Raw genomic sequence first — 60,186 nt, forward strand, 5'->3', positions numbered from 1 at the left:
GGACATAAAGTATCAGCTCAGGAGAGCATGAAATTGAGTTTAGAGATAAATGGACATAAGTGAAGTTTTCATGATAACCTAGAGCAAACACCCAGGCCATTAGCAAGTTAACAAGCCAAACACTCTAATAAGCTCAGCTTTTCTCTTTGCTTTGTGTACGACTCCGGAGCACTCACAGGGTTTAATGATGAACAGAGGTAATGGCTAAACTGCAAACAGACAATAAAGGAAGAGGAGGATACAACCAGGGGGGCAACTGGTGGTCTGAGTACACAAACTTTGTTTTCCAACTGTGGAATTTGTGTTGTAGTCAATCAGAGAAAAAGGCATACCGAGGGAGCCTGGCAGAGGGATATTTACATTAATTAAAGTCTGCGCCAGTATTTAATCAAGTCAGCATGATCTTCAGGGAGTATAGTTTTCATATGCAAAGTCAGAATTTAATTGAGATAAATGTGAGAGCGGCTAATAAAATACACAAGACAGCACAGGATTTACCTTTGGCCCCCAAGGTGGAAAGTCTTTCATTTAGCTTTGTGTGCGCTGGAGCAATGACACAGGTTTTGTACTTATGCTGAATATCTAAGGATATGAGAAAGAACGTTATTGGAATTTCATTTCCTATCTCTACAGACAGCCTTCAGAATGTGAATATGAATGATGAGTGTTCATCCAACACAAACAAATTGTCAAACAGTGATTTAGGAGCCACGGCTCTGGAGGAATCCCTAAAGGGCGTCCTGTTCCCGCCGCAGCTTCAGCCTCATTCCCCGCGGGTCTGCAGTCAAGTATGAAGAAGATAGCAGCTGGCGTATCAACGACCCGTACGCTTGGGACTTCGGGGCATAAGGCCTAGAAAGTTGAACTAACCCATTTGCAACCTTTAAGTCCAAATTAAATTACTGAAAGTCTGACTGTAAAGAAATTAGAGAAATTCTTTCATACAAATCAAGTGTTAATGCCTGCATCAGGCCCCACGCTATCATGCTCTTCTGTGGTTTCTTCTTCACAAAGAGCACAGCTGAGGTCAATTCTTTTGATGTTTCAGAGACTCTCGGCGCTATTTCATCCTCCAATTTCTCCTCGATGTCCATTTTCTTTCTTTGTGTACACAGAGCATATGCGCAAACCCTCCTCCTGTGTTGCCATCATGAAAATTGTTAATATCAATATATTGACAATAGCTCTGCTCCTCTGCTGTAGCCTGAACAAAACAAGAAGCTTACAGTGCAGGAAATGATGAGTTCTGGAAAGCTATTCGCCATACAGTAATTACAGCAGTGCAAGGGAGATAATGATGTTGAATGGGCCACAAACAAAAGACAGGACTGACAGCTTCACGTTCTAGTGGTGCTTTTCAGATGAAATATTGCCCGCTTGCTGCAGCGGTAACAATAAAGTCCCATTTCGATTGGCCTGCTTCTTTTTCAGAAATCTATTCACCCAACAGTCCTGCGTTTCTTCAAAGTCAGAGCAACAACAGGTATATTCAGTCAAGTCAAGAGACTAAACTTCTAGTGGAGAATTAAACCGTGGATGAGAAAGAACCTTTGCTTTTATCTACACAGACAGTGATAGCTTTCCTAAATTCAACAACTGTGGCTCCATGGCACATAAGCCTGTCTCAGTGGGTCTTTATGACTAAACACGCAGTAAAGATAAAGTTAGATTCTTTTACAGGACACGCAGCACGACCGCGAGAAAAAACTGTTTTGTCAGGGCAAGAAAACAGAAAGATGACACATCTTTAGTCAAAATATACACTCTGAGAACATCTATAAGTGCTACTAATGTCTGAGATGAGAGAACACGAGGCTGACATCAACCAAAGGCAGAACAGGACACAGCGTGCTGCATCCTAGTGTAGCGTAGAGAAGCCAAATTTATACTGGTGTCTAAAAGCGAACACAGATAGCTCATCCACGTCAGGCAGCAGAGTCACAGTCAGGCACTGAAAGTGTTGTTTTGTGGAAGTGTGCAGCTCTGAAAAGATGTGCTGTTAAAAATATGCTTCAAACTGGTGTGTCACGAGTCTGGTCTTTACACACAATCAAAGAAATGTTCCGCACTAACTCGAAACCTAAAAAAACCCCTGCTGCATTTAGATTCTGACATGGAGCTACTTGACCAAACTATATTCTTCCTGTTGGAGAGCTTTATAGAGCGGAAGAAGGGTGAAATGTGGACTGACCTGCTTTAAAAGCAAACCAAAGTTACACATCCTGCTGCATTACCTTTCATCAAGCACAGCTGCAGGCATGAGTTCGCAAGCGGGTCTAAATAGGCTGCCTCCAGGGTGAGATGTATCATCTGGGGTGGTCTGCTACTCTCAGTAGCCTTTAAAACAAATATAGATATTAGAAAAAAGCACAATAAAGAGGACGTTTGGTTCAATTCAGTTCAATTTGTCTTCATCCGCTCATCCTCAACTGGTCACGGCTGATGGCCGCCCCTCCCCGAGCCTGGTTCTGCTGGAGGTTTCTTCCTGTTAAAAGGGAGTTCTTCCTTCCCACCGTTGCCAATGCACCTGATCATAGGGGGGTCAAATGATTGTTGGGTTTCTCTGTTTTCGTTGTATTGTAGGGTCTTAGCCTTACAATATAAAGTGCCTAGAGGCAACTGTTGTTGTGCTTTGGTGCTAAACAAATAATTTTCAGTTCAATTCAATTTATATAGCGCAAAATCACAACGTCAGTAGCTTCAAGGTGACTGTTCTTTCTACTATGAGAGAATGGCTCATTTTTAACGCCTTTGGGAGAGCTGAAAATAACTGTGTGCACAAGAAGGAAATGATCACGTTTTAAATTTAGTTTGCAAACAATTGTTTATTTATCCATGGCACAGCTGCAGAGCATAATTAGCATCTTTTCTGGAGTCTTGTCCCCGGAGAGTGATGAATGTAAAGCAATTCTGCTCCTTTAGCTCCATTCTTGGTCAGGAAACATCTGACTGCTTAGATGCTAAATGCTCCACTGTGTCACCCAACAGCGCCTGTCAGTTGTTTGGTGATAAGAAGGTAGTGCGCTGGGAGGTTTTTGTTGGTACTTTTCACTGTAAACAGCTGCCTCCACAGCAGAGGATGGTGCTATGACAGCAAATGAATAAACAAACAAATATATGTTAATAATTCATTTTACATAATTTTTATAGTGACATTTGAAACATTGTGACTTAAAGAAATAATCCAAATCATGTCTATGCATCTTTATTCAGCTTTTTATTTTACATAAGGAGATTTTGGTAATCAGCACTCTGTAACATGACCTCCTGCATCTGGGTGGTTAAAACCGTGGAGCCAAATTGTCTGTTATACCAAGCTCAACATCTAGAGTTGCATAATCTGCACAACAGACTGTTTTGTCTAGAGTAGTTGGAGTTCCACAAAAGGATCCTATTTTAGGCCAAATAAAAGCAAGGATTAGAGTGAGGCTGTTCACACCAGTTCAGACATTCACCTGCTTTTCTTTTGTGTGTTTAAAATCACTGAAACTGCAGTCTACAACAGCAAAATATTACATATACAGTCATGATTCACTCGAGTGTGTTACACGATCATTTAAAGCAAAGACTGCAAATGTTTTCTTGTCAGTGTGGCTTTAATCAGGCTGTTTCAGCCTAAGGTTGGCTTCGGGTTATCCAGAGGATTATTGAGTTGCCCATATGGCTATTCAGAGAAAGAGAGAGAGGAACAAAAGTGGATGCTGGCATTGCCAGCTGTGAATGAGCAGAAACCATGCACATCCACTAACACTCTCTACTCAACTCCCTCCGGCCTGTGCAGAATCACACTGCCATAACTGTTTGATATAATATAATATAATATAATATAATATAATATAATATAATATAATATAATATAATATAATATAATATAATATAATATAATAAAAACTACTCTCATTTCGACCTAATATGAAATTTCGACCTTTGCCCAATATAAGTATATATTGCCTCACTATCACTTTAACCACATCTTAATAAGAATACTATACGTTTGACTTACATCTGTAGTATGACTTAAATTGGACCTAAACAAAGTCATTAAGTGTAACTTTCCACTCTGATAGTGTGTGCAAAACAACTGAAGAACTCAAACAGTGTCTGCCTACAGTTTTTCTAAAATTTGATTTGTACATCCTCTTGTCTGTGTTCATAAATTATGCTCTCTCTTCTTCCAGATGAAGTGTTGTTGTTATTCTTGAGTAATTTCTTTCACAGTTCAAGGTCTCACTCAAGGTCTGTTTGTTTATTAAGAAACCAATTTTCCTTTCAAGCTTGAGTAAAGGTTTAGAGCCAAAAATGTTTTGTGTTTTTCTTTTGCTCTATTAATATAATTAAACATAAAAAGTCAGAAGAACTTTTGCGTATAAAACAAAGACATGGATTATTTGTGAACTTGTTCTGAAGCCTTCAGTATGTGATCCTGGTTTTTGAATGAGAGCATGAACACATTTGGAGAAAAGGGTAGAGCTAGGGAGGTATCCAGCAGCAAACTCTCTTTACATAATAAATCCAGAGCATTTTTTTAATATAAGTCATCCCATAAAATCAAATTAGTTCAAGCTTATTGAGAAGAAATCCAGACACAGTCATGCATGCTTTTATCAACTCTAGATTAGATTATGTTATTTCATTGTAGACTTGCTTGGGCCAACAAAATTACAGGCTGAACACAGCTTCTAAACTAAGCTTGCCAAAAGCTGCAGGATAATGTCAACGGTAGTAAAAGTTGAAAAAGTCAGATGCAGGCTGAAAACTGAGAACATTCACCTTCAAAGTAAAAGCTCTGCCTCAGCGCTGTAACCAACAAGTTTTAGAAAACGTAGCTTTTGCTTTGAAGGCCAACAGTCTCCGTAGGTTTACAGACAAGTCAGCGTGTTCCATGCAAACCATGGGTGACTGCGGCAATCTGCTAGCAACCGAAGCAATCGCATAGAGGTTATTGCCCACCAATCAGGGAACGCACATCTTTTCCTAGTGAGCGATGAGGCTTGTTGACCGTCTCTAGGCCTGTTTGATTGGGGCATTCGCAAATTGATTTCTGCCATCAGCCTTTGCCAACCACTCACCATTTGGTTGGAGAATACACATTTTTCCCTTGCAACACTTTGAGCCAATATGGCAGTAGTCACATGACTGCTAAACCTCAATACGGATTCTGTCACTTTTGAGATCCACCCTCAATTTGCCACTTGAGGAACTTGAGGAACTTCCTCAACTGGTACTTTCTCTATCCATCCATTTATCCATCTACTTTATCAGCTGGTCTTTTCAGAACTGTAAAAAAAAGTATTTATCTAATTCTGAAATTCAATTAGATTGCATATACTGTAGATATGGAGAATAGAAGTGGCGTGAAGGTGAAAAGGGGTGATGTTTACAGGTTGTGTCGCTTATGATATTTCCAAAGTACCTGGTGTAAACAGGCAAAATGGTAATGACCTTTAGGTGGTAAAAGACATTTCTGCCTCAGCTAGAGTAGCAGTGGGCTGGATGCTGTGGGTGGACAGTGCAAACACAATCTCTATGCAACACTGTCTGCCTCTGTAGCAGTGTGTGCAGTCCAAACGTGAAAATGAATCTCCTGACATCAAATAAAAGGGCAGCTCTGAGAGAGTGCTATCCTTTCTTTTAAGTTTTCTTCTGATAAAATCCTAATTAACTTCAATCCTGGGCGACAAGTAAGCACAAAGCAAAGGGAACAGAGACTTGGCAATTTGTGGAAAGGTGACATGCACTCACATGTACTGCTGCACACATCTGTCCTCCTGTCAGGACAATTCTTGAGCATATACAGCAGACCGAGAGGTAGTGCTACTTTGATGAATAGTGCAGCAGCATCCGGCAGGCTCCAAATAGAAAATGTGAGTAGAGCATAACCCCTCGCATGTGGATTTGATCAAATTCAGTCTTGGCAAATGACTGTGCTCCTCCGTTCTTCTTCTGCTGCTCAAAACATACACACAAAAACACCACATAAAGAGTAGAAAATGCTTAACTGAAAATCTGTATTCCAACTCACGCTCAGATTTAAGGCAGAGGCACGATGAATTAATATGAGGACAGAAAACTTGGTCCCTTGTCACCCCCGGCATATTGCGGTCTCAAGCATATCAGGGTGCCCCAGCTGTGACCATGTAGTCTTATCATTTTAGAGACGTGTAACACTTTCTGCACTCCTTTTCTTTTCCCTGCCAACTGGAAAAGCAATTCAAATGCATCTTGTCACCAGTGGTAGCTTTCCTTTCTCATCCACTATCCAGAGGAAACAAAAATAAATCAGTGTTCTTTAAGGACATTGAGCGAAATCACAGATGTTCGTGGTCCTGATTGGAAGATGAGAAGAAATACTTTGCTTTTTATTGTTTTTGTGTCTTGGATGATTAAGTTTTTAAGTTGGTGGTCTTTTTCCTGGCAAAGATACTGCTCTTTAAAAGAAGAAAAGCGTTCTTCTTTGTGAAACCTTAAATACGAGTGGGAGGGCACTGCTCACAGTGAGTCATGTTCATCATATAGAGAAAACTAACCTGCTCTGGTCAATGTGTCATATTTACCTCACACTACTTTAGACATCCATGGGAATCTTGTCTTATTGAATAAAAAGGTGGAGGAGAGGGGAAAAAGACCTTTGCCTATAAGGCTGAGTCCCTTTTGAGTCAACATTGCCCTTTGTGAGTCAGGGATTAGAGTAATGAAGACGAGTAGGGATCTAGTTGAAAAAATGACTTCATGTCTGCAGAAGTGAGGTGATAAGCTGTTGTCAGTCAACAAAACAGCCAGCTGTGCTTTGCATAATGAACAGAGGAAGTGCTGGTATGGTTTGTTACTCCTTCAACAGATTTTTATTTAACACAGTTACTGCAGGTGACATTAACAAGGCTGCAACTACTGAACCTGGTCATGCTTTTCCAGACTGTGTATGCTAAAGTACCAATTTTACACACTCGTAATAGTCCAATGACTGAAAGATAAGGTAACTGGAAACCCATTAAAAAATGGGAAACGCCTTGAGTGAATATAATGTGTACATGTACTGTACACTTGGGGAAAAGAAAGTACACCCATTATAAATTCTAAGCTTCTACAAATCAGGGCATAAAAAATTTAAAAATGCAGGTCCTCAGTAGGTCTTATGATTGAAAATACACTGTGTCATTATTTAACAAAATTACACCAAATTGCAGAATCAATGTGAAAAACTAAGTACATCCTTACTGCCTCCACCTGGTTTAAGAGGGTACGTTGATTAACTGATCAGCAGCGAGTGTGAGTGTCTCTATTATAGTAGGAGTTTTGGCAGGTTGCTGGTCTGAAGCATTCAGGTGTGTATCAGCATTGATCTTACAGAAGAAACTGTTGTGTGCATCAATATGGGAAGGTTTATAAGGCCATTTCTAAACAAATATGATGTTCATCTTTCTGCAGTGAGGAAGACTATTTACAATTGGAAAACATTTAAGATAGCTGCCAATCTTCCCAGGAGTGGATGTCCCAGCAAATTCACCCCATGGTGAGACCATGCAATGCTCAAAGAAACTGCAAAAAACCCAAGAGATGCATTTCAGACTGTTACAATTCATGATAGTGCAATTAGATTAAAGCTGAACAAATATGGCTGGTTTGGAAGGGCTACCAGGAGAAAGCTTCTTCTTTCCAAAAAGAACATGGCAACACGGGTTAGGCTTGGTAAAATTGTGTCTGAGCAAAACAAACAGACCTCTGTCTTTGGATATATGACAGACAAGAAGTGAAGATGTTTGATCATAATGTGCAGAGCTACTTCAGGACAGTGATCTCCAGCACAGCAGCAAATCTACAGCTGAATGTCTGAAAAAGAAAAGAATCCAGATGTTTCAGTGGGCCAGTGCCAATGCTCAATGAACAACTGCTCCAGAACCTCCATGAACTGATGCAATGTTTTAAAGAAGACTGGGACAAAATTCCTCCACAACATGTGAGAGACGGAGTCATATAGTAAACAATCAAATTATTGCTGCTAAAGGCAAACTACTGAATCACAGGGTGCACTTAGTATTTCCACACACTGCTTCTGCAGTTAGGCTTCATTAAATAATTTCATGATGTATGTGTAATTGTTCATCTGACGTTGTAGTTAAGTAATGTTAGACCATGATAAGAACCAGATGATTTATAAAACCTCAGGTCTGAAAAAAAGAATGCATTTCTTTTTTTGTATGACTGCATATGGATGAAACCTATACAGGCCTCAACAGCTGCTGTGGCCTTTACAGATATTTACTATGAATGAGAGTTACATGCACCACATTCAGTTTAATCTAGTAACATTTTCTAATTATTTCCACCACCACAGACATGTGCTGCAATTACACCAATCCAGCACAGTCATCATTTTGGAGCCCGCAGAGCTGTAATCATAACGTAATCACAGCCTGCATAAACGCTGTTGACTTTTTACTGATTTACTAAATTGCTACACCTTTTCTGCTTAAAGATTCTCCACTGCCTCTTAAAAAGCCATGCTATTATGAATGAGGAGCAGCCTCACGGGTCCATACTGATGTGCTGGGAACTTATAGATTTACCTGAAGTGCATTTTCTTTAAACCCCGTGGTTAATTGAAAGCGTGACAGCACTTTGCTCTTTACACATGGTGCCTGCAAGCCATGGTAACAGGTCTGGTGAGACAGTGTCTGCAATTACGTGACTAATTATAGCATCAGTTCAAGCTGCAGGTGAATTAGTGCTTGATGGCTTCTCTAAAATGTGCGAAAAGCATTTTGCTTTCAAATGGCAAATGGCAAGAGGTGCTGCTCGCCAAAGCTGTCTTTACACAGCGTCAACCTACTTATCAAAAAATTGGGGGTCATTTATTTAGAAATGAAGCTCCAAAATTTAAAGCACATTGCAAATGGAGTTCTGCTTTTAAATGACTGTGGCAGCATCACTTCCTCTCTGATTCTGGATATCATACTCAGCAGTGCAAGCAACAGCAGCTGCAGATGAAAGAGAATTTAGTCCTTCTTGGTGAAAACTCTTATAGCACAGTGCCCCCTTCAGGTACTGAAGGGGGCAAATTGCACCCAATCAGAAAGAATGACTAAATCTCTCCCGTGGTGACACCAAGGTTGGGGAAAAAAAAGAGAGAGGAAAAAAAAAATCATTACATCTTCTTCCCTAGAAATCCTGAAAAATGTGAAAAATCCTGAAAAAAGCCATTCCTATAGCTAGGAATAGCTTTTTAAAGGAAGGTAGAAGAGGCCTTTCCATCTCTTTACAGACCTCATTTTGTCTGAGCAGTCAAGCGTTCCTTTTATTTGTGAGCCTCAGTGCGCACACACAAACACACACACACACACAGTTATATGATTCTCCATGTCAAAACCTTCCCAAACCACAGGTCGTGGCTGTTGCTTTGGAGGAAAAAGATGGGGATACATATTATTCAGGGTTTCAGATTTCTCAGGCACTCGGCGCCGTTCAGGCTGTGTTTGTTTTCTAAGCATTAGGATTAAAATCTCTCTCCCAGAAGAGCGCCAAGAAAAATCTAAAAAGGGAATCTAAGAATTTGAGATGTGCGCCTCCGGGGGCTGTTTGTGCTTCACCTCAAGAAGACAGAGCCAATTTATGCTCAGTCCAGCTTATTTCCATACAGTATATTGCTTGAATTGGGCTTATTTCCATTTGGTCGCGGGCGGGGTGTAGGGTGGGTGAGGACAATTTCTTCCCCTGCAGATTAAATACATTTGGAAGCTCCTTCTTGTATGAATATTCCTTGTATATTTATGCAGTAGAGATAAAATGACAGAATACATTGAGAAAATAGACAATCAAAGTATAATCAAATGTAATGCATGCACTGAATAAAATATGCATGACAAATTGGCTTTGGAGAACACAGAGCAGGCAGGTCCTCTGAACCTTAGCACAAAAGCTCATTGAAATTCCTTTCATTATGACCGTGGAGCTACAGCGAAACAGAAAATGAGAGGGACAGACAGAGAAAGATGAGTATAATGATTTCTGATTATAGAGGCAGAAGAGTCCTTGCATCCCACTGTACACAGGAATATCATTACACAGTATTATGCAATTTAACAGATGGAGAACAAAAATAAAAGAACGACGTAACACGTGGGGAGCATTTAGTTATTTTTATTTACATTGTTATGTTTGCCTAATCAGTGTGACGTATACTCTTTACATAGAAACCTGCTTATGTGTGCAATACTCCATCACTGAAAACTTGAGACAAATGCAAATGACATTTTGCAGTATTTTAGTAATCTTAATTACAAATAAAAAGGCACATAGACATGATACCAATACCTTGGCTGACACAGATTTTTATAACACAATAGTTGGTGGGAAAAGAAGCGTGAAAATGAGGAGGATGATCCTGCAGGATTTTCTCTCAGTATCTAAGCGAAGTTTAGAAACAAAAAGGACTTTCATCTGGGATCTGGTAGACAGTTAATAGCTCGACTAGTTTTGTGGCTAAAACGTTTAAAAACTCTGGCGCATGCAGAAACCTTACACTCTGTACAATTGTGCTGCTTAATAGGATATAAACACAAAAGCTGATAACTACTTTGCAAAGCGTCCCTCCCTTAATCACACACTGTAAAAACAAATATGATTCTCACCAAGGTATCGCCTGGGGTTTTAACAGAATCATAAACAGCGATACATCCCAACCAAGTGTCCCGGTTAATTGCAATGGCTTCAATGTCCACTTTAAAATTCAGGGGTTGTTGTCGGAAGTAGTCTCTTCATCAATCTGCTGGAGTACAGTCACGTCACATAGATGTTGGTTGACCAGCTAAAAGAAGAGAAAAAAATAAGGGACTGATTATGGGAGGAAGGCGAGAACAACACCTCCCACTGATGATCAGCTTGAGAAAGTACTCACTTTTGACTCGCATGTAGCAGGAGTTACAGTAGAGCTGCTTGTTTCGTATTCTGACTTCAGCTCCGGCTTCTGATCCTCCAAGGTCAGACTTACAGTCGATGCACTAAGGAAGTTTGCGAAGGAGAAGAATTGAGGATTGAATCAGTAAACGTGACCAAAGGAGGAGTGATGAGGACAGACAAATCTAGACCGTGATTCTGTGTATTAAAGGAGAAGGATGAGAATCAAGAGATGAAGGCTGACACAGTGGATTAACTTTCAGATAAAGGTCACCACAGTTCCCAGAAGAAACAACAACAACTAGATTAGACTGTTGGCAAAAAAAGGAAAAAAAGCAAAGGGAATAGTTGATCTTGCACGATTTAGTTTCTTTTTCTCAATAAAGGGATCAGGGGATTGACATTCACCAGGATTCACCAGGTTAGTAAAACAAACTAAAGAGCCTGGGGCGATCAAGTTAGTTTTTAAGGATCGGCGGCCGATGTGCTCCGTGGCTGACCGGAGTCCAGCTCTCACCTTAAAGCAACCCAAATGATAACAGAGCCCAAGGGACTCGATGATCATGGCTGCTCCCTTTCCCAGCGGGGTTTCACAGAACGTACAGATTTTCTTTCCACTCACTGACCTGAATTACAGAACGCACAGCTGTCATTTCAGAGCCAAGCACACATACATGACACATGTATGAATGCACACATATATGCACATTAAAAACACACGCTAACACTGGTTCAAACCAGGGTTAGACAGATGGACACTTTGGCAAGCTGGCAAATGTTAACCTGTTGAAACAGCACTGCTGAAATGACAAAGGCTCATTAAAACAGTGTCATTTAGTGTCACACGCAAAATACTGTTTATGGCAACAAAAATGACACGAGGGAAACAGTTATGAACTTTCATAAAGGTTGGGAAACTTGGGTGTTAGGAAGTGAACAAGTTTCTTTAAGATAACCTTCAGGCACGTTTTTGGACATGATCACTGACAAACTTTTGTGTAATCCACAAAAACATAGCTAAACTTAAACTAGCATTTGCTGTATTCCACACATAAGTTAAAGTGAATTATGCTACTGTGTGATCTATATAACAGAGAATGTCATAAAAAAGCACATCAAAAGAAACATTACATCATAAAAGGAGGGACATAAAGGAAAAAGAGAAATACCCTTTGCCACCACTTTTGCACGGCTGAGTAGCATCGCCTTAAATACCGCAACCCAGATGTACCAGTGAGTTGTTAGAGACGGCATTAAGCAAAGCTTCATTTCTGGTTTTACCTGCTGTGCTGCTGAGGAGCGTCTGCCTCAGCCGTGGGTTCTGGAGAGTTGGTGGGTGAAGGAGAAGAGGGTGAAGGTGAAGGGGAAGGCGACTGCCTGGACCAAGGGACCAAGTGGGATCCTGCCCCACTTCGGAGTGAGCCCATGGAATAGGAAGAAGGCAGAGTGGAAGCGGAACCATACCGCTGAGCCCGCGACCCCCCACCATAAAAGGATGTGCTGCCAGAAAGGGCAGAGTGAGGCCGAAAGTAGTTTTGGGCAAAAGAACCGCTTCGGGATTTCGATGACGAACGCCAGGAGTTGTATGAGGTGTCCAAGTTGTCAAGAGAATCGCCTCTGCAAAGCCAACCCAAGCCACACCCCATGTTAGCCAGTTAGAAAAAGCAGTCAAACCATCTGACTGACGACTTAACTTTTACACCCAACTCAAAAAAACAGGATATTAGTAAAAGAAAAGAGCCAACCACCACCATCGCACCAAGGTTAATGAGGTATTACTGTACCTGCGCATAGGTGGCACGTCCCTCTCCTTGTTGGTGGAAGTGTCGGGAGAGCGCTGGCGGATCCAGCTGTTGTCCGTCAGCAATGACGTCTTCTTTTTCATCTCATTGAGGATCTGCTGACGCTCCAGCTCAGCCTGAGATGCAGGCTGCTGGTCCTTCTTCTCAATGGCTCCGCTTGAGGTCACTGCAAGGTGGGAGGACAGACAGATGAAACATTAAGGATGGAAAAAAAAAAATCATAACTGGCGATCGGCGGAGGAACGAAATTAATAGTTGTGGGGCAGACAGAATTAGATGAGGATGATAGAAGTATCTGTTTTCCCCGGTCTGGCTTGATGAGACAAGCTACGACTAAATTATGGATGAAAAAGTCATTGATCTGAAAGAAAACATGCTGTAATCAATAAGTTAAATTGCTTTTGCTGCATGCCATTTTCTGGTCACATGGCTGATTGGTTCGCCATTTGTCTGGTCAGCTGCAAATCAAACATCTGTAGGTTTAGAGTTAGAGTTAACGAAATGTCTCGATTGACTGATCAGCTGATCGTAACGGGAGTTTCACATTAAAACGACGAGAAACGGCGCTTTAGGGGGCTAAAATCCACCTCTCTCCGGTTCTCTGTATCTCATGGCATGGAGGATGTTCCTCCGCTCCAGCTCCAGCTCAGATGCAGCCTTCTGACTTTGGTAAACTCTGTCATGTGCCTTCTTCAGCTGCTCTTCCAGCAGCCGCTGAGCCATGCCCCCCGGGGGTACATGCACACCTAGAGCAGGGTACAACCCACACAGGTATACATCTGTGCAACAAAATGTGTACGTGGAGTCATTTAAAAACCCCCTCCCCACCTCCACAACACACATACACATACAGACACACACACACACACACACACAAAGCCCCTAATGAATTAAGAAGGCTGACCTTTTCTCTGAGGTCTGTCCTCTTCGTCGAGCTGAGGGGATGATTTGGATTTTGTCCTGTTGAACAAAATTCAAAACATACATGAACAACACTACTTTTCAGTTCTAGCAGATGTTTCACTTTTGTGTACAAGTGTGAGGGAATTCATGTCTTTTTCTATGGATCATATTTATATGTCAGATGGTATAATATAGAAGGCAATAAGTGTCACAGCACGTCAGCTGGTAATGTAGCATTCATCTTACAACTTTGTGTATTTTTCCTTTTTCCCTCTGACTCCTGCACTAACTGCCTCCCCTCTACCTTGTATCCCTTTTGACTTTCTTTCCTGCTACCCACGAATCCTATAAATGTTCTTAATAGTTCAACACAATAATACAGTATAAATAATTAAATGGTTCCATTTGTTTGGGCGTTCAGGAATGCGGTATTACAGTTCTCGCTTTTTGAGAAGCAGAACAGACACATTGCAAATGAGTTAACAAATGAGTTCACAGATTACAGATTATATAGATTCTTTCTTTAGTTGCTAGATGTTTGATTTTGTTGCATGCACTGCTTGACTTCAAATCCCCCACGAGGTCAAATTTGTGCTTGTTTTTATTCCTCGACAATGCTGCTGGTCCTTAATGCCTAGTTTATTCCATCCTTGGTAAAAATCCTGGTGGATTTACATTTGTTCTTAGGATCACTATCCTGTTTGAATGTCCCCACTCGGGTTCAGCTTCAGTTTTAGGGACATATGCCCTCACATTATCTTCAACCACTCTAATATGACTGTGACTATACAACTCTGCCTTTGATTTGTCTCTGCAGTGCAAAATTTAGCTGTTCACTGGGAAACTGTGAATTTTGTACCAATTTCCTTTTTGCACAGCAAAGTGTTTTTCCTCTCATATCTCTGATACAAGTTTAATACGAGCACCAGTTGTAAATATTTTCTTTAAAATATTTTAACTGTTTGGTTAATTTGAAAATAAACTCTCACAGGCACCCATTTTCTTTTTTAAAGTAAAAGGCCTCAGAAGGATCACACAACACGGTTCCAAAAGAAAGAGAACACTAGCCGCTAAAAGTCTGTCAATCATTTAAAAGGACTGAACCTCTTCTAATTTTATGGATTTAATTTTGTTATATGTAGCGGTTTGATTACTTTCTCCATATCATCTTTCTGTACTGTTTCAGAAAGGACAAAATGTTTGCTGGTCTAACAATGTAAAAAAACAAAACAAAACATAATTTCAGTGTTAAGAACTGTACAAACCAAATCTAGAGCTGAAAATGATTTGGGGCTAATCACCCAAAAATGTAAATAATGTAAATACTGTAAAAAAAAAAAAAAAAAACTGTAAATAATCTACTTTGTAAAGCTTTCTAATCAAACTATATTGTTGTTGTAAGAAGAATCATTTGTTTTGTGCATATAAAACTGCATAAATATGTACATACTTTATTGTATGTTTATTTTATTTTATTTGTATATTTATAGGCATGTTTCATTATAATTTGGTATAGCTTATATTTCTACTGGATCTCATAAATACACTTTTTTTTTTAATAACTGTTTTTATTGGCATCTGTTGTGGACAGCAAAGAAAGATTTTGATTGTACAGGGAAACCTGGACTTGTTGTAGCTGCAGTATTTGTTGGGAAAAGTTACTGCCCCTATAAAGAGATATTTTTAAATTCTATATGTATATTGTTGGTGATATAGCCACCTACACTCATTAGTTCCACAAGCTGTTGATAAATCCAACCCAATATAATAATCTGTCTTAATGAATTATGTGTGTATGCATCTCATGCATGCTAAATATGGATATTCAACTAAGTATTCAACACATTAAACTGCAGTTATTGTCGAGCAATGATGTTAAAAGCATGTTGCAGAGAAAGCATGGTTAACAGGTTATATAACAGGGAGAGGTCCGGCTGCTCTCGCTCTCTCGTACTAACCTGTCTGCATAGGTGAGTGAAGGCTGGGCATAAGGAAAGCCGTGGGAGCTAGTGGCCCTTTGGTGAAAGGCATTGTGTGCAGAGAGGTGGGATGATGAGTACCACACAAAGGAGGGATAAAGCACATGCAAACACATTAGTTGCACATGTTAATGCACATACAGTAAAGCTGGTTAAATGTGTTATTATCAGCATGATGGTGAGTCAAGGAATACAAAAGACATGTGAGTTTGAGTATTCAGGGCAGCACAGGATTAGGAGTGGCTCTACTGACCACTGCTGCTGCTGCTCAAAGGCTCTCTCCTTCTCTCTGCGCTGCTGCTCTTCTGCCTCCAGCAACCTCCTCTCGTCCTCCCTTCTCTTCCTTTCCTCCTGCTCCTGCCTTTCCTTCCTCATTCTCTCCTCCTGGAGACGCTGCAGTTCTCGCTCCTCCTCTTCCCTCTTCCTCTTCTCCTCCGCCTGCCTTTGGCGCTCCTGCTCCTCCTTCCTCTTTCGCTCTTCTTCTTCCCACAGTAGAGATGTGGGCTGGTTGACGGGAGATAGTGGTGAGTGTGGGCCGGTGCTGCTGTTGCTGTGGTTGTTCACCTCCAGGCTCCCAAGCTGCCAGAGACAAGAGACGAAAAAGGACGAGAAGAGGAAGCTTTTTGAGCACCAAGTAATTTAATCTTAATTAGCATCCAGGAGGAACTGCGACAACGATGGAGAAACTCCTCACATCCCCCGAGGTGGCGAGGTTTTAGAAATTATATTGTAGAGGGGAGTTTTTGTTGCAAACCTATTAGTTGGAAAGATTTCAGCCACTGCAGTAAATATATGTACTGTGTGAGCATTCACATGACTAGACACTGCTCTGCTCTCCCTTTCCATTTCTAAAAGGTCACATACAAGAGAGTGTGCCCACATACTCCATGCATAATTATAGCAATTTCAGATCAAAGCTCTTTGGATACATTTAGATAAATTAGTGCCATGAGTCACAACTTACTGCCACCATTAAATACTCTCCAGCTGATTTATCAGCTGTAAGCTCATAATTAATACAAAACAAAATACTTTTGTTACCTGTTTGGGAACCGTGCTTGTAGAAATCGCCTGCTGAGCCTTGAGCCACTCTTCCTGCAGCTTTTCCTGATCACGCTTATACTTCTCCTAAAAAAAAAAAAAAAGAAAAAAAGAAAAAAAAGAATGTGAGGTCAAAGGTCATCTCATTTAATCCAGTCAGACATACAAAGCTCTTTCTAAAACAACACATTAAACTTCTATTTATAATAGATTCCATATGTAATTTAAAAAAAGAATAATTAGGTATTGTGGCTGTTATATTTTTCAGATGATTTCTCAGCTCACCTACGTGTTATCTAACCATTCTACACATCCTAGGGAAACCTGCCCAGAGCAGGAAGTCTCCCTGGAAGATCATGAAATCAGGCTGCTTAACCAACAGGGAACAAGCCTGCCAGCATTAAAAATCCTTCCCGGCTGCAACGGCACTCTGCATAACCACCTTTGATCTCCATCCAGAAATAGGCCCCCAGAAAAATGTTTTGACATGATTCTCCTACACTAAAGTTGGATACTCGGCGCACACTTAGAAGCTCGAGTGCTGTCTCCTTCTGTTCTGAGCCTGTTAAGAGCAGATGTAATTGAGGATTTCCTAGCATGTCAGTAACGTCTAATTGTCACATGGGGCGTTTACAGACAGGCAGTTCACATTAAATGGGTCAAGATTTGGCTTCATTCTGTATTTTTTATCTATCATCCTGTGTTTTTTTGTTTTTTTAAATTAAGGTTTCTTCCCCCCCACTAACCCTCAACTGGATAAGTGGATATTCCCACCCCATCTGTAATTACAATGAGTGTAGTTCAACTCGTAATGTTTTGTGGACACATGATAGTTTGTCACTGGGGTTGTAACCTCTGACAGGGGAGGTTTTACCTTATGGAAGCCAGTTTTAAACATCTGGGGACAGTTTTGTACCTTCATGTAATGATGCAGGTGTTTATTGGCTTACTTTATATGTTTTTAATATTATTTATTCAGACTAAGAAATGGAGTGATATCAAAAAGGTACATACATACATAGGTCCCGAAATGAGCCCTTAGCCATTAGGGGGTGCATTTGTGTAGACTGTAACAAAAAACACTTTTTCACTGCAGCGCTGTTTCTCACAGTGCAAGATAAGAAAGATATGAAATCATCATCATCTTCTTTCAGTTGCTCCCTTTAGAGTTTGCTACAGCAGCTCATGCTCCTCCATCCTCCTCTGTCACACCAACCTGCATGTCCTCCTTCACTGCATCCATAAAACTTCTGTGTCCTTCCTCTTCTTTTTTCCCCCCCTCCTGCCTGGCAGCTCTATATTCAACATCTTTTGCCCAATATATCCACTATCCCTCCTCTGCACATGTCCACATCATCTCAGCCTTGCCTCTCTAATTTTGTCACCAAACCGCTCAACCTGAGCTGTCCCTCTCACTTCTAATCCTGTCCCTCCTGGTCACTCAACGAGAATCTTATCATCATCTCCTCCTCCACCTTCTGCTGCACCTCATGCAGTAATCCATGCTTTACTGCTCCGTGTGAGGGAAATTTTCTTATTCGTTTCTCTTTTACCCCTTTGGACGCCTACTAGGAGTAACTCTCCTTTCTCTTTTATGAACTTAGTGATTTCTTTGATATTTCAGGCTGGCTTCCAGACCAAAATGACTGGCTGTGAATCAGAAGTTAATGACAGTGATTTCTGCCTATACATACTAGTCTTTTATGATACATTCTGAGCTGTAAAAACTCATCAATAAGGGTAAAGGGGAGGTTGTCAAACGTCATCTTTATGGGGGAACTAGACTGCTGTAGTTTGAGGAAATAAACTGACAGTGTTGTGTGTTTGAACTCAACATTACTAAATATACAAGAGTACACCTTCACATACCTGTAGGAGGCGCTCTTGTTCCTTCTGCCACTTCTCTTGTCTTTTCCGCTCCTCTTCTGGGTCCCAAGACCAGCGACTGGAGGGAGTGATTACGGGAACGGGTATCTGAAGGCAAAAAAGGAAACCACACATAGCAAATTTACCTCGCAGTTGAACAAAATTATCACTGAACATTGTTGCTTTGAAGTCCGCCTGCTTGTGCCATATAGATGTGATGATACCTAAATAATTAATCTCTTAAACACCCAGTACTTATCTGCTCTTGTTTCACAACATTTCTACATGCTCCTGAAGGTGAGATGAAACTGCAAATATGCACTTGCACTGCATCGTCTGTACTTTATTTACTGTATTTTCTTATCTGGTTTCAAAGCTACACAAAAAAGGTTCCCTATAATCACTGTTGAGTCACTAAAATGCTAAAAGACTGAAAAAGATGTGTGAACCTGGCTCTAAAGTGAACTACAAATGCAGTCAATGTGAGAGGCTTAACAGCGGCTCTGGGCTTTGTAATTACTGCAGTATCTGCTTTCAAAGATGTTGTCATACTAGAAGAGCAAACATAAGAGAAAAAAACCGGCCTTTATGCACTGACACTACTCACATCTGGCACTGCGGGCTCTGATCCTCCTCCTAGAACAAGAAAGACAATCATTCAGTCAATATCTCCAGGCAGAGCAGTGAAACATAATGTAAAAATACACAAGCGAGCCCTCAAGACATGTAACACAAAAGCGCCAAGTTGACGGGCTTCTTTAAGTTTCAACTTGATCTTTTAGTCAGGTAGCAGTCAATCAATGAAAATGACAATTGATGTTTTCAGAAAAAGCCCCCCAGCAGCAATGGTCAAATTTCACCCACTAAGGCTTATTGATTCTCTCAATTCAAGCTCACCCACTTGTTAACATTTGGATTGGATGCAAGCCCAATAGTTCTGAATGGGAAAATCAATAAACTGATTGTGATGACAAAAAAGATCAAACCAGAAAAAAGAAACACACAGAAACCAGCAGCATGCACACAATCAGAGAGGGGTCTGTCTAAAAGGCCAACAGATGCTTCGAAATATGCATGCCAAGAGTGCTTTTAACTTGTAGCAAAGTGAAAAGTGTAACCATGTGTTAAGCCTGGACACCATCCCAAAATACCACAAAGCACAGCAGGATTCAAAGGTTTGTGTTTGTGGTTGGTATGCTGGAACAGTGTCTGAAATGCTGTCAAACTTAAGGGGAAATGTGTCATGTCACAGATTATTTTTATTTTATCTGCAGGAGGTCTTTGAGTAGAACCTCCTTAAAAATAACATCAATCTTTCTGGGTTTGAGCAGCATGTCAGGGTCCCGGGCTGTACCAAGTGAATGTGAGGAAGTCAATGCATACACAGCCCTGTTTACCACAGAGGTAGACCAGCGCACTGACACTGGACCCTGAGCCACCTGAAGGAGGGAGGGGGGCACAGCATAAAGGTTAAGCTCTGGCACCAGACAAGAGAACATGAGACAACAGAGCCATCGAAAAATCAAAGTCACGAGGCTGCCATTGATACGAAAACATGCAAAAAGTCCTCGGATAATCTGAGGAATTCAGAGAGACAAAAGCATAGAGAATCCAGCCACCAGGTTACATAGAAAGCATAATAAATACGAAGAACTGTCCTACATCACTTCGGTCAGCCTTCCTTGTTTTTTTTTTTTTTTTACCTTGTTCAAAAAACTCTGACCTCCGCTTTAAGTTTTTCAAAGATATGGGTTCTGACTCTACATGAGAGATGGAAAACAGAATACAACAAAAACATTAGAAATAAGTTAAACCTGACCTAACAGCACATACTGATCATGTCATTCTGATAAAGTAAGTCTATTACAACCAAAAAAGTTGGGACACTATGTAAAATGTAAATAAAGACAGAATGCATTCATAACAGAGCATGGAAAACATATCAAATGTTTAACCTAAGAAAATGTACAATTTTAAAAAAAGGCTCATTTTGAGTATGATGGAAGCAACACATCTTAAAAAGTCAGGACATGGCCATATGAATATTTGGGAACTGAGGAGACAGGTTGTTGGACTTCTCTAGCTGCTCAGCAGTCCTGGGTCTTTTTGTTGTTGTTGTGTTTTTCATTTTCATGATGCTCTAAATGTCTTCAGTGGTGAAAGGTCTGAACTGCAGGCCAGCTGAGGGCCCGGACTCTTCTACTATAAAACCACACTGTTGTAATAGCTGCAAATATGTGGGTTAGCATTTTCTTGTAGAAATATGCAAGGCTTTCTCTGAAAAATCCATTGTCTGACTCTTAAGCTGTTGCTCTAAAACCTGGATATACTTTTTGGCAGATGTACAAGCTACCAGTTCCATAAGCAATAATCCACTCCCACACCATCAGAACTGAGCGCTGATACCAAGCCACGTGGTCCTTCTTCTCTTTAAACTCAAGGACACAGCATCCATGTTTTCCAACAGGAATTTCAAAGTTCGATTTGCCTGACCAGGGAAAAGTTTTCCACTTTGCATCAGTCCATTTTAAACGAACTTACATGAAATCGTTCCACAATTTGTAGACAGTTTTTCATCTTTACTGCCGAGAAGCTCTGCCTCTCTAAGATCCTCTTTCCATACCCTGTCAGGTCACTAATCTGTTGCTGTAAAATCTGGTTAGCTGAAAATTTTTCCTCAAGTTGTTTTTTTTGTACCACTTACATTCCCCCCCCCCCAAATCTCTGAGATGTGTTGTTACCATCAAATTCAAGATCTACTATCTTTTTTCTTAAAATGGGACATTTTCTCAGTTAAAACATTTGATATACTTTCTGTGTTGTACTGTGAATAAAATACGGTTTTATGAGACTAGCAACTCATTCCCATGTGTTTTTTTCACATTTTACACAGCATCACAACTCTTTTGGAGCTGTACAAACTAACGTGAAAAACAAGACAAAGTCAAACCAGCAACTCCTACTGATGTATTTTTGTATTCAGTCCAGAAATAATCAAGATCAATTTCATAACCTTTCTGACTGTGCGCTCTGCTCTTTACCTTTTTTCCTCATGGTCACCGGCTCCTCTCGGAAACCTCCATTAACTCCGTTTGAAGCCACTTCCTGCTGGGAGACATCGTGGGGTGCACACTCATTAAAAAGCCACCAGGCCGGGGAACAATACAGAAATAAAGGCTGATCAAGTCTGAGTCAGTCAAGGTGATTCTGAGTCACTTACGCTAACGGGATGAGCCGGGGTCTCTTTGAACGTCAGCGTTTCTGCTGGAGTGTTTGAAGTGAAATCCAGGCTGGAGCTGATTGTGCTTTTTTCTTGGGAACCTACAAGCATTGGATGATCCGTACTGGTCAGATTGATGGTCTTATGGCTTTTAAATGGCAGGGAAGGTTGAACTCTGTCCCAGTCTGCGCGCAGACAATGTAACAGCATAAAAATATGATGTGTTTGCACATAAACCATGTGTTTTGTGCGTTATTTTTTTTGGTTTTTTTCTTGTTGCCAGGCTTCTATATATGTGAACATATACAACGTCTGCATAGAAAAAGCTATAAAGCAAGGGGATAAGCGCGCTGTTATGCTGTTATTATAGAGTGCAGCAGGGGGAGACAGAGTAACCCCCTTCCCCAGCCATGCAGCCCATTAAAGCCTCCATTAACCCAAACACCGTTTCTAATAGGCTCACAACCACTGGACACCACTAATTAACTAATATTGTGAGTTAGTTAAAGTTAGCAATACTGTGTGACACTAATGTGACACTGATAGTCCAGAATACAGTAAACCTGTAACACTAACACTGAAAACACCACACACTTATAGGACTTTAGATCTGAGCTGGGTTAGTTCTCTAGAAGGAAAAACACTGGGGTGGAATAGCAAGTAGAAAGAAGAAATAACTACATAAGGGGGGAAGAGGGAAGCAATTAAACAAAAAAAGTCCCACAGAAATCAAAACAATAACAGTCTTTCTTCACCAGATGAGCAAAGATAACTCACAAGTCCTTCATCATTTAGCCTGTCATGAGCTCATTTATGGATGAATTCACAACAGGCTACAGACCAATTTAGAGTGTCAAAACTGTTTAGCAACCCAAGCAGCATAAGCAGCGCTCCCAGTCCAGGAATGCAGCCCTCAAAAACTTTTCACTTTCCTTCTCTCGCTGTCACGCAAGCAAAAAACAGGCAGGGTTCAGACTACTCACTGTTCTGCCCATGACGCCTTATATCCATGACCAGGCTGCCCTGCTGCAGAGCCTCATCCATGTGGGACTTCCACTCTGTGTAGCTCATGTCTGCCACCTTGTGCCCGTTCACCGTCAGCACCTTGTCTCCAGTCTGAAGCTGGCACATCTCAGCCGGGCTGCCTACAGTGGGCACAGGTCAGAGTCATAAACTGAAATTTTACTTGATTCCACACTTGTTTTGACCATCATAGTTCCCACTTGCGTTTCTTATATAAAACTGGGAATGCAATTTCACTAAAACTGACTTTTGGAAGACAAGATTTCATCCCACCTGTTTTATCCCCCTACAAAAAAAGCTCACAGTTAAACAATTCAATGTTATATGAGCAATATTCTTCCCAGTTAACATGTAACATGTAAATGTAGGTACACACTATCTATTTTGTCTGACAGATAAACGCTACAGCGTCATACTTACTCTTCACTCCACGTAAAACTAAAAGAATCTTTAGCATGCCTGTATTTTCAGTAGATGTCCTGGAGACACATTCCAGCTTCATGAAGGTCATAATGTCAAGTTTTAGTTAAAAGTGTTTTAAGGAGTGCTTGAACTGCATTTTTTATAAACATCTTACTTTATCTAAGCTTTTTACTTTATGTCCTTTCTCTTTTTTATTTCATGTCCTTGCTCTGCATCAAAACAGTGGATGTGGTCATTGCCATGGAAACCTTAAACCTTTTCTGTTCCTTTGATCATCAATGGGTTGATTGCTGATTTTGTATTTGTTTCTTAAAAACCATAGGACTGGAGAAAAAAATGCGTCAACATGCTAACACTGGCACATTTACAAGTGTAAGCGGTAATAAGAATAAAATGAAAGATCAAGTGCTACGGCATACAGAGTCTGCAGATACAGTGAAATAAGCTGTAAGCACGTATGACAAGGCTACATTCGTGTATTGCTTTGGGCTGTCTGTATTACTTTACTAATTTATTTGGCATGCTGTGATGTGCAGGTGGGGAATCTCAGTAGAAGGAGAGGTTCAGACCCAGCAGATCTGACCCAGATAGAAGCTGCCCTACATACAGTAAGTCTGGCATCGCCACTGCAGTGGACTCAAAAACCTGCTGACAACTAACTGACCGTGGCTGACAGATAACTGTAACAGAGCCGGAGCTCTGGTTGTCAATATTACCACTGTACTTTATCTGTGAACAGATCAGTCAGTTCTAGTGAGAGTGAGAAACTTGCATTGTGTGTCTGATCTATTTTCTTCGGGGCCTATTTACTGTGAATGCTGTCAGTTTGGCTGACTTTCACACATTATGTTGGATGGTGGAAAAAAAACAAAAAAAGTTCTACTTATGTAATACAAATCCTTAAAAAAAAAGTATTCCTGTTAAGTGCTACCTGGCTGGATAGATGTGACACAAGCTCCTGTTGAGTCCCAGGCTGCCTGGAAGCCAAAATCTCTGCTGCTGTTGGGCTTCTGGTTCAGGCTGATCCGCATCTCACAGTAGTTCTCCTAGAAACCAGACGACACAGGTGAGTAGAGGTGAGCTTTAAGAGTACAAATGTGGGCTGACTTCCATTTGCTCTGGAGATGCTTGTCAGGGTTGGCCTGCTTTGGCAGGAAAGCCTTTCATTAGTCATTTATGGCTGTTGAATAAATGCCAACCTGTTACTATACTTTAGCTACTAGACAAAAAAAAAAACTTCAACTGGAATTTGATGAGCTCATGCATTAGGTTTTACTTACTACTTACCACAGAGCCAAATATAGACCAATAACACTGTGAGAATTAAATAAAAGTCACTAAAAGAAATGTATTCAGTTTTGAACGTCTTCATTGTAATCAACAAAAAACAAGAAAAGCTCTACTGCTTTGTCAGCAGGAGGAGATTTGAGTACCTGGCTGGTTTCTTTGGCTGGAGCAGGAGGTTCACTCTTGACTTGTGGAGGTACAGGTGTGACGCTCTGAGCAGAGTTGACGCTCTTCCCTGTAGTCGCCTCTTCCTCCTCCTCCTCCTCTTCACTGCTGTGTGCTGAGCTAGACTGAGCTTCGTCCTCAGAGGTCATGAAGTGATGGTACCGGCTCGGCACTGATGACTTCTTAGAAACATCGACGTTGCCATTGACGCGCTTGTGTGAGTCGTCTGTCTGTGCGGGCTGCATGTAGAGTGGCAAAGAACACAGCTGTTAAGGCTCAATTACAACAAAGTGTAAAATGAACTTTGACAGCAAAGGGCTGCTGATTACAAAATGATAGAATTTACTCTAAAAAAGCTGGTAATTATGTTACCAGCTATTTTTTAAACATGTGTTAAATAGTTTCCTGACGAGTAACTAGTAATGAATGTGAAATAGTCTGAAAATAGCAGCTCTGGTAGTGGAGTTAGCATAATAAAACCACCAGCTTCATCCATTATTCACACTGTAATCAGATACGACTCCTGGGCAATACTGATGTAGTGAAAACAAATTACCTGCCAAACATTTCTTACTTCCAAACAAACACATCCTGCCCTCTTGATGTTCTTGTGCTGTGCTGGTAGTTTACTTGTAAAACTATCTAGTACTCACGGTAAAGCCTCGGGGAAGAGATGTGATGCGTGAGGGCTGGCTCCCAAAGGGCCTTGGTGTGACAACTGAAGTTAGACGTGCGCTATCCGATCTCTGGTAGGTCTTAGGCAGGGAGGAAGAAACCCGAGACACCGCGGGAGGCTTGGGTTCCATTGAGCTGGGCTGTGCTTGTGTGTGCAAAGGACCAGAAGAGGGGGGCTTCACCTCAGTCTGTGTGCCCGACAATGCGGGCCTTGGCTCAGGCACCTTTGGTAGGGAGCTAGAAGAGGAGACAACAGTTGGGGCCTCCTGCTTCTTGGCTGTGCTGGCGCGCTCTGAGTCTGTACTCCTCTGCAAAGGTCCAGCTTCTGGAGATGGGGAACGGTTGAATGAGCTGTAGTTGTTCGGAGTGATGGTGTTCGTGATGGAGCTGCTTAGTGCGGGACTGTCCACGACTTCAAGTGAAGTGGGAGGGGAAGCAGCCCTGCCGGTAGCTGGGGAAGCGATGGGAGGTTCTTTGTCGTTCACAGGGGGCTTGGGGGGTTCATAGGAAAATTGGGAAGTGTCAATTGTGTAGCTTCGGCTAGGAAGAGCTCGGGTACGTGGGGCAATGACGGGTTTTTCAAATACGTTGTCGTCGTCGTCGTCTAAAAAAGAGAGAGATCCAAGACGGCTGCCAACGCTGCTCTTTCTTTTACCTTCTCTGTGGAGCGAACAGACGAAGAGAAGGTGGGAGGACATGAGAGGCAAATAGGTACAAATTGGACTAGATGAATAAAATTAACGATGAATGTGGGGGCATGGAGTGTTAACGAGGACAGCAGAAAGCAGAGCACGGGCAGAAAATAAGAGGGCAAGAACGACGTGCACTTAAATAAAATGACCGGCATGTTCTAAGCCATGATTGAATAACACTTTCACAGTGAATCAGTGCACAATTGCGGTCTCCTCATTCACTCTTGCCCAAATAATCATGTAGTCTCTCTGAATTACAGACACTTTTTCATGTGGTTACCTTAGCAAATGGTTCCCCTCTGATGGTGAAAGGGTATAAAAGAGGAATAAATGTAGTGAGTGTTCCTTTTTTAGGAAAACCAGAATCACCAGAAATTAAAAGTAGAAAAACAACTACAGCAGTAAGTCTGTTGGACCTGTGTGTTTTTCCTCACCTCTCCTCTTGCATCTCCTTGAAGGTCTTAGACCTTTTCTCACCGCCGTAAGTAATCTGCTCTATCTTCTCCCTTTCCTCCTTCTTCTTTACTATATCAGAGTTGACACTGCGACGTCGGCTCTTCCAGTCGCTCAGGGCCTGCAGTGCAAAGAAGAAGCCCTCATCACCTCGTGCAACATATCTCCAAAAGTCAATTTATAAGTACTGCAGATAAAGCAGACTGATTATGTGCGCAGAGCTAAGTGTACAACTGAGGACAGTGAAGTTGAGAAGGAGGGAGAAAAAGATGTGAAAAAAGAGAAAGGGCTCCATTTGAAGGTGTTCTATTTGTGTGCTTTAGGCTCCTCCCGGCTCACTTCCCCTGTGTATTGGGGGCTGTGTGACCCAAATGCTGCTTTAAGACTCCATTATTTTGCTATGACACCACACTAGCCCAGTCCTGTAGTGTATATGTGTATAACTTTTTATTACCGTGTAACTGTTCTAGCTAAGAATGAACATGCACAATGGATCAGCAGTGTTTAAAATTACTGCAGCACTGCCATTTGGAGCTTACTTTCCATTTTCACTGTAACTTGAGAGTTAATTTCAGAGTTAATCGACTAAGTCTTCCTTACATCATTCCTTCATTTCACATTATTTCTACTTTTTTCGTGCATGTAGTGATTCTTGCAACAATTTTGAATGATGCAGGTCCATAGCCAGAGGGCAGTGCTGCTCTAGTTAACATCTGAACACCTACAATTTCAATCCAAACTGTTCTTTTTTCCACCCTGCAGCTATCCAACACACCAAAGCACCTGCTCCCGTTTGCCTAGTAGCACACATGGATCTCACAGATCTGTGTGACTCATCTTTCGCCTCATCTGCGCTGCAACCAAACTTCTTTTTGCCCAAGCAGGCATGTCTTGAATCATATAACAAGAAGAGTGGGCAGCTGGCAGATATCCTCAAATATCAGTGCACATTATACTCACATCCTGCCACTTATCCTCGCTCTGCTTAACCTGCTCACGATACTTCTGCAGCTCTTCGTAGCGAACCTGCCGCATGACCGCAGGGTCGACTTGCATATCGCTTGTTGATTTACTCCTGCGGGGGGAAAAAGCAGATCAAGCAGACTTTTTTTTTTTCAAAGATCAAAAGGCATCAGAAGTTTAGCTGACAGGTGGAAATCCACTCCAGATATGCATGCACAGTCCTGTGTATTTCCATCTTGTTAAATAAGCTGTAGATACAAACACATAACGAAGACACTGCAGTTCCACTGGGTACCTGCCATTAATATTTTTGGCATCTGCAGTAAGTTATTAGTATTCAAACACAGCACACCAGCTGACCACCAAACCTTGAGGGTGATATAAACTCAGGTTAGTAACAGTCTTTCCCATCATGCAAAAGAAAAAAAGTCTTTTAAAGCCCCACCTTATGGAGAAATAACTTAAATAACTTCACCTACCTGTAAAGTTTTACATACAGTGTGTCTCACGTTGCCATAACTCTCACTGGGACACACTGCAGTTTAGGCATGGACCCATTACTATTATATGTAAGCTGTGTCAAAAGAGCTTTGTGGAGCAAAGCCCACCTCCCCCCACCTCACCCTGAACTTGGCTCTGAGCCGTGAAACAGTCAATGTTGTGTGTCAGCATTTAGCAGCTAGAGAGTGAGAACAGCAGCACAAAAAGCAGGAGGCAGCAGCGTGCGACCATAAGAGGGCAGAGCAAATGCAAACGTGCCACTTTTTTTGTTTTGTTTTTAGAAACTCACCCGTCTGTACCCTCTTGGCGCTCTCTAGGAAACCAGAAAAAAAACCACAGACAACAAAGTCACATTTCTACCGACTGCAGTTTGACAGTGAGTCAGTGAGCGCTTTGGTCAAGAGTTTGAGACCAATTAGAAGCTATTACACACCAGCTCGTTCACAGCTAAGAGGGCTTCAAATGTATAGAGGGCCAGCTAGGGCGTGACTCTGCTTGTTTTTGTTGTTAATATCAAGAGGATTAGAGTTACACTAGGCTGAGGAAGCGTGTAGACGTGTACCTTTCCCTAAACAAGGCTGCTTTCTGCAGACCCCAAATCCATCCATCCAAATGGGCTTAATTCAGGTTAAACGGTTGCTATGTGTGTGCTTTTGTGTGTCCGCTCATGTGCAAACAGTACAGTGAAGATTTGTGTTCAAGTTACTATGGGCATGAGTCACATCGTCTTTCAGAGCTGTGAGGAATTTCTATAGTGCTTCTTGTTGGCACAACAGACACGACTATATTTAATTTGTTGGATTGGTGCAGAGTGTTGGGGATGCTATGTTTGGATACTTCTCAGCATTCAACCTTTCCACCCTTTCTGCTGCTCTCTGAGTTTCACGAACCTGTATAAAGTTCCTTCTGCTGAGTAAAAGCAACACTATGCTCAGGTCAGGTTAGACTTTAAATTCCCATATTGCACTTTTCTACTCTGCTTGAGCACTCACGGGTTTAAAAAAAGAATCAGCGCAGTTACTCACAAGTTGCTTTTTCCTTTTATTAAGCATGAATGTTTTAATTTCCATATGTAGGTAAACTGTCAGATAAGAAAAGATGAAAGGCAGATTTCTTTTCAGGGCTGTTTTGCAAATGATACACCAAATCATTATGTTTTTTAAAAAATCCATACATCACAACTCAAAATACACAATCTTGGTTGGTTTATTGTGTAGGTAATGTCTCAGTCTTTACACGCCATGAGTTTGAGAAGTAAAATTGACCACATCAAGCACTCAACTCTGAGGGAACAACAAACATTTAGAACAAGTTCTAAGCTGCTGTTGTGCTTAATTTCACCACATTTTCTTCACTCTTACTTTGAAATACCCATGTCTGATCAAGTGAACGTAGAAGGCAGCAAATAGTTTTCAGAAACAAGCATTTAACTGTGTAAAACTCGCCTCGCTGACTGTGAAGGACTTTAAATCTTAGCCAGAACAGAACAATTCAGTATCAAACAAAAATTACTGAAAGTCTGAAATGGCACAGAAACAACAAGACAAACATGCAGGGAAAAAAGTCTACAGCCACTCTTACGTCAATCTTTTTTTTTCCTTTACAGCTTCAGAGCAGCTAGCCTTTCCACCAAAAGCCTTTTCTTATGTCTTAACTGACTAGCTTCCCTGATTGCCTGCCATTTCTGCAGGTCTTCTTTGCTACAGGAAGAAGGCACTGAAGGGGTTTTCTGACTGGCTGATGAAGCGGAGCTCTGGCTCTGATCAGAACAGATTCTGAACTTTCGAATTAGCATGTCATCCGTTTCAGGACGGGCCTCCTTATCAACTTCATTCAGGTTCGGTATTGCTGCTTTATGAGTCAGGGGACATGGGGGGCAGAGGAGTCTGGACTTGAGGTCAGGAGGCAGTGCCCAAGGCTCTGGGATGGGCATCGGGGCATAGTTGTCAGGTGCTCCTGAGAGTGGTCGCTGTTGCTGTGCCTGCTGGGTTTTTTCCCTACGAAACACCACATCGTCCTGCTCAATGTCTGGGAACTCAGTTTCCTCGGCGCCTCCACGAACGGGTTTCTGGGTGACAATGTTGAGCTGCGGCTCAGAGGTGCAGCGGCGATGTCTGCAAGTCAGCAGAGTCTTCAGTTTAGCCAAGTTTGTGTTGGACTGGAAGGCAAGGGTTCGCCTGGCAAACATGTCATCATTCTCCAAGTCCGGGCAAATACTTTCATAATCAATGGGGTCCGGGGGCTCCCGGGGGTCTTGGCGCCCCAGGAGCATCCACTTCTCCCCTTTCACCAGTCTGGGACCTGAGGTGGGGTCCACAGGGGCAAACACCAGTGGGGGGGTCTCTAAGAGAGGGGACTTGGGAAGCTGTGGAGGAGTGTGTGGTTGAACATGAGGACTGCAGGGTAGGCAGAAGGAGAGAAAAGGACAGAGAGGTGGTGAGTGCATGCGTGTGAACCGGATCAAAGAGCAAGAAAAGGAGGAAAAGATACAACAAGCAGCCACAGTGGTGACATTTGATTCAAACAGAAGTTGATCAAATGTGGATTTTACAATCACACTGTTAGGAAATCAAACTGCAATGCTGCTTTCTACAAAAAAAAAAAAAAGAAAAAGAAAAAGAAAAAGGAAAAAGTCTAGGCTTGAATAGGCTGTAATATAAATAGATTAATATTGACACAGCCTATTTCCACTAAGGTCAAAGGAAGCAAACTACATTATAAAGCATGTTAGGGCAGCTCCCGTCGCCTGGGGATACATTTTATCATTAGTATTATTTTACAGGAGCTCGTCAGAAACAGAGCCCCAACAGGAGTCAGTTATATTTTCTTATAAAAATCTGGATGCTTTAAAATATTCCAGCATCATCACAATCATGCAGCTGTATCGACCTTTTCCCCACAACAAGGGTGGTGTGAGCTGAAGCCTCGTGTGTGCGGGTATGAGAGGGAGATGGGCCAGAGGGAGAGGGGGCGGAGGAGAGCCAGGGGCTGATGTCACATTCCGAGTCATCTGACGAAGAGCCTGACTTCTTATGGCTACAGCCGACGAAAGAAGAAAGGATAGAGGAAGACAAAAGGTGGATGAAATTAGATAAGAAACAACGGTAGGAAAAGTGAAAGGAAATATAGGCTGGAATCTGGAAAACAGTGAACCACAGAATCACAGATTTCTAATCTGAAAGGTTAGATTGGCATGCAGTTATTTAAGGACAGCAAAATCAAGCTATAGATAGGAAGAAAGAAAGGATTGTGTATATATGAGTATAAATGTATGCCCTCACACACCTGAAGCCTTGTATCTTCTTGTACCAGGGTCTCCTCTCAGAGCCCAGTTTGATCTTCTGAATGTGAATGTCTTCTTCTGGTGTCCAGAATTTGGGTAAGAACTTGTCATAAGATACACTACTTGTAGGCAGAGGTTTGATACCCATCTTACGGGCATAGAGATCATCTTGGACAGGGTCAGCATAGCCCACCTCATCATCCTCATCCTCAGAGTCGTCATATATCTCCCTGAACAGGCTGTCAGTGGACACGCCTCGGCGGTGGTCCACCCTCACTGAACCGTGCCGCGGGGGTTGCATTTCCCCTCTGCTGATGCCGCTGCTGCTCAAGAGAGACAGCCAACCACAAGTGTCAAAATGGTTTTTTTTAGCACACAGGTCACACCAAAAAAAAGGAGTATATTTGTCCATCACAACAACCGCAAATGAAATGACGCAAGGAATACCAAACCAATGCAAGCTCAACGTCAAGCTGGGAGGTAAAAATTGATTTGTGGAGTTGTCCTGCCATCTCAAATCACTCCTCCAAGCTCAAAAGAAGCAAACGAGGGCATGCTAAATCTTTAAAAACGCAAAGCTCTTTGAACAAAAGCACCAAACTGAAGACTGCAAAATTGTTAGAGGCAGCACACTATGACCAAAAGCCACTGCTCATGGTTACAACTAACCATGCAAACTGAGGGTAAGAAAAGCATTCTTGTTTGCTTTTATCAAGCAGGCACATCAAAGTAACGCCGTTGCTTCATGTTCTCTGACCTGAGGCAGGCCACGTTTTGTTGAGGGACAACAGTGGGAGTTATAGTGACCTTGGGCAAGGTGTCCCCCCTGCCTCCAGCCACCCGTCCCCCAACCTGAGGACTGATGGGTACGGCGAAGTTGGTGGGAGGAGCAGGGGAGGGGCTGTGGAAGCGCCTACTGGCCAGGTCATCCAGAACGAGATCGGGGTCCGGTCGGTCTGTGTCCGAGTCACTGCCACTTTCATACTCGCGGGCCCACTGGAGATGCGTGTCAGAGAAGGCACTCTGGGATACTTGACTGTCTCCGTAGCAGCCAGGGGACACCCTTATTTCACCGAGGCAGTCATTCCACAACAAAAATGAGAGACAACACCGTCGGCCATTCATAGACAACACAGCGATGAGAAAGGAGAAACAAAGAGCTACCGAGTAAACTTCAAGCCTTTGAAGCACGAACATGGAGTCAAGGTATCTTTTGTTATAATAACCAAAAAGTAAGAGGAATAAAAAACAGCTCAGATGAGAAAGAGCACCTTCAAACAGAACAATGTGCATGGATTGTTGTGCTACCTGGTGAGAGAGCTTTCATCCTCTGCGAAACTGCTGCTGGCCCAGCTGCGCCGGTTGTCCTCATTACGTTCGGCCCGTTTCTTCCTTAGTGGAGCAGGCACGTAGCCAGAAGCTTTGTCTTTAGTGGGCAGGAACTGGTTAAACTGCGTGGTGGTTTTCGGTGCGACGACTGCCGACCGGCGGTAGCTGAGATTGTCCTTGTTCTCGGTCATCTTGAAGACAGAGTCTGCCTCGGTATCGCTACAACAACCTGGACCATGAAAGAGGAAAAACAGGTGTAAGGACTGGGGAAGAAAGTGGGAGAACAGAGAAAAGAGCGAGAGGAGTATATTGTGTGTTTTGGCGTGACTTTGGATGAGTAACAGAGGGGTGCAGGGTGTGGGGACAGAGGCCTCCTCATTTACAGGCTGGTGTGGACGGCTGTGGAATGTCTCACTGACCTCCACTGTGCATGGAGGAACTGCTCTGAGATCATCGGCCAGCAGTTTCCCCTTCTTTAAGTCAATACCATCACATGTTGGTATTCACTTTCAAAAGCATACCACTAGGTGGCAATAGGCATTTGTTTTCACAAATGGGTGTCAACTATGTGGTTCTGAGGCAGAGTGTCTTCCCTGTTCACAAATATTTGAGTTTCTACACAGATGAGCTGGATTATAAATATTCAAGCAGAGAGACAATTTGAGAACAAACAAGCGAAAAGCGTGAGAACCATTCTCGAAATGTCATGCTGTGTCCTGACAAATAATCAGCTTTAGGAAGATAAAAAGAAAGACGAAATTCGTCACCAAGATGTGGATGGAAATGAAACGATGTCTCCTACCCTCGCTGCTGCCTTTAAGAGTGGTGTCAGATGAGATGCTGTGGGGTCGGGAACCCAACGAATCCAAGCTGTCCAGGGAGTCGTCCCTCCTGTGTCTACCACCACCTCCACCTCCTCCTCCTCCTCTCAGATGGGAGAGCTCCTCTCGCTCAGAGTACCAACTGTCTCCAAAACCGCTGTCTCGGACGTTGCTGCTTTTCTGACTGGAAGATTCCTGCAGAGCCTTTCACACACACACAAAAACATTCAGATAATAGGGTGCCAATTACAATATTTATCTCCACTGTGTGTGTGGTGAGATCTCCCAGGTAGAGAGTGAGTGGTCTGTTTTGTCTGGCCTCTCATTCTCGCAGACAAAGTTACTGTAAGCATACGCTTCCATACCATATATAAAGGAGTGCCATTTAAATGGGATAACTTCACTGTTTTCTCTTCTCTCCCATCTTTGTCAAAATAAACAGTGTCACGATTCGCACGCCCTCGACGGCTGTGTTTACTGCGTGAAAAGAATGTCATCGCACATAAACGCATAAGCAAGACCCAGACGAGCAAAAACTTGTCAGCCACTTTAAAGAGAAAATGATTTTCGCCTCTGTAATCTGCCAAATCCTACCAGACAATGCGAGTCCGCAAAGCAAACTCAGCCTAACCCTGCGCCACTGAACTTGGATTATCGTGGCTAAACGTACAAAATACGCAGCATCCCACTGCTATTACTGAAAATCGGTGGAGTTGGTTGAATTACAGAGGCCTTGCACACCAACCTATAAATCTATGTGAAAGCAAAGCGCCAAATTCAACACTGGCACAGGCACGGGGCGGAAACGAGGCTTCTTCAAGAAAAGACGTGGCTATTTTCACTTGCAAAACTATGCGAACAGCATGTTGTAAACAAGATTAAAATAGCTGAGTCAAGGGATCGGGTCTTTTATGACTCTACGTAGCTTTGGTTTTCGTGGCTAGCACACTGCGTCCCCCTCGGCCTTTTGCTGTCATTCTTCTGCCTCATAGTCTTCATACCAGGGAGGATACAGTAACAACACAGCGGCTGTAGAAGAGGATTTCTAGTCCTGCCACTTCTGCTATCCACAAGGAAATTCAGCTCGTGCTTCATGAATGAGATAGAGAGAACACACTTCTGGGAATTTACCTTGTATAGTGCTGTGCCCAATAAACCCTCAAATGCCTTGAAGTTCAAGTAAGGTCCATCATAGAAGCGGTCACACTGAGCTCTTCTACCTAACCAGTAAATGGTGATCAATACCTGGAAAGAGAAAACAAAAGAGATTATACCTACCTATAATAAGTATATCATTATTTTTATGAGAAACCTATATCTATACATCAGGTTATCACTACAGCTTTACCTGTACAAATGTCAGAGATGAATGTGCTGTGCAGTGCTAAAGCAGGCGATTGTTATGATAGTTGCTGCCCTGCTTTGATGAGGGTCACATCACCTAGAGCCATGCTCTAATTTCCAGGCTCATCCAGAATACTCTGTTGTTGTTTGTCTGTGCATTTATATGCTGGACAGGAGACTGGTGCGCTAAGGCAAACGCTAAACCAACAAAGCTATACCCCATTACACATGATACCGTTTAAAGTGGCATGTCAGCGCTTTGGTTTTTTATGTCAGGCAAGTCAGAAAGTTATCATTGTTGGTGTTGGTTTGTACAGCGTACACATGCAGGAAAAAATATGCAATTTCTTGACATAAAAAGGGGCAAACATCCTCTAGTGAAAGACCGACAACTGTGAGCATGTATACATTCTTAATGAATTTAAAATGTAAAAGTTATGAGGTGATCATTTGTCATTTTTTTCCTCAGTTTATTCTGTAGATGCAAATGCATTGCAGCAGCTGTTTTTCGGCATTGCACCTAAATAAAATAAGGTGCAGGAGAGGTTTACCTATCTCCTCGCATGACCCTCATTAAAGGAGGTTAAGTGTAGGAGGTTATGGCATTCTTGTGATCTGTGGAGTTAAGACTTTAAATGTCTAATCAATACATTCAAATTGTGAATCTGTGAAGCATTATCACGCGTCTCTCAGTTTCTTCCTCCTTTGTCTAACCTTCCAAAAATATGAGCAATAAAACTATATATCCTTGCATTGGAATAAATATCTATCATGACAAACTATTATGGGATTCTATAAGCCAGTTGTAAAATATATGAAAATAAATAAAATATATAAAATAATTTTAAAAAAACACTCACATTTTTCAGCCTCCTGCTGGTCTCTTGATCCCTGGGAGAAAAACAGAAGCAGAACTTAGAGGTTCATGTGTATGAGAGAAGATGAAAGTAAAAAAAACCAAAAAAAAAACAGAAAGAAAGAAAAAAAAACGTGTTGGGTAGTGAAAGAGCTGGAAACTGAGAGCACAATCCAGACTATTGCCAGCCTCGCTCTCACACAAAAGGCGGTGAGAAAAACAAACACATATTTGTGGGGGGAAAAGCAATGAAGAAAAATGTTGAGGCTTAACAATCCGTGTCACATCTGAGCACCTAATTTCAAGCTAATCGCAACATCTGAGCAATTGCGCTATCATTTAGTTAAACTTTAGGGACACAAATGGGTTCTTAGTCATGATGTGGAATAAAGATAAGCCCAGCAGCTGCTAATTTATCACCAAACAAGGCTCTGTTTAATATTTCACTCAAATTTCTGGGGATTCAGAGTCAAACTGTGTCAGTAAGCCAACTTTCCCAGGAAACTGGAAGCTCCTGTGAAACCAAACAAAACTCACAGTCTCAAGCTGCAGCCTATTACCCTTGGTAGTCTGTGTACTTGTCACCTATCATGACCTTAATGTCTGTCTTGAGATGTTGGCAAACAGTAATGCATCATAAACAGTAACCATAATGATTTCACGAGAAGATTTACAGTCTGCTTTACATCTCCTGTTCACGTTGCACATTTCTGCATCTTTGTAATACCACAGGCAAACACACCTCTGTCTAACAATGAGAACTTGGATTACAGCGAGACTTTTTCCATGCATGCCATGCATGCCATGTAACCAATAAACCTGCCAAGACAATCATGATGCTGTACATCAGTACCTAAAACCATAAATGTTTAGGTTTCTATAGGTTTGCTGGGTTCAGATAAAGGAAACAAAGCAAGGACGGATATTTGAATCCATATTTTTCAGGCTAAAGGACAGAAAGGAACAACTGAATTGCTCAGTAGAGAAATAAGAGCTAAAAATAAACATGTAAATGCTGTGGTTCTGAAGTACACTGCAGAGTACACGGATACTGAGAGAAAATACTGTACGTTTTATTATTGTACTCTGAATGTATTTAATATATTTGGTTATTCTTAAGATTTTACATTGAAAACATTTTTACAACAAAAGCACTGTGTAAGACTTAAACAGGTAGTTTCCAAACAAGCCATTGTCAGATATTGCATATTTATCCGAGTGACCTCCCCCTTTTCATGGAATCAGATATATTGAATGAAATGTTCAAGAGTAAATAAAAAAACAAAACAAAAGGCTTTCTGTCAAGTTCATCATCATAAACTTTCAATTTCTTCCTCTGAAAGAGACCCATGAACTGCAGTATAGTACCCAACTGCATGTGGAAGAAGTAGCTCCGCTTCTGCTCTACAAACACCTTTTTATTTAACAGTGTCTGCCAGCTATTTAATTCCATTCAATTCAGTTTTACTTATATAGCACCAATTCTCATCAATAGTCGCCTCAAAGCCCTTTATATTGTAAGACTATAATATTAGAATATTAGACTCTATAATATTAGAAAAAAACTCTGACAATCACACGATGCCTATGAGCAAGCATTTGGCAACAGTGGAAAGGAAAAAAATCCCCTTTATGCACTTTGTCTAACATTCATGCACCCACTCACACTCCAGTTTATGGATAGGGATCAGTTCAATGTTCCCACCTTCAACATGCACACATGTCAGCAATTAAACCACTGATCTTCTGATTAGTAGATTACGTGCTTTACCTTCTTGAGTTCTAGCTTGTGGCTAGTGCATTTGTTAACCCACTTGCCTTACATGCATATGAACAAGACTAGGAGGAGAAAGCCCCTTGAGGTCACAAGCTGGTATACTCCTCACACTCCCTAGTTTATGTCAGGAATGGCATATGGTGTAAAACTCTGTATTTATTATGATAAACAGTATGTTGCTGACAATGCTTCTGTACTTCTGTTGGAGTATTTTTCCACTGCTGCGCCAGTACTTTTACCTATCTAAAGGTTCTAACACTTCTTTCACCACAAACAGCTGGATGGGAAGCTGATCAACTTTCCCACTAGCATGCGTCATCTCACACCAGGGGTTTCCAAAATGCTGATTTGCCAACACTGCAAACTGAAATGAACATTTACCAGTTTGGAACACTGAGAAATATTTATGGCCCCAGTAAAAGAGATGGATAAAAAAAATGCCCTTGTGTGGCTTGGAACATGGGCACAAAGTCTAAGATTATAGCAGCGGCAGCCAGGTCCAAAAAAGTGGGCGTTGTATACCAAAACTACCAGCACTTCTCGTAATGCCCATTTATACATGAGCAGAGAAGATAAAATGGGGCTATTTCTAGTTCTCTGGAGCCTCGGGATTTTGCTGTAGCTTGTTAGAATCAGCTGAGTACTCATATGATTGAGCACGGACACTGCTGGAGTCTGATGCACACCAGTTCTACAAAGAAAGTACAAGCTAGGAAAAAGATACTCTAAAGTAGTATAATCAGTTTATTGTGATTTATTAGGTTTCAAGGGGGGGGGGGGGACCAAACATTTGTGTTTTATGCTTCTTTTTTATATGTATCGTGTCTGCTAAAATATATGCACATGTCATCTTGTGTGTCAAAAGAGGTAAAAAGAGGTTATTCAGGAAGTCATATAGGATTGGTTCATGGTCCTATGAAAAACTATACATGCTATACAGTGAGCAAACAAAGCTCTGACAGGAAACCATCAAGCTTGACAAAATTATAGGGCAGTCTTATCATTCACAAGTGTTATTTGCTACATGTTTACACAGACATTCGCACCACCACACTTTTGGCCAAGGCAAAGAACACATAACGACCAATCCCTCATCACTTCAGACGGCATTCTTTAAACTTGCGCCGCACACAAGTACCCAAGACAACACGTAGGCAAGTCAGCAACGTCTACTACACAGCCATGGGAAAGATGAACACAAGCCTCTACCACTACAACCAAATCAAAATTAGTTTTCCCCCAACAAGACATGTTTTTATTTACATGGCACAGTTTCAGCTATTACTATCAGCTACTTTAATTTGACCTAAATGAGTCAAATAGTAAGTGCTGCCAAAATTGAAAAAACAGCAAGAAAAAGGAGACAAAAGGGCAGAAAGGAGTCAGATAAACTGAAGAAACACAAACGAATATTCAAATGTTACACAAATAACTTCCTAAGAGAGAGCAAAGGAAATTATCTAATTCAATCACTTCCCTGTGTTGTAACAGAGGCAGAAAGATAGACTAAGTAGATAATAATAAAATCTACAAATAAATGTATTCCAACCTGTATCTGGCTCTAGTATCAGTCTGTTTACAGCCAATAACGACATCAAACCAGCTCGACCTCTCTCTCAAACCAAACACCAAAGCTAAATTAGTGGGTGTGAAAGCGCAATCAGAGAGCATACCTCTGCAATGAAGATTACTTGCTCGGCCACAATCCATAAATCCACATGTAACAGCATTCATCTATGTTCTTTGAGATTTAAATACAGACCCAGACAATCCCCAGCAGTACCCCCCCAAAAAAAGAAAAGAAAAAGACAGACACAAGGAGAGTTAAAATAGAGGAATCAGCTGTGGGTGAAACCGTGTCAGACATCATTGTGTCGTACTTATCAGGCACACTGCAGCCTTTGTGAGCGAGGAAACAGGGTGAGGCTGGTATTTCTCTCTCCAAGTTAACTACAGGGCACAAATATAACCCTTGTGTTGCCCTTTTACAGTCAGGGCTGTGTCAGTGGTGTAGAAACTTTATTGGCCTCTCAGCATCATCGCTCGTTTGGTTTCCCAATCTGCCCACGGTTCACGCAACGCTGTGACAAACAGTGATGGCATTGCCATATATTATACTATGGAACCAGAAGGTGCAGTTCCAGCTCGCTGAACCACACCCGAAACAACAACACACAGGGCACTGCGTCTGACTCCTTTGCTCCGAGTTCCAAACATTCAGATTTTCACAGTTAGCTTCAAAGTACTACCACAGTACACACAGAACGGGGTACAATACACACTGGTGGTGAAGAAATTCTGATAACAAGCTATGTAATCTGTACACATTTCTCTGGGAGACAACACTTTCCTTAAGGCACTTCAAATATGTGGTTTCTTATGCCATTGCATAAGAAAATACACACAGAGGTCACAATGCTTATCGATTATTTAGAAGAAGCTATTAACATTCCTCAGAGGACAATGCACCTGTCAATCTTGTGCAGTTGTTTTTCTCTCTCTTTTTTTTTTGGGTTGCAGAGCAGTCACAACTTGTCAATAATTTGCTTTATCAAATAGTGGAAAACAAATGAGACTTTGGACCCCTCTCTGTGGGGGACTTGTTCTGTCAGTTACTGGAAGTCACAGAGCAAAGTTTGGACTTATAGCCAGCGAGAGCAATTTGCAAATTCCACTATAAACGTTGTGCATTCAGAAAGCACTTAAATACATGTATGCTAGCAAAGGCATCATCATAAAATTATAGTTTATGGATGGGCTGAAACTCGTTGAACAATCTCTAAATCCTTAGGGCCTTATAAAACGGATTTTAATAAATTTTCATTTTAAGTTCAATTTAAACAAAAATCAACAAACAACTTTTTTCTTATTTAAAAAAATCCTAACTTTTGAGTGAAAAAAAACCTCTAAGCCAAGCTTATATATTTGAAGCAAGTTATTTTCTGCTGGTTATGTTTGGGACATGTACACAACCGCGTCGTAGCCATGCTGCTGAATTTCTATATCGGATCTAATAGTCCACAGGATGTAGCTAATTTTGAATAGTGCGCTTTTGGAGGGAATGATTAATCCTCAGCCTCATCCTGTGGACAGTTGATAGCTGGTCATAAATAGATGTGAATCACAGTTTGCGATCATGAATCAGATTCAGTCTGGTACTACGTGCTTAAGAAACAGTAACTTGGCTTCGGTTTAACACGTGGACGATACGAGGCAGGACACTGTCCCCTCTTATCTTTCGGTATCTGTATCACAACAGTTTGTGATGCCTATTAAAATTTTTTGACATTGTGTTTGTGACTGATAAAGGTCATTATCATAGAAAAGGTTTCATAACACAATGCAATACAGCACTGAACGTGCTAGAACCAGTACTACAATTGCAAAGCTCAAAGGTCAGGCCAAACATCCAATACGCTTTTATGGTGATCGTAATGCGGGTGGGCACGAATTAAATAAAGCCTTCCTTGTGTGCGGCGTCATGCAAACTGTCACTGTGCCTTGTTAATAACTGTATTTTAAGCACCTTACATCTATTTGTCAAACTGGACGCAAAGAACATTTCAGCCTAGACGACTGATCAGCAAAAAAACGTTGCAGAGAACTTCTTTGTCTGCTAACAAATGGAAAACTTGATTTTTGTCATTTCAGTTTCGTTTTAAATATCAGTCAGTTCATTCTGCTTCATCTTTCTGCTGCAAAACATTTTGGGTAACTAATGCAAAATGTGAAAGTTTAAATCTAAATGGCAAAAAAAATATAATTACGATGTCCGGTTTAAAGGCAAGTGAAAGCAACACAGAGCAACCAAGAGACAGAATAACAACCTAATTGCTGCTGAACAGCAAAAAACAGTGAAGCTGAGCGAAGCACCTGTCAGACTGGGTTTAAGGGAGTGGAGGTTGGACAAACACCAGGGGTAAAGACAGCTGATAGAGACAACTTTCTCTCCCTCTCTGTGTGTGTGTGTGAGCTCTCAGTGCCTCATTTGCCTAGCCTCTGATAAGCACCAGCACCATAAAGCCATTGGCTGCTTGTATGCAGCCTTGTTTGGGAAGATATCCTCATGTTACTCCCGGTGCGCGGTCTCTCTCTTTGTAAGTCAGAAATGCTGCAAGCGAAATACACATTTTTACCCAGCAGGCCAAATTTTATTCCTTCTCGCATAAAAAGAATTCTGGGCATAATTAAAACCTGCTGAATTTACGAACAGGAATGACTCATGCACTCAAGAATGTGTAACTGAATATATACAAACACAAACACACACAGGTGTACTCTGAAGACCACAAGCAGGGGGAGGCTGCAAACTATAAAAAGCTCCTTTGCTGGTGTCCTGATACCATTCCAATCAGTCCTGCTTCTCAAAGTGACCCCAGATGCTAAAAATAGGATAGCGAGAACAGCCTTACAAAACCCCAGCACGCAGATGGACAAGGCGGCAAAGAGCTGAGCTCAAGTATACTCTAAGAAGTATACTTTTTTTTATATGTCTGTGTGACAGAGTCAGCTGCTAATATGCTAGAGTGACTTTTAGTCAGCTATCACTGCATGAGTATCGTTTCTCCAGCTTGTTACTGTCGCACGAAATTTACCACCAGCATCATGGGAAAAAGTTATGTAATGAAGGAAGTGACTGAGAGCATGGCATAAGACGTATCACAGAATTATCTTTATGAGAGTGACAGGCAAAGATATCTTAAGGTAGCTTGTTCTCTGGTGTAGAGGTGAGGGTGTGTCTTCATAAAAGGTAGGCAGATTTGTTTGTTTAAAGCCCATATACCACTTTACAGTACACCTGTCTGCGTGTATGCCTTTTTGATTTACGTGGTTTCGACAATAGCTGTCAGCGGTGGCAAAAAACCGCTTAGGTGAATTATGGGAAAAATGCTCTTAGAGGTGGTAGCAACATCTCAAAGGAATACCCCAAATTAAGGGCTACTTTGTGTTTCACTTAATGTAAACACAAAGAAGTGAAGCCCCTCTGAATATACATGCTGCATTTTTACACCTTCACCATGGATTATTTTGTCACCCAAAGTGATGTATTTGCTAATAAGGGCTTATCTGCTTCAAGCTTAACGACCTGCAGGTATTGCTGTTAAAGCACTTTTTTAAATGCTTGCACAGCACAGAGAGGGTGCCACAGAGGATGGACAGTACGCCGAGCCCTGCCTCGCTTCCCCCTGAAGGCACACCTGTGCGAAAGATGAACAGGTTGTTCAACATACCGCACGCTTCTCTGGCGGGGCATTCAACTGACACAAAAGCAACTGTGTGAAACCGAAAAAACTAATAAACACAGCAGCGGGGTACTGATAATGCGCGAGGCTTCTCTCTAATTAAAAATCGCAACGATGAGTCTTTAAAATCTATACCCTGCACCAGTAAGAGCTCAGTTACTGTCACGACTAGGATTTTGCAACTGGAATCATAACATTTGTATGAATCAAGACATAACATTTGTATTGAATGGAAATTAATTTGATCTGATACTTTACAATCAGATTACACATTCTTACTACTGTGTTTTTCTTTTTTATCAACAGTTGGATCTCCCACACTTTAAAGAAACTCATGTACCTCGGCAGGTGTATACAAGCAGGAGAAAATATGTACTGAAAATAGAGTTGACCTTTTTTTAACAGCAGCTTGAATCGTGGCTTACATGAGAACCCATGTCCCTTACAGTATCTGTGAAAGCTACAATTAATCATTCAGCCTCTCTGTGGGAGATTAAGTTGATTCAATCAAGGAAGAAGCAAAAACACGAGTGGGTCTCAGCTTTTGTCTCTTGCATGATTGCATTACAGGTCTGTGAATGATGAGTACAGGCATCCAAGTGTTTGTGCTAATGCTCTGAAAGCTTAAAACTTACTTGACTGTGACTCTTGAGGACAAGTCTTGAAGATCTCCGGGGTGAAAGAGCTGCGCTTCCTTTAGTCCAAGCTTCCCGCAGGCCTTGAGGAAGACGTTAAGGTTGTCCTGGGTAGAGAACAAAGCAGGGATGAGGTCTGTCCACCTTTAGAGGCAAAGAATAATCACTCAGGAATTCAGTGGCAGGGACACAACCTACAAGTGATTGCTTCCAAAGTTCATGTCACAGAGCAGAAGTGGATTGGGAGGAGCATGTGCGTAGCAAATAAGAAGTGACCCATGGCAGGACACAAACACACATGCAGTGGGTGGGGGGAGGAGGCTGCCTGACAAGAGCTGAGTGACAGCAGCAGAGCCACCTGTGGGTTGCGTTAGGGTAGGGAAAACAGCCAAACCAGGAAGAATGACATCAGAGGTTTGCACAAGTCCCACCCAGCCAGGAGCTGGAGAGCAAAAGTGACGCACGCGGCAGCACGCTGCCTGTTGCACTCTCTTTTTTCTCACACCCTGAAACTGTCCCCTCCCCTCTGTGCCAAGCCCTTTATTCGAGAATACCTGTGGAATCTGTGGGGTGGTGGTGTATTTTTGAGACATTAGGTTGCTATGAAACGTTAAGTCGGGTGACAGAAACGGATAAATATTTTCCCTGAAGCGATTCTTCAGAGGACATGGGAGTGGAAGGACTGCTATTTTTTGTTTTCCCCCGTACATTGTGTCAATCACTTTACGGTTTGCGTGTACATACACGATTTGGACAGGTGTGTGAGCATGATGCAAGAAAGCAAAAATACATTTTGCTCCAAACATATACACACAACTCAGACATTTCAAGCAAATCAACCACAAAAGCACCATTCTTTTCCGGTCTCGTGACTTTTCCAGTTGTAATCCCAACTGTCTTGTTTGTAAGGCTTCACTTCCCATTGGGACAGCACTGCTTATGAGGGCTTTCATGTAATCATACATGGTTTCAACATGGGCTGAAATAATTAAGGGGTAGCTAGTTCTATATTTAAATGGCAAACATGCTTATTAGCAAATGGAGGAAGAGAGTTCGCCTCCCAGTGGATGTGAGCTAACAGTTTTGCCTGTCCCTCTGCAGTACTTTGATGGGCTTTATAGGCTACAACCATTACAAGTCATACATCAGCACTTCACCTACTGTATGCAAGAGGTACAGAATAGCACAATCTCCCAGACTGAGATATCGTGACGAATACGACTGAGTAACTCAGGTGATAACACTGATTCTGGCTGCTTAAAGGGACAGATAGGGCCTTTGGTGCTTTTTATCTTCCATCTACATTGATTAAGTGTGAGTTGCTCACTACTTGAGATTTAAGCTATTGTGATGTCTTCTTTCTGTTGAATATAATGCAATCAGATGGCGCTTGCCTTGGACCACTCATAGGGCCAAAAACTATTTTTTGAAAACTCTGCAGCAATGTATGTTTTCAGAAAAAAAATGCACAGGCCTTGTTGAATGTCATGTCATTTTGTGTTACTGATTGGTACAACATGTACCTTTCAGAAAAAACAAAGCATACTTTTTAGCTGCTTTAATTTGCCTCACTAGGGTGAGGCAAACAACAAGACAGCTTTCAAGTACAGGCACTCTGGAATTTTAGACTTGCATTACAAATTATGTTTAAAGACGAGACAATAAATACGGTTTAAAGGAAGTGTAACACAGCCCAGATCATGTTTTCAACAGTGAAGTGAGGAATTGTTAATATTTTATTTGTTTCCCTGGAAAATGTCTAATTCGGTTAAAGTTTGAGAAGTATCATGGTGTTTTTTCAAATGCAGCATGAATTATGAAACACAACTTTATTCATCATACAACCTGGTAACCCATCAGCCCATCCAAAGCCTCCTAAAAAGTGACTGGACAATAAAACTAAGCCTATGAACAGACTACAGATGGAAACCAGAATGTTTATGCAAACAACAATTTTGTTGCATATATGAACATATTCATATGTAAAATCTCTTTAGAGAAATTAATCAGCATATAACTGAGTCTGTTACTTAACTAAAGTGGCATCCAAAACTAACTATAGAAGGAACTGAGTTTGTAATCTGTGTGCATTATCTAAATAGTGACTATATTTGTTATAATAAGTTAACTGGTAATGTTATTCAGTACTTTATATGCTAAACTGTTAACGTGCAGATAGTCTCATAACATATATCCCACTCAATCCCAGAAAATGGGATTAAGGCAAATAAAATTCTAGTTCTATATCTTTTGGTATGTTAATTAACTACAAAGAGCATTACGAACAAACTAAAAGCCCCCGCCCCCCCAATAGATCAGTCCCAGAACATGCAGAGATAATGATGTTGAAGGAATTTTATGCTGACTTGTGCCTGCATATAATCCTGCTAAATATGCTGTACCCATCCAGCAGCCTCTAATCCTCTCATGCAAACTCGAGGATCCTGATTTAAGCACTTCGCTCCAAGAAACGGAAAGCTTTGACTCCCTGGGTGTCTGATATGGTATAAAAGGATTCTTCATCCCTTCTGGTCACATTATGGCCACGCCATTTCTTTCACTGCTCTCTTTGTCTACAATAATTCCCCTCAACTGACCCCTTCCAGTGCTTTAAAGAACAAGGAAAGTTATGATTAAAATATCAGGCTACACAGTTTCAAAACCTGTGACAATAAACCAAGAGGAGATTGAATACTTGAAATACCGTCTCTCCTCAAACGGGCTCAATAAAGGGCCCACACGTCTCAAAAGTCGGATCCAGTCATAACATGCACGCATACAACGCAAACACACTAACAAAACATGGTCAAATACCGTTCATTGCACAGACAATTACACATTTAGATGAGTAAAGACACCCTAAAGGCCACTGAAACTGTTTATCCTCTCCATCCTCCCCCAACTACCTCAACTCACCAAGGAGTTGGTGTGTGCTGGAGCAGCCACTGACATGCCAATTACGGTGTATTTATGGTCTGCACTTTAGTGGGCAGATGGAGTCATCCTTAACTCCCTCCCTCTGGCTTTGCCCCAGTGGGCCTCAGATCCAGGCCCACATTCGTGCAGTTCGCTGCCCAACCACACAACTGCCGCCTTCCTGCTAAGCACTGGTAAAAGCAGAACCAGGCCTGAACCGGGCTTCCATGGCCCAAACCCACATCTCACTCAGCAACAGTCAGAGGAGTTTGCTGACATGAGAAACATTCCCCTGGACACAAGTGAAAGCAAAGAATAGGCCAGAGACTGGAGCCAATGTTGCTAAATATTCTGCAAAACTGGAGATTTACTGTGTTTTTTTTCTCTCCTTCGTTCCTTCTTTGGTCTTTTTTGCTCTGCCCAAACTTGAGGCTGGTATTGATTTAGAGTACTGACAATCTCACAGATAGCAAATCTCAAACCCCACTTATAAGTCTGAAAGTTGAAAATACTCATATTTGAGTGGTAATGAGGCACGTTTGCAAGGAACAAAATGATTCAAATCATACTGTATCTACTCTGCAAAATGAAAAGAAAAAGAAAAACAGTGTTACTCTTGCTCTTTGTCCACTGCTTCTGGCTTTTCTTCCACATCTATATTTCTAAGTTGAGACAGAAGACCAGCATTAAGGCAAATCCTACGTAATAATCTGTGTAACAGAAGACGAAAACATAGAAATGTTCAGAAAATAGCAAACTTCCAACTAAAAAACAACCCCCCCCCCCCCCCCCCCCCCCACCACCACCACCAACAACAACAACACCAAAGACCACACTTATTGCTATTTAAAGAGACGAGAGATAGGGGGAAAAAGTGAGAGTACTTGGAGAGGAAATATATTCTCGCATCAGTGAGACTGAGTAATGTTCGTCTGGAGAACTTTCCACTTTTCTCCATGTGGTTGGCAGTCACTGATAGCCTCGAGCCAACCAGAAGCCTTCACATTTGCGGGAGAATTTATGATCAGGTGGTTTCAGGTTTATGTCCAGGTCTCAGAAATACCACACAAATGCTTCAGATGGAGGAGAAACTTATTACCCCAGCAGGTGCCTGGCCAGCTCTGTCAGTAGTAGTCCAAAACAAACTGGCAGGAAATTTGATTTACGTCAAAATGCCTATATGATGGTGCATGTTTGTTGTTTACAGACTGCTTATTTCACTGCTAACTTGTCACTGTCTTGTACGCAGAGCCCATAGACACACATGAACTCACTCTGCTTCAGCTAGGGTTGGGATTCTCTATAATTCCACTAGACAGCTGGTCCCAATTACTCCCACAACAGAGAGATGCTGAGGGATGGGTTTAAGGTAGGTTTTTAAACCTACCCTAGAAGTTGTTTGCAGACACTCCCAAAACATCCATGTTAGCTAAACCGGCCAGGCCCAAAAGATCTCAGCTGAAATGTGACAACAGTACCAGGCCGACTGATTCAAAAACAGGTATTTAGCATAGACTGTACCAAAGATTGGTATAACCAAAGACACAAGCCACTGGCTTACTATTTTTGTCTTTGAAAATGGACCTGGGCCCTGTACTACAAAGCAAGTTAAACAAACCCAGGATATCTTTCCATGATCTGGCTTCACTTACCGTAACATCAGCAATGAAGCTAAGTGATCACACTTCTTTCCGAACTTTCTTCCAGGAATGGTGATGTCATTTTGGTCAGTAGGTGGAGATTTTATACCTGCTGATCTCTGATCTCAAACATAACCTGCTGCAGAGCAGGTAAGGCCCGAAGCATAACTTGCAATGTTGGTGCACCCTGGTAAGAGGTCAACCATCTTCATTCTACTAACAATCTATTTTGAACCCTGAAATTACCTGGATAAGCCCAAATCCTACTTTGTAGTGCAGGTATAGCTGGACAAAACGCCAATACTTAATGCTAATGTCAATTTGGTTTCTAAGGTACGTCCATATTTCTCTGTAATACTAAATTTGATGCAAAGATTGAATTTACATCTTAATGCAACTGAAACAGATGAGTTTTCTAAAAATGTATCATCTGTCATATCGTCACGAGGGACAAAAATTAGCCATAGAGACAAAAGATGCTTTTGTACCACTCTAAAGACATGTTTATTTCTGTTGCAACTTTAAACTTGAGGGTTTGTGGGGATTGACTCACTCTTGGAGCCAGCGTCACATGGCCGTTAAAGGAACTACAGCTTCTTGAACTTTAGCGTTCAGTTTTTCTGCTCTGCAGGTTGCCGCTTGGTTTTAAACCCCAAATCCGGCCCCTTCTAACATTCTATCACTCAATCAAAACTGTAATCATCATGCCAACACAAAGACCTTTTGTCTGTAATGGCTTTGATTGAACACAGCCTTCAGAACGGCCGTCTCCGTATTTATGATGCAACCAAATGAACCAGCGACATTTCAAGCAGCTTCACGTTCATTGAACTTAATAGCGTGGAAGGATACGTGGAGCGACAAGTCACTGAGCAAACACTCTGCTGCTGCCTGCTACACCTCACACTGCTCCACCCCATCTAAGACACCCACTACTATCTCTACAATAGAAATTATCCAAAAAAATGCAAGAACTGGAGACAAAACTATGATCAAAATAAAGATGAGCTGTTATTGTATTTAAAGGATATGTCTGAGTACAGCTTTTAAATACAAGAGACTAAACAATAAGGGGGAAAAAAACTTACCAGTCCAGCAATAGGAGTAGGCAGTCTGTTAACCTTCTTGACAACACCAGGCTTGATCTTGTTAATCAGTCTGTGAGCAAAAGAGAGGGAGAGGACGAGGGGAAGGGAGACGGTGAGTGAAAGGAGTTGGTTATTGGCTAGCCTGCTTTAACTGCGAGGGAACGAATAAAATGTGTTGCAAAGTCTTAGTGTTGTGTGTTTACGACTTTGTTTAATGGTAGCCACCTGGCTTCAGTTTAGCAAATCGCCACTGCTGCAACCGTGATGTAAACACACCAGGCACACTGCTCCTAAAATACACCCTACAACACTGAAACAACCCCAAACAAACCTTGAATCAGCTTTAGAAAACAGTAAGTAAGATAGATGGTGGATTTCTGGTGTTAACCAAACACCCAAGGCAGAAAAAAACAAATAAATTGAAATGAAATGCAAAAAAGCAATTACAGCTCGACCAACTGGACTAAAGGCTTCATAAGATGACCACAGTTTACTGTGCCTCAGAGATCTGGTCGGAAAAAAAAGAACTACCACAAAGTAAAAATATTCTGTTAGAGGTATTTACAAGTCATGCTTCCCATTTAAAAAGTCTTCCTTTCACAGTTTAAATTATAGAATATTTTGCAATCAAATATACTCAAAGTACAAGGACTGCAACTAAATCCTATATTCATTACTACTTAGCTTTAAAAAAAAAAATAGATCATATGCTTTATATACCAGGGAGCTACATTAACATGACTGACAGGTCAACTGAGGAATACTGAGCATCTAGCTTAAATTCCGTTTTCAGCTGGGAAACCTTGGGATTTATATGGATGTTACTTTGACAGGTGCACTCCCCAAAGGCAGTGGTCTCCCCCAGCTCTGTTATAACCATGCTGCACAAACTGCTGAGAAACTCTACCAAGAGCAAAGGGTGCTTACCGATCTCCAAACTTCCAAGCTGACTGATCATTCGAATTATTAGCAAACATCCCAGTGCCAGAGAGTAAGAGACACCCACAGATGATCCATGTGGGGGTAAGCATGAAACTATGCAATACTGTGCAGTTGGTTTTATTATTCTGCATGACTGATTAATAAAATCCCTATAAAATGTAATGCAAAGCAATAAAAAGGTGTGACTACAACCCCCACTGCTTGATTAAGAAAAACAACACATTAAAAAGCTCAACATGAGGCAAAATAATTTGTTTACTCTGTGGGCTGGGAGCGGATGGACTGGTATAAGGCTTAGCATGGGCTCACAATAGATGTAAAGAAAGAATGCAAAGGGGCATTTGGGTTCACATTACTCATTTAGCATGAAACAATGGAACGTTACGAGATAACACACACTTTAAGTGAAGTAGGATATAAACATGTCTGCGATCCACGCAAAACATTCTTTTCCAAGCGAGAAACTCCGATAACCAAAACACAATGGGAAGGGAGGCAGCGTTGCTAGGTGAAAGCGATTTTAATCTGTCTTCCTCTTCCTTGTGTTGAGAAAACACAGACAGCCCGTGAGTGAGAGTGTCCGTGTAGTTCTCTGACATCAGGCAAACAGACGAGTCAGGATCAAATCAGCAGAATGAACGGCTTCTTCTCTGAACCAATGCCGATAGAGTGTGGAAGATTCTGCATGGCCTGCTGGTAATTACAGCTTCCTGCTGATCCGAGCAAATCACATCAGTGATGTGCCCATTTAGCAGTGCTGCCCACAAGCAGACACATGAAAGGACATGAGGCTAGCCCTCACACACAGAGCCCTAATCTGAGAAAAAACCACAAACCCACAACTCTAAGAAGAGCAGTTAGTGAATGAACACACAAGCCAGTTCCGGACAGATAAATTTGTTCCTCCAACTCATCAAAAATGTCGATGTACCCATGCTAATGAGAAAGCGGGGTGCCCCGATTCTCCAGTGCGGTTTCAGCTGGAGCTCTTTCCATTCACTACACAGTTTCTCACACAGCTCTCATTAAAGTAACGATGGCGCTCTGCCTGATCCACAGATCTGTAACATCTGTCAAACACACAACACAGCTCCTATTGAAATAGATCACATTTCATATTCTCAAACAAGACCACAGGGGAAAGAGCTGACAAAGAAAACATCAAATAACTACATAATAGAGTCACTATTGTGCTGTCTCAAAACACAGGTTCACTTCATGTGACTAACAAACAAACAGTGACCCAGCAGGGGGTCTGCCTGGGAAACATCAGTAACACTTACGTCGGTGCGCAGACCTGAAGGAGAGTGGATGGATTCCTTATGAATGAGTGGCTTACGAGAGGTGCCTGGGAAAAGCAGAGTACTTACTCACACAGAAGAACGCCATTCTCCAGCGCAGATCGGAAGTCCTTGCTCCCAAATTTTTTCTTGGTTACTGCCTGGGGAAAAAAAGAGGAAAAAAAAAGTGATACAAAAAAAAAAAAAAAAACACAACATAACAGAGCAATCAGGGTTGGATGAGGAGAGGAGGCGGGAGGTGAAGGGGGGTGGGGTGTTATATGTGTGAAATAGGGTGGAGAGCCTGGAGAAGAAAGGTAGGATGTTGAGAACAGTAGCAGAGGAAGTCAGAGGTATTTCCTCTCGAGTTCCTACGCCGTCTCTGCGGGGAGAGAGCCGTGCACAGTTCTTCAGGTATTCCTCAGGAGCTCACAAGTACCTCATGTCTTCTCACTTTAATGCCAAAAGCTGCTGGTAAACCGGAGAGCTGTGCTAAAACTGTGCTGGAGTCAGACTGCCTGAACCACAAAGCTATGGCAGCATCTGGAGTACGGGAGGAACACAGCACTTTGTTATAGCCTCATGCCTTTCCCATGATCTAAAACCACCGCTGCAGGAACACCAAGAGCCATTACGCAGACAAACACACCGCACGCATGTTGTGCAGCCTTATGCATTTAAACTCATGCACATTTGCATCCTTGATTTTAAACATAACACTAATTATATTTTGTATCTGCTTGTTGTAGCTTTTCATTAATGCATTCTGAACTTCCAATAATAGCTTTTTTATGTTACTAACCAGTCTAAGTTTGTTAGACTAACACACCAGTCAGTACCTGTGATTGTATCCGGCTCCTGTATCCAGTTATCTTTGAAAGCAGAGCAGCTCTGCACAATCCTTTATAGTCAATATGTTATAACCCCAATTCCACAAAGGTTATAAAAACAGAATGCAATGAATGCCATTTTAATAAAATCACATTTTATTCACAACAACATGTCAAATATTTTTAACGGAGATGTACCATTTTAAGAGAAATACTAGCTTATTTTAGATTGAATGGCAGCAACATGTCTTAAAAAAAGTTGGGACAGGGCCACGTTTACCACTATGTAGCATCCGCTTTTCTTTTAACAACAGTCTGTAAACATCTGGGAACCAAGGAAACCAGATGCTGAACTTTTGGGAGAGGAATGTTGTCCCATTATTGTCTTATATAGGATTCTAGCCGTTCAAGAGCCCTGGATCTTCCTGGATCTGGTGCTCTAAATGTTTTCAGTTGGTGAAACATCTGCACTGCAGGCAGGCCAGTGCAGCACCTGGACTCTTCTACTATGAAGCCATACTGCTGTAATAGATGTAGTATGCAGTTTACCATTGTCTTGTTGAAATATGCAAGGTTTCTGTTTCTATTTACTTTTTGCACAGCATCCCAACCTTTCTGGTATCAGGATTGTGGAATTTTCTTTTTTTTTTTAATTTGCATGTACATCAAAACACATTAGACAATTATACATGTATTCACAGAACTTTTGCAATGTGGTAAGTGCATTGGAGGACAAGTAAAAACAACTGGACAAAAATATCCTACCCTATTTTCCAAAGCAGAAAGGACTTAACTTATTCTGGACCTGGCTTTTTACCAAACACTAGCCAAGTGTTTCTTTGCCAGTGGCCTAACGTTCCAACACATTGTGCTCAGCTTTTGAGCAATCCCTGAAGAGTTGAAACAAAAAGCAGTGCTATCCTCTCTGGCAGAGGTTATGACTACAATGGCAACCTCAATATTATCATAGTATTTATTTATTTTTTTTACTGTGGGAGCATGCACACTGTAAAACACTTTTTTAAAGAGGTCTTGAGCAATAGTTCCCAGGCTTTCTAAAATAACCTGAGAAACACATCTGACCCTTCAGATGATCCATCTACTGTTCACTGAATCCTCATCAGAACTGGTTTCAATGGAAAGAAGCCAAATTGTACAATAGAATTAAACCAAGTCTGTTTTTGCCTTATATACGGTATTTCCATGTATGTTTGGACATGTTTTGATAAATCGCTACAGCTATTTACATTTTTCCAGCAAAATATAAAGAAACGGAGGCTGACTCAAGACTTTTGCACATTACTGTAACTTAAATCACCAAGAGGGAGGGTGAGCTGACACATTGAACTACAAGAATAAGTCTGGTGGGTGCAGCTGGCATGAGCCAAAACATAAATGCACGTACTCTCACAGAAAGCAAAAACAAGTTGAACGAGTCTCGCTGACTGATTGATCAGATGTTCCTTGTTCCAAGCCTTTTGTCTGACTTCCTTTGTCCCACAGAAAGGAACAAAAGCTGGGACAATTACTACTATAGTTAAGTACAGGCAAACATTTTGAGGATGACAGGAGAAACAGAAACAATTATAGAGACTGGCTGGATGCCACTATTATTCCTTGCCAACAGATAGTGCTACACCCCAAAACACGCCCTAGGTAAGCTGAGATGCCCAAAGCCTCAAATACCCATCATTCCAAAAGTATTAGACCATGGTGTAATAGATGAATAAAGATTAAGGTTCTCACACTAGTAGGAGGAAGCCATTCTGCATATGTGATTGTGCTGCTGTTTGGGAAATACTTGTTTGGTTTACATAATACACTGAGATCGTGGCCTGCTCCTCTTTCATTGACCAAAATACAATCAGAACCAGACACTGAGAACACGAAACCAGAACGCAGATATGCAAAGCTACAGACATGTAGACACAAACACAAAATCACACGGAGAGCAAACAACCCCTACAGTAGATAGAGCAGTCAGCCAGCTGCTGCAGTTGGCATATGAAATCCTGACCCCTACTGTTCTATACACACAGCTGGGATTTGCATGCATGCAAACAAACACTACATGTGGGAACATTATCGGAAGTATGATTCCATCTAATTCGGGTCTTTCCTAAAAGTGTTCCTTTATTTATTTTTCTTTAAACGTTCTTTTCAGAGTTCTGTTGGCTAATCAACCAGCAAACCAACAAAATGATTCCAATAATAACTCCAAGTCTAAAAATGGGAGCCGACCTGGAATTAACACAAAGCTGGAAGCATTGGCATAATTTTATCCTCTACAGTCATCATTAGAGGTATTAACTGCACTTAGATCCAGCCCTGCTGTGCCCTCCCTCTCCTGTTCAACCTGCCATGTGGGATAAAAACTCTAATCTGCACCAACATACTGCCGCTCTGATTTAACAGGGAGGTTTAAGCCGGAGCAGGCATTTCAAAAACAGCTTGCCTTCATGCACACCCACCTTCACCTTCCAGCTTCCACCAAAATGTGACCAAAGTTTACTCTGGGCTGTGGAAGGGTCCTGTGAAATTCATTATTATTATTGGAGTGAACCATTATCTGTGGTAGAGGCCAAATATTCAGAGACTCTGCGTCCATGACCACAGTTATTGTTTATTCATGCAGGGCACTGAGGCAACTCTGTATTCAAGGTTTGTGCGGATGCAGCCCCCTCTCGCCACTAATTGTTCCTGAAATTCTTTGTTTCTTCTGCAGCACATTGAGGTATGGGTCATCAGAGGGAAACTGGGACCATATCCAAATATTTCAAGGTTTGGACTCAAGGGAAAGACACTACTGTGGAAGCACTTAGTAATAACACCATCAGCATACTGGAATAATAGGAGTACATCAACATGTAACTGCAAGGGAATGTTGTCTTGTTTGAGGGCTGGTCTCACATGAGTACGTCTGAAAGCATGTGGCCTCTTTTCTAATTGGTTTCTGTCAAAACAGTCAAAACCCCGAGTGAGGCTACAGTGAAGTGACTAATCATCAATTCCACAACACAGCTTTTGGTATGAAAAACAACACAGCGGCATGGGTCACGGGGAGGGAGGGATTCATTCAAACTTGGCAACACTGAAAAAAAATTAAAATTTGTAGAAAAGGTAATGACCCTACATAGCACTTATATAAGTGCACGCAAAGAGTCAAGGAAAATCTGTCGTAGCATGTTGTGTGGATTAGCTGGGATCAGATAGCATTTCATAACCTTCTTATTTTACTTATTTTATGTGGATGGCTGCAAAATGTCTCAAACCCCACATGGAATAAAAGCATATCTAATCATATCCTTTCTGGATTTGTTAATTGTGAAATTCTTTCCAAATTAGTCTTTGTATGAAATAATTGAGGAAAGTTGTATTTGCATAGATACTTCTTTTCCAAAAATGTGTCCTTTTTTATCCATTGCATTTCACTATAATTGTAACATTTTGCAATATTATGTTTAGCTGGCTAACAAAACCCACACCCCAATGACCTCAACTTGGATAACTTGCTATACTAAAAGAGACATTTTTCAAACTTTTGCTGCATTTAACAAAAACATTTACAGAAAATAAACAGGTGATTAAAAAGTAAATAACAATGATATCACTCCTACACTCACCAGACACTGCTAGGTACACCTAATTCTTGGTTGAACCTCTTTGGCCTCAGAACTGCTGTAATGTGGTTGTAGGCCACATTTGGTACTAAAGGCCCAAGGTGTGACAAGAAAATAATAATGGATTGCATTTATATAGCGCTTTTCGAGACCGTCAATGCGCTTTACAATTCCACTATTCATTCACTCTCGCATTCACACACTGGTGGAGGCAAGCTACAGTTGTAGCCACAGCTGCCCTGGGGCAGACTGACAGAAGCAAGGCTGCCATATCACGCCATCGGCTCCTCTGGCCATCACTAGTAGGCGGTAGGTGAAGTGTCTTGCCCAAGGACACAACGACCAAGACAGAGCTGGGGTTCGAACCAGCCTTCGGGTTACAAGATGAGCTTCCCAGTATACTAACACCATCACCAGCTTGAACTGTTGATATGAGGCAGGGTTATGTTTTCATGTTGTTTACAACAAATTCTGATCCTACAAACTAATTGTTGCTGAAGAAATTGAGAATCATCAGACCAGGCAACAGTTTTCCAGTTTTCACTTGTCTTTCAATTTTGGTGAGTCTGTGTAAACTGTAGCTTCAGCTTTCTGTTCTTCAATGAGAAAAGTGGCACCTGGTGTGATCTGCTGCTGTTGCAGCTCATGTGTTTAAAGGCTCTATGTGTCGTGCACTTCTGCATCGCTTGGTTGTAACATCTGGCTGTTTGAGTTCCTGTTGGCTTCCTATCAGCTTGAAGCGGTCTTGCCATATTCTCCTGCCACTTCCTGGATCCTTTCTTTCTTTTGGACCATTCTCTGTAAACCCTAGAGATGGTTGTGCAGGAAGATCCCAGTTTATTATCATTTTCCAAAATATTCCAACCAGCCCTTCCGGCACCAGCAACCATGCCACACTCAAAGTCACTTAAATCACCTTCCACCCCCATTCTGATGCTTATCATATCTGCAAGAAAAAAATGCACCAAGTTGCTGCCATGTGGCTAATTAGAGGTTTGAACTAACAAGCAGTTGAACAGGTGTACCTAACAAAGTGGCCAGTGAGCGCATGTGGAAAATCTCCAGAAAAGTAGAATTAAGTTACATTGCTTACACAAGTTACTATGGTAGACGGGGCAAGAAACTATAAAGGGCTTAGTTTTGGTTCAGTATTACACAACTGTAACCAGATAAGTAACAAAACTTCACAATATCTGCAGTATTATGTTACCTTTGACCCTTTGCTTTGTTCCACTTTGTTTTTTTGAGAAACACAATGCAGCATTTTTTTATACTAACCACACACACACACACACACACACACACACACACACACACACACACACACACACACACACACAAACACATAGCATTAAGAGTTGAAATGTTATACAGAATAAAGACTGGGATGTTATCATGAGCTTCACATGGACCAACAGCTACTGGGAAACCCCACCTAGAACTGTTCTGAGAGCAGGCTCTTTGAAAAATTCAGTCTTATTAATGGCAACGTAAACAAAAGAGGTGGTGGAAAAGATGCCTCCATGTGTCTGACATCTTTGCTTGCTTCGGCATCGTTAGTGAAACACAGATCTAAGACTTAATGATTTTATTATATTACTAATTGCCAAGTTATTATTCATAGCGGATTGTTTATTGTAGGGCCAGCCATATACATGATCTTCTGACCTGTAAGTATAAACACAGCCACTTGTTCTCAATTGTCCCACCAATCACACTTGAAGCCTTTCTATTTAATTAACAAGGACCTCCATTATTCCACTGGGCCCTGTGGTTGTAGGACGCAGCGCCCTGTGCTGACAGCCTGCCAGCTTCGAGGGGGCCATGTTCACAGCCATGGAAGCTAATGCAGGAATGTGTCCATGTGACAGGCTCCAGACCATTTAGTCTAGTTTTTAACAACACCACCAACCTCGCCACGCACACATGCCTCTGTTTAAAGTGCTGTGAAGCCAAGCAGCTTGTTAATCATTCAGTGGCTGAATCCAAGAAGTGAGGGGGGGGATCTCTTTGAAGAGAAACCTTTCCTCTCTGATGGTACTAAGTAGCTGATTGTTCTTGTATTGCAGAAAATTTCTTATTCTTATTCTTTCAAAAATATTACCCCCATTGCCTTCACCCATTTGTTCAGCTTTTTGCTCACCCTCCCTAAAGTCCCTCCCTGCAGACCATCATGCCCCCACCTCACTCCACGAGCAAAGCCACTACAATGGGCCAGTGTGCAAGTGTGAGAGACACTGATGTCACATTGAAAGCATTCAGATTCACCCTCATGAAATAAGAACAATATTTGTTTAGTTAGGGCCATGCAGCAGTTTCATGCAGCCCTGCTGGGAAGAGAATTTGCAAGATGAGGACACATAATTTTACCCGCTTGTTAAGAGAATACGGAAAAAAAGCGCCAGTCTGGCGCGAGTTGGAGTGGAAACTTTAGAGAATATGACATTTTAGGAATGAAATGGAACAGCTGGAGTTTTTTTTTCTGTTGGCAGCTATTTTAAAATTTGATGGCTACCACAAGAGAGGGGGAAATTACTGTAAAACACTTTTTCAGCTTCAGAAAGAAACCCTCTTGTCAAAACCTCTATTGTATATTGCTCACTTTCAGAATTGGTCATAATCATAATATGCAGCACGAAATACGAATGCTTGGATTCATTGCTAACATGTAATTTTGTATAAGCACCATAAACCCACAATCTCAGTCATTTGTTATGAATCGGAGTTAATCCACAGTTGTACAATAACTTGGATCAGTCATAGAAGATTTTCCTAATTGCTCTTTTGGGTTTTCCTCTCTACCTGCAGCAACTGGAGCCTCGAAGGCAAAGGTAAATTAAAAAAAACAGGTCTAGGCAAGATCTGACAGAAGCATCAGCCAGCAACAGTGATGAGGTCAGACCCACCTACCTGTTCTGTGAAGAGAAAAGAGATAAGTGCTAAGAATTGTGTGATTCATCTTTCAAAAGAGAAGATTGATGGCCGGGTAACTTGAGACGTGAGGTCAAAAGGTGACACATGCATGTATAGATCTTTGAGTCAGGGCTATTATTATTTGGAACTTGGGTGCTGGCGGTTAAAGCAGTTCACAGTCATAAAGCATTTCTCAAGTATGTGTGTATTGGAAGGTCAAACTCCGCCAAAAACATAACTGTAAAATTAAAAAGATATACAAATAACAGATCTTTTTCACTAGCAACTGACAGTCCTTAACTTTTACTTATAGACCGCCTTACCTGTTAATTCTGCTGAGGACAGCAAAGAAAAGAAGTAAAGAAAGTTCTGAAATATATATACATATATAAAAAACATGTTTTTACTCACCTCAATCCATCTCTGCGCCTCCGAGTAGGCTTCCTCGCAGCTGACTGAAGACTGCTCACGCCACTCCATCATAAGAACTTATTATCCGAGCTTCACCGGCGGGTAAAGTCTTAGCAGCCCGCATATAAAAGGTCCACATAAATGTGAGCCAGCTCAAGCAAGCAAACTCAATCAACCTACATAAAAGTGCACACAGGTGAACTCTCAGTCATTCATCAAATATGCCTCCTATTGTTCTTTCCCACCTGCTCATCCGTAAATGAATGCAAGGTGTAACACTGTGCATCATCTTGCGGCTGCTTACCTTTTCTTTCATCCGACACACCTGTGCTTTGTGTCCTTTTGGCAGCGGGTTTACACACTCCACCTTTTTTACGCAGCGATTGAGTGTTTGAAGACGCGCAGAGCTCACCTCTTGCAGCACTCACACGAAAGACAGTTTTTCACCTCAAGTTTTAGAGCTGCATGAGTTAGAGTCTGCAGCGGGAGTGTCTCCAAACCCGGGTCCGGGGACCACCCACAGGTCCTTGAGCGGATTCCAGTTGAAACACACTGTTGAATTCGCTGTTAGCCCTCCCCCCCTCCCCAAGAAAGGTATTTGGACTCCTGGTTTGGGCCAGATGCACGTTAGTGTAAGTGTATACTGAGGTAAGCCACTAAATTCTGTCGGACTACAAATATCCTGAAAGAAAATGTGAGGTCGGTGGACTTCTGGTCTCCAAACACAAAAATGTTGCGGAAAAAAACACTTTGAGTCTATGGATAAAACTTCTGTAATTGCAGGAGTTCGGCGCTACCTTTAAAATAACGTTCTTTTCCTGCACCACCACCAAGCGGTGATTAAGGGGTATTGCAAGACCTGAGCACACGCTTATTCGAGGGTTTCAAACTTCATTGCGAAACAACAGCATACCGATCCATTAAAATGAGTGGGTTTTGGTTTGCAACTTTTAGAACAACTTACTGATTACATTTCAATCAACTGGGCTTTTTTGTTTTTGGAACTTGTAGGGAAGAGGCTATGTGCTACAAGATTATCTGCAGTTCTGTGAAAAATGAAGCATGAGTCAGCAGCTTGTAGAACCACCTTTAGTAGCAATAATTTGATGTGATCAGTTTCTGTATAATTCATTGGAATTTTCCCCACTCTCCTTTACAACCATGTAGAATATTTGGTATAAAGAGAAATTTCATAGTCAGTTCAATGACTTAGAAAATACCAGGTCCTATAGCAAAACAAGCCCTCCATTACCGTGCTGACAGTTTGTATGAGGCATCTGCTGATATGCTGTTTGGTTTTCAAGAAATATCGGGTTATTTTGGTCTCATCTGTCCAAAAAACACTGTTCCAAGTCTTGTGTTTTGTTCAGGTGTA

General features: G+C 41.6%; 2 protein-coding genes across 8 annotated transcripts; both read right to left on the minus strand.

Moving 5' to 3' along the window:
- Positions 1–10,124: 10,124 nt before the first annotated feature.
- LOC134644264 (LIM domain only protein 7) lies at positions 10,125–59,328 on the minus strand. 7 transcript variants are annotated; one of them, XM_063497125.1, is made up of 29 exons: positions 59,116–59,328; positions 58,812–58,987; positions 51,128–51,198; positions 48,816–48,885; positions 43,172–43,278; positions 35,521–35,551; positions 34,448–34,561; positions 33,298–33,520; positions 32,475–32,724; positions 28,173–28,196; positions 27,380–27,494; positions 26,401–26,540; positions 25,253–25,934; positions 24,581–24,838; positions 24,079–24,193; positions 22,685–22,846; positions 21,702–21,886; positions 21,523–21,589; positions 20,185–20,241; positions 19,089–19,117; positions 18,485–18,589; positions 16,616–16,702; positions 15,828–16,153; positions 13,597–13,652; positions 12,675–12,858; positions 12,172–12,507; positions 11,408–11,516; positions 10,892–10,994; positions 10,125–10,801 (listed from the first exon to the last, which is right to left on the minus strand). In XM_063497125.1, the coding sequence occupies exons 2-29, from the start codon at positions 58,881–58,883 to the stop codon at positions 10,779–10,781; spliced, it is 4,101 nt and encodes a 1,366-aa protein (XP_063353195.1). In that variant the 5' UTR covers positions 58,884–58,987; positions 59,116–59,328; the 3' UTR covers positions 10,125–10,778. The 7 variants fall into 7 exon arrangements, with proteins under 7 accessions (XP_063353195.1, XP_063353200.1, XP_063353201.1 ...); XM_063497130.1 differs by lacking the exon at positions 58,812–58,987; XM_063497131.1 differs by having other exon boundaries at positions 21,702–21,802; positions 58,812–59,328.
- Positions 28,901–30,451, minus strand: LOC135933827 (LIM domain only protein 7-like). Its single transcript, XM_065472053.1, has one exon. It carries the CDS (start codon positions 30,327–30,329, stop codon positions 29,484–29,486), a length of 846 nt encoding a protein of 281 aa, XP_065328125.1. The 5' UTR covers positions 30,330–30,451; the 3' UTR covers positions 28,901–29,483.
- Positions 59,329–60,186: the final 858 nt, after the last annotated feature.

Source organism: Pelmatolapia mariae, linkage group LG16_19, assembly GCF_036321145.2.
Source record: "Pelmatolapia mariae isolate MD_Pm_ZW linkage group LG16_19, Pm_UMD_F_2, whole genome shotgun sequence".
Lineage (NCBI taxonomy): Eukaryota > Metazoa > Chordata > Actinopteri > Cichliformes > Cichlidae > Pelmatolapia > Pelmatolapia mariae.

Coding starts and splice junctions, on each gene's coding strand:
- LOC135933827 (XM_065472053.1), bottom strand. CDS start 30,329: ATGCACTCACCACCTCTCTGTCCTTTTCTCTCCTTCTGCCTACCCTGC.
- LOC134644264 (XM_063497125.1), bottom strand. CDS start 58,883: ATGATGGAGTGGCGTGAGCAGTCTTCAGTCAGCTGCGAGGAAGCCTAC. Junction 48,886..51,127: donor AATGGCGTTCTTCTGTGTGA/GTAAGTACTCTG, acceptor TTTTGCTCACAG/ACTGATTAACAAGATCAAGC. Junction 34,562..35,520: donor CCAGCAGGAGGCTGAAAAAT/GTGAGTGTTTTT, acceptor TTCTCTTTCCAG/GTATTGATCACCATTTACTG.